This window comes from Wolffia australiana, chromosome 19, assembly GCF_029677425.1.
Source record: "Wolffia australiana isolate 7733 chromosome 19, ASM2967742v1".
Classification (NCBI taxonomy): domain Eukaryota; kingdom Viridiplantae; phylum Streptophyta; class Magnoliopsida; order Alismatales; family Araceae; genus Wolffia; species Wolffia australiana.
This window is the reverse complement of record NC_135853.1, coordinates 3,293,777-3,365,226: the sequence shown is the minus strand read 5'-3', so window position 1 is coordinate 3,365,226 and position 71,450 is coordinate 3,293,777. Positions and strand designations below refer to the sequence as shown.

The following is a 71,450-nucleotide window of genomic DNA, read 5'->3' as shown; positions in this document are numbered from 1 at the left end:
TCATCAAACTAAGACACTGCGGTCTGCCTTAAAACAGTAATACGTACATGAAACCAGTTCGAGTTCATCCCTAAAACCAAGCAACATCGTTCTTAAGTTTTTATCCGAAATAAACTCATTAGATATTTTATCTGGCCTGTTCTCATGTGATAACTTAAACAAGAACGCAGTTCAGGGGATTGATTTGGAAAATAAAGTTCAGATAGCGTTAAAAAATTTATACCCTTCACTTTCATAAAGTTTTTATCGCACATCATCTTATAATTCTCTTCATTATTTTGGATATTGTTCATTACGAAATGCTTCTATTACATAATTTTATTATCGTCTCCGTCACTCTTCAGTGGGGAGAGCCGATGACGAAACCATCGTCTGGGTTCGTTTACGGAAGGATGACGATGGTGGGTTTTGGACTGTGATGGAAATGTTAAATAAGTAGTGGGAAATAAAGAGGGGCCAGACGGGGTGGAGGAAACAGCAAAAAACAGGAGGCAGACATACGAAAATTTAGCTGACGAACAGAACAAAAAGTGGGCTCGTACAGAATGTAAATGCTATCTGGGTGGAGATAGAGCGAGTGAGAGAGAGATACATCAAAGATAGAGAGAGAGATAAATGATAGAGAAATAGCGACAGAGACCTAGAGAGAGATGGGGAGAGAGACAGAGAGAAAGAGTGATGGAAACTTGCAGAGACGAAGACGAAGAGAGAGAGATGGGAGAGAGATAGAGTAATAGAGAATAAGAGAGACGAAAACGAGAGAGAGAGGGGAGAGAGAGTAATGGAGACTTAGAGAGACGAAGATAACGAGAGAGAGATGGGAGAGAGAGAGTAATTGAGACTTAGAGAGACGGAGACAACGAGAGAGAAATAGGAAGGAGAGAAAATTAGAGACTTACAGAGACGAAGACAGAGAAAGAGAGCGAGAGAGGAGAGTGAAAAAATAGAGAAAAAAGGGAAAGCGAGAGGGACAAAAGGGCAGAAGAGAGAGACAAAAAGATATGGAGAAGAGAGAGACAAAAAGATATAAAGAAGGGTTTAGAAAGAAAATAAAAAAAAAGAAGGGAGAAATAAATTAGAGAATAGTGAAAAATAGAGAATAAAGCGAGAAAAAACAGAGAATAGAAAGAAAAAATTGGTAATGGACAGACATAAAAAGGGAAGACAGTAAAATGGGGATGCATAAATATATGGGTCCCCTCCATCCTCATAATTCATATATTTATGTGCTAGAAGATCATATTTGTAGTTTTTTTTAATTTTTCTTTTGTCCTGTCCATTATAGAGAAAAATGGAGAATAGATGGAGAGAGATAAACAGAGAATAGAGAGAGAAGATAAGATAGAAAGGGGAGAGAGATAAACCGATAATAGAGAGAAGATAAAATAGAAAGGGGAGAGAGATAAACAGAGAATGAAGAGAGAAGATAAAATAGAAAGGGGAGAGAGATAAACAGAGAATAGAGAGAGAAGATAAAATAGAGAACAGTGAGAGATAAACGGAGAACAGTGAGAGAGATTGATAACACCCTAATTTCGGTCTTTATTTCATGTTATTAGCATGATTTATGCATTTAAAAGGCTTAAATTTGGGTTGTTATCATATATTTACACAAAAATAATGCTTCCAAGTAATTTCTGATTTGTCCCTAATTTTATGTTAATTATATGAATTTTTAAGAATTTATTGAAGCTCGAAATAATTATTTTTGGATGAAAATGGCACATTAAAAAGTTTATTTTGACATTTATCAACATGGGAATTAATCAGGGAATTTTCTAGAATTTTTTACGAATTTTTAGGAATTTTTTGGGATTTATTTCAAGAAGAAATGCATTTATTCTATGAAAAAAGGGCATATTTATAAGAGAAAAAAATGTATTTATGCAATTTCTAGACTTTTCGGGGCCTTTTTGCAACGTTTCGTTGCAAAAAGACCCTGAAAACAGCTCTCGGTCGCCACGGCAGGCGTAAAGATCCTATTTAAAATTATTCAGGGTTTTATTGCAATTTTTAATATATATTTTTAATGTTTTAGGAGAACTCGGAGGAGAGAGAGTGCGCCAGGGGCATATACGCAATTACTTTTGGGCGGCGTCCAAAAGCAATTCCGGGCTTTTTAAGGACTTTTCAGCAAAAAGGAGGATTCAAAATGCGCCAGCCAATGAGAGAGCGACACGTCATTGCGTGTTTAAAAACGAAACTAATAAATAAATCAATTTTAAATCCAATGGATTAAATTGGTTTAAAATTGATTTATTAATAACTTTTGATCCTGAAGTCTGATTGAGATGATTTTTTTATGGATTTTTTCGTCTTGATCCCCTCTTTCTATCTGTACAGTTAGATCATTCAGATCTATCCTACATTGATAGATAAATATTAAGTACTAAACGGGGGTAAAATGGTGATTTTTACCCTATAACCTAAGTATAAAAGCTGAATTTCGAGAGGGGGAGCTCATTCTGGATGGTGCTCTATCACAGCTGCATGACAGGGAGGAGCTCTAGCTTGGATCAAGTTATCTGGTACTTTTTTTCCTTGATTGTATTTGAACTTTTATGCATTTTGAATGAATTAGGTTAAGTTGTTTGTTTCTTCATCTCTATTCTGATCTGAACCTCTAAATCGCTTGGCTTGAGCGGCATGTACAAGCCCTGATTAGGATTGAGAGGAGAAATTGAGGTATTTACCTTGGCATTCAATTGCATTCCAAAAGAAAACTCTAAAAAATTTAGTTTTAATTCTTAGGAGATTAAGATTCCCCTTTTTATTTCTGATTTAGCAAATTCTAAAAACCAACCAAAACTTAAATCAAAAATTTCTTCCAACCTCTCTAATTGAATTCTTTGATCCATCCAATTGGATCAATTAATTCAATCTAGAGCCCACATTTCTTCTTTTCATCTCATCTCTTCTACCCCCCTCTCTAAATTCTCACCTAATTAGGGTGACTTGATCCTCATTGAAGATCAAATTCACTCTAATTAGGATCTAAAACACCAAAAATAAAATCAAATTGAAATTCCTACTTGCCTCCCTTGGACGACACTCATACTTATCACTATACATATTAAGTAGAGTTTTATAAATTTTATTGCATAAGCCAAAAATTCACAACGACAAGGGCTAAAAAATTTGCGTAATTTTCACCCCTATTTTTGGCTTATCAGAGATAAACAGAGAATAGTGAGAGAGATAAACAGAGGACAGAGAGAGATATAAATAGTGAAGAGAGGGAAAAATAGAGTAAAAAGAAGGGGAGAAAATAAAAGAGAGAAAAAACAGAGTGAGAGAGAGAGCGATATAAAATAGAGAATAGGGAGAGAGAGATAAAATAGAGGAGAGAGAAAATAGAATTAGAGGAAAAATAGTGTAGGGAGAGGAGAGATAGAGAGAGAAAGAGAGCGATATAGAATATAGAATAGAGAGAGAGAAAAAGAGGGAAAGAGAGTGATTTAGAATATAGAATGAAGAGAGAGATATATAAGAGAGGAGAGAGAGAATAGAATAGACAAAAATAGAGTAGAGAGTGGAGAGATAGAGAGGGATGTAGAGAAAGAGAAAAGAGCTATAGAAAGAGAGAGAGAGCTAAGAGTGTAGCTCAAGAGTCGAGGGTTGTGCTCCGTTCTTCCAGACAAAAGTATCGCTTTAAATGCATCACCCACTCACATTTCTTGCAATAACTCTCATTTAATGCACTGAAGCGAAGTGCGTGCAGGTATCATTGAAGGCCCCCTCAACGGCCAGACGCTGAGTTATAGAAAACGAGGAGTAAATGAATGAGACAGAAGCTCACACCACCTTCCACTTCTTCTCCAAGTGTCTCCTCCTTCCTCCTCCCAACTTCCATGGCAGCCATCTCCACTTCACCGTAGTTTATTCATCTCTTTTTCCCTGCAACCATGAGAGCTCTTCTCTCCTTCTTCTTCTTCTTCCTCCTTTTCTGTTTCTCTCTCTTCACCCCTATTCTCTCCTTGTCTTCAGAAGCCGTTCTCAACGACGACGTTCTGGGGCTTATCGTCTTCAAAGCCAACTTACGAGACCTCAACTATAAGCTTAGTTCATGGAGCGAGGACGACGAAAGCCCATGCAAATGGGCTGGCGTTAAGTGCGACAACCTTACAGGCCGCGTTTCAGAACTTGATCTCTCTGGGTTCTCTCTCTCAGGCAAGATCGGACGTGGTCTGCTTCAGCTAAGTTCTCTACGTAAACTATCTATCTCTTGGAACAGCTTCTCCGGCGGCCTTAGCATTGCTCTTCTCGCTCTACCAGTGATAGAAGAAGTTGATCTCAGCCACAATAATCTCTCTGGCAACGTTCCTGAAAGGTTCTTTGATCAATGCGGGTCTGTCTATTCACTTTCCTTGGCCGGAAATCGGTTCTCTGGGAAGATCCCCGATAGCTTGAGCGCCTGCAAAGCGATCTCTCACTTAAATCTTTCGCACAACCAGTTTAACGGCGATATACCCAGCGAGCTATGGTCGATGGCCGCCATGGAATCCCTCGACCTGTCGTTCAATTCCTTATCTAGCGAGATTCCTGTGGGAATCAACGGGTTAGCTAATCTCAGAGAGTTTTTCCTTCGCGGCAATGGGTTAAAGGGATCTGTACCTGTTGATCTTGGGAGATGCTCGCAGCTGACGATTATTGATCTGGGTCTGAATTTTCTTGGTGGGGAATTGCCGGAGACGTTGAGAAATCTTTCGAGCTGTTCTTCTCTCAGACTGGACGGGAATTCTTTGACGGGTGTTATCCGTGACTGGGTTGGCGAGATGAGTGCTTTAGAAACTCTAGATTTGTCTAGGAACCGGTTGGTCGGCGAAGTGCCGGAGTCTTTGGGAAATTTGAAGTACTTGAAGGAACTTATCGTCTCTGAAAATGATCTAAGCGGAGTGATTCCAAAGGCCTTGGGGGGTTGTGGAACTTTGAAGGTGGTGGATTTCAGTGGCAATAACTTCTCCGGTGAGCTTCCTAGCTGGGTTTTTCAGCTTGGTTTGGAGCGAGCTTCCATGGCGAGAAACAAGCTAAACGGCGCAATTGCCGTGGCGCCAACGCCGACTCCGACTATGGTGGTTTTAGATCTATCCGGCAATGATTTCTCTGGGGAGATACCTGGGGAGATTGGGAGTTTGTACACTCTGCAAGTGCTGAATCTTTCTAGTAATTTGTTGTCTGGATTTATACCAACGAGCTTGGGGAAGTTGAGTGGGATTCAGGTGCTTGATCTTAGCGAGAACCGGCTCAGTGGCGACGTGCCGTCGGAGATCAGCCAGGCAGCTTCTCTTAAGAGTCTGTGGTTACAGCAGAATGCACTCACCGGAGAGATTCCTGCTCAAATTGCCGACTGTGCAGCCCTCACTACACTGTCGGTTTCTTCTCTCCACTCTTCTTTTTCGTCAGTCTTCTTCATCGTCAGGATTATGAATACTTCTATATCGTCAACTTCTAGTTATCGAGATTTATTCAGTCTTCTTCGTTCTCTGGAGTTATCGGCATCTTCATCTTCTTATTCTTCGTTCTTCCTCTTTCTTCGGGGTTATCGTCATCTTCTTCCTCTTTTAGACTATGATTATTCTTCATCCCTGCCATAACGTCATTGTCATCATTTAAAGGATTACGATTATTCTTCATCATCTTCTTCAGGATGGTGATTATTATTCATCATCGTTATCATCATCTTCGTCTTCAGGATGATGATTATTCTTCATCTCCGTCATCCTCAACAATAACTCATTCGTCTTGATTTATATCCGGTGTTGTCTTCGTCCTCTTATTATCAGCCTTCTTCATTCTTGGGAATCATCGTCATCTTCTTTCTCTTCAGGATTATGATCAATGAAAACTTACATTGTAATTTCTTCTTCTGCAGGGTGCTATACCAGAACAACCTCACGGGCTCGATTCCGGATGCCTTGTCGAACCTCACAAATCTCCAAACGCTAGACTTGTCCAACAACCAACTCAACGGTAGCCTACCAGAGTGGCTCGGCCACCTCCCTCACCTCCTCTCCTTCAACATCTCCTTCAACCTCATCTCTGGTGCAATCCCAGAGCTCGAATTCTTCTCATCTCTTCCCCCCTCTTCCCTCTCCGGCAACCCTTCTCTCTGCGGCAGCTCACTCAACCTCTCCTGCCCAGTAGTCCTTCCCAAGCCCATCGTCCTCAACCCCAAATCCTCCCCTTCCTCTTCCTCCACCTCCCTCCGCCAAAACAAGCTCATCCTCAGCATCTCCGCACTCGTCGCCATCGCCGCCGCAGCTCTCATTCTCATCGGTGTCGTCGCTGTCACTGTCATCAACCTCCGCTTTCGCCGGAGAACCAACCCCACTAACTTCCCCAGCTTCCCCATGGCCTCGCCGCCGCCCGGCGGCGATCTCTCCGGTGGCCTTGTCATGTTCTCCGGCGAGGTCGCCGACCTCGCCGCCCGCGCCGTCCTCAGCAAAGACTGCGAGCTCGGCCGCGGCGGCTTCGGCGCCGTCTACAAGACCCATCTCCGCAACGGCCGCCCCGTCGCCATTAAGAAGCTCGCCATCTCCGGCATCGTCAAGTCCCAGCAAGAATTCAGCACCCAAGTGAGGAAGCTCGGCGAGCTCCGCCACCCGAACTTGGTAGCCATGGAAGGCTACTTCTGGACCCCGTCTCTGCAACTCCTCATATATGAGTTTGCCGAGGGCGGGAGCTTATCGCGCCACCTCCGCGACGCGGCGGTGCCGCCGCTGTCGTGGCGGGAGCGCTTCAACATAATTCTGGCCATGGCCAGAGGGCTTGCCCACGTACACGGCCTCGGGCTGGTGCACTACAACATGAAGGCCAGCAATGTGTTCCTTGAGCTGGGGAATTCAGTAGGGGCGAAGATCGGGGATTGCGGTCTGGCGAAGCTGCTGCCGGAGCTGGATCGGTGCGCGCTGGGGGGCAGGATACAGAGCTCGCTGGGGTACATGGCGCCGGAGGCGGCGCTGCCGGGGGTGAAGCTGACGGAGAAGAGCGATGTGTACAGCTTTGGAGTGCTGGTTTTGGAGGTGGTGACAGGAAGAAGGCCGGTGGAGTATGAAGAGGATGATGTGGTCTTGCTTGGGGACGTCGTCAGGGGTGCTCTGGAAGAAGGGAGAGTGGAGCGTTACGTTGACGAGCGTCTTGGGGGGGAGTTTGTGGTGGATGAAGCCGTGCCAGTGATGAAGCTTGGGCTTATCTGCACCTCGCAGGTGCCCTCCAACCGGCCTGCCATGGACGATGTGGTCAACATACTTGAGCTTATTGGGTCCCCTCGCGATGGCGCCAGCCCGGATCTAGTGGACATTGATCTTCGTTGAGTTTCGGGGTTTAGACTGCTCGAGTTCATTTTCTTCTTTTCTTCATTCATCTCTTCCCCCTTTTTACTCTCTCTGCAGACTCCCCTTCTGCACTTGTAGGCATCTCTTTGGGTCAATGAGAGGGATTGATCTTGCAGACTTCGTCGTCTTGAGTTTGGTTTCCCTTGCATGACAAACAATTGAGCCCCGGGAATCTTGCACACTACCTAGTTTGTCTACTTCGTCTACCTCTGGGGTCTTCTGGGGGTGTTGATGACTTGGACTTATTAGTAGAGCTACATTTGGTTTTTATTTCTGTGCATAGGCTCTAACTTTGTCTTCGACATTGAAGTAAAGATCCCAGCATCCCGACGTTAAACAGTTATTGTTCACAATTGGGTCAAATGCAATTTTTTTTTGACGCCCATAAATCGGTAAAAAGTAGTTTCTATTCGCAAATGACTTTGACTTCCAGTGTCTTATATGTGGTTGGATTGCTGATTAACCCCACCCAAATTACGATTTGATCCAATCACGAAAGATATGGGAGAAGCTCGGAGTTATTTGAATGTTTAAAAGGAAAACTTCGTGATTGCCAAAGCCAATAGGCAGACCAAGTTCTCCATGCTCGCCCTCCGAGGAGAAAAAGGAAAGGTAGAAAGTAGTTATGTGGGAAATTCAGACTTTTTTCTCCGAGTGTTGTAGATACAAAAATGATGAGAATTTCAATTTGGCCAAGGGGGAAGAGGAGATGCAGGGGTATGTCTTGTTGATGTCACATATAGAGGAAGAATATAGAGCACAAAATTGTCTTACGCATAAAAATATGTGACTCGGACACCAGACCCTTGAATTACATGACATGGATTAAGAACTTGTTTCGTGATTCTTGGAGAAAGACCTTTTAGCCTGGTTATAATTGGAGATAGTTCGAATGTTGAGATCAAAGGACCCATTCCCTTGGATATTATAACTAATGAGAAATACTGGACAAATAAGAAAAGGGGTAACTTCATTCAGATTCCAAGCTCTAATTTTGAGAGTGGGTCAGCTTATTGAGCGGGGATGCAAGACAGTGATCGGAGAAGGAGGGTTCATTCATTGAAGTTAAATGTAAGGTTTTACCTATGTTTCTCTATTGAACAAGAAATCTGAAACATTTGATGCCTTTGAGAAATTCAAAGCTATCACACAGATCAGGGTATAAATCACAAAGACAGATAGATAGATTAAAAGAAAAGAGAGGGACTAGTAAAAGTAATTAAGAATGAGTATGTATGATTAATTGGTTGATAATAAGAGTAGAATATGACTTATCTAGTTATAGTATTTATTATATATTTTAATATGTTTTTTATGGCAGAAAATCGAAGGGAAATAGGGTGTTTCTGTCGACACCCTAAAGGTGTTTGACAGAATGCCTCGACGAGGCTGAAAGACAGAGAAAGTTACTGACAAATAATAAAAGGATAGCTTTTTGGTGCTGAGGTGACGTGGAAAAATAATAAAAGGAGAGCTTTTTGCAATCAATGCGAGTATGAGCCGAGGCAGAAAACAACAAAAAATGACTTTTTCTTCTTTTTCTTTGGAATACTCAACAAGGATGGGGGTGACGTGGCGGCATGACACTATGCCACACGTACACGTGGCATGTGCGTGTATGCGTGGCGCGCGCATGTCAGTGGCTGATTGGACGAAAAAGGAAAAACTGATGACGTGGCGCACGTGACGCTCCACCATGTCAACCATGGGTTATAACCTTATTAAATATCATAATAATAAAGTCTTATTATTCTATTTTGTCTTTTTTCCCCGTAGCAGCTCTGAAAAGATGCGAGCGAATGATGCGGTGCTGAATTCTAACGATGTGGCAGCTTAACAGAAATGAAAAAAGAGGAAGTGTCAATGACGTTGATGAGGAGAGAGAAATAAATCAGGGGTTAGGATTGATCCAACTTCAAACGGCGATATATGACGATCTAAAAGTCTGATTGAGCTGAAAGTTTTCAGCACTGCTTTGTCTCCCCCTCCTCTTTCCATCCATCCTCTAATCTTTAAATAGAGCCCTGAAATTCTGTGAAATAGGGTTCGGCATGCATCATTCGTCGCATTACATGTCACTATGACGGGAAAAGTGACAGATGATGTGACGGTGACGATGATGGAATTAGGGGTCAGCGACGGTGATGGTGATGGATGACGGATTGGTCGTGATGGGGACTTGATGGTGACGGGGTGCCTTGTTCGCGTGATGTGATGGAACAGCCGTCACGGATGATGGCCGCGATGAATTTTTTAAAAAATTAAAAACGGATAGAAAATACATATAAAATCATTATTTTTTAAGCTTTCCTATGGTCGAGATTTCACCACGTGGTGTCGCTATTTTGATTTCTTGGCATTTTTCACAGAGATCTCATTTTTTTGTGCACACAAACCGACGCTGCCTATAAATAATTGGAGATACACCCCTAAGATTCTCTGTCCTCCAAATTTTCCTAATAAAAACCATATGAAATTTTAACAATTCTACCTCATACTTTTGAAATGACCGTAGTCTCCTAATTTCCTGATAAGTGTATCCATCTCCCATTAAAAAAAATTATTTATTCCACGAAAAGAATTCAAAAAAAGTCAATTAATTTCCAGACAAATCATCAAAAATTCAGTAACCCATCCCCACATTTATTAACATTAAATGAATTTATAAACTTGGGAGAACCCAAAATAAAGGATTGGGCCATGTATTAATATGAGATTAAATTTGAGTTTTATCTGGTTATTTTGCCAATTGTGTAAGGTATATATTTAAAATTTTGATGTAGTATGTTCACATCAAAACATGTGTTTGATTGCTAGAAAATTTTCAAAGATTACCAGAATATGTAAGAAATGGATTAAATTTATATATCAGAGGGCTATTTATTTTTTGATTTAATAATTGATGTTACAATTACTTTTGACTAGTCCAATAAATATGAACCACATCCTTCCAGAGTAGACCAATGGCCCAAGGGCTTTGCAAATTCAGAAAAAGTGAGTTTCTATTATTCGTGATTTTTCTAAAAATGTTGTATAATTATTGTGATCACATAAAATTTTAACGATATCTATATATGAGTTCATGGTCGAGTATTTTTAACTTTACACTATGATTGGTAAATGATAAAATATCCGAATTTGAACCAAAAAATTTGGTTTTCACATTAAAACATATGTTGGATTGCTAGAAAATTTTTGAAGATTACTAGAATGTATGAAAAGGATTAAATTTATATATCAGAGAGCTATTTATTTTTTGATTTATTAATTGATGTTCAATTACTGATCACTAGTCTAATAAATATGAACCACATCGTTCCAAAGGTAGAATTGTTACCTAACCGTATGCATAAAAGGATTTGGAAATGATGAATAATATATAATGTGTCTTTTGAATTCGTAACAATATCAAGTAGCAGTATATGAAAGATATTAAACCTACCTATGCAAATATGAGGGGGAAGTGATAGCATTACTTGCATTTTTCTGTAGACATAGAAGGTGTAACTCAAATCATGGGAATTCACATTCATAAGACTGTCAAAAACATGATTATTTGGGATTAACTTCTGAGCAAGAAATTCATGCAATAAATGACCAAACATAGATTAAGATTCAAATTAATTACCCCGAGAGACAGAAAAAGATAACATAAATCACATCATACATATGATGAAGCACACCATATAATTAAAATTTAACTAATTTTTGTGATTCGTTTCAGTAGTTTTATCCATTTCTCCAAAGACTTTCCTCAACAAACTTCATCCCAGAGCACCACTATTTTTCAAAACCCTAGGCATTTATTTTCCATGAATAAATATAATTATTCAGGAGGCATGTCCCCTGATTTGAACAAGGGACCAACACTTGTTTTCTTTATGTTTACTTACTTCGATCTGAGAAGCTTTACACCAAGATTAACAAATTCACAGTACATGATGAACCATAAGACTAGGGCTGGAACTAGGTGAATTATCCTTTCCGCAAAGTTTTCTGCTATCGAAATGAATGCAGGCATAATTTTTTCTGCTTAAAAACTTAAGTAACGGGATGCCAAGGCAGGATAACTTATTAAGTTTAAAAAATAAGGACACTTATTCAATAAAATTTTGCAACTAGTTTGCCTCTTATCTTATTATGAAGCTTCTAAGACCACGCAGAGGAGTGGAAGCACATGAAAATAGATCATTTTGATGCGTCAAAATCAATTACTTTCTACAACATCCTACATTTTTAGCAGACCGCAAGCTTTAATCATGAAAATAGATCATCCCCTGATTTTTGTTTCACTGCTTCAGATGTACTCAAAGAAGAAGATAAATATTTTTTCTTTCCAAATTCTTGGATGATGGTGCAGAACAAGAGTTGTGATTGCTGGAGAACACTGGCATACCTGAAAAAATTGCCGAATTAAGTTGCAATTGAGAGACCAACATCATTGTTATTGTAAAAAGTATAGAAGCTTTAAAACAAAATTAATTACTTCATCATAGATTCAAGCACAGAAATAAAAGATGGATGAATGAGCAACATGGGAAAATTAAAGAGTCATCTCAATATTTCCCCCCTTGCTAATAGAGACTTATCTCAAAAATAAATTTCTATAACCCTCTCAAACCATTTCCCGCACTGAAATGATCTTTATTTCCGTCTTCAAAACTGATAATGCCAGGTTTGGAATTTGACTTGACATACACGACCATAAATTTTAGTTTTTTTATCAGGATTCAATTGATCATATAATCAATGAGCATATCATCATCATTGCAAAGTGGACGCTAATCAGCTAATAACTTAAAGCCCTCTCATAATTTTTCTTCTTTGAAGTGTTTGTCCAATAGTCCATCACAACAACGTCTCCTCTGGTGTTAAAATGTTGATAAAGTATTCCCAACTAATTTTCATCAGCATTCATTGAATCTGTGAATCTAAAACATGTCTAGTTAACTCGTCACTCTAACCTTTTTCGCAAGGTTTTCTTCATTTTTTTTGCAAGTATCGTCCACTCTAATTATCAAATAGGAATATGAGGTTCAAAAGGATAACCTAATTTTAGTTTATGAGAGTATTAAACTGATATGACACCCCTTGTTGTTATCCTCCAGCTACGGCGAAAAAGAGTAATATAATTAATTTTATAAATTCAACTTTGGGGCATGAATCAGTAAGAAACTATACAAGAATGATATAAGGTCAATTCGCATATAATGAGATTAAGATCAATACCTTTTGAATAATGAAACGATACAAATAAATAACGACACAAATACATAAGATTAATAACTTATACTAATTGTCGTCAAAAAGGTCCTTCACATTATCTCCATCACACAATTGAGTATTCTCAGCACATAACCGACACTTCATTGTGACTAGTAGCTCAATGCTTTCATCAACAAGACGTGCCCTCTTGAAAGTGACGACTGCACATTCTGCGGAGAATAAACGCTCTATTGGGGCACTAGTCGCACATACTGAAAACTCTTGCGCAAGGATAGATAGTCGAGGGTAATTATGTGCACCTATGCATGCCCACCATCCTAATAGTGTCTCCGTGTCCTTTCGCTCTGTTGATTGGAGCTAAGTTTCCAATTCCTCCATTGGAGTGGGTACCCGGCGCTCCTTCTCTCTAGCCGGTGCTACCCCATCAATGAGTTCACTGAGCCAGTCATCATCCTCAGGGTCATTAGACACCATATCTTGGTCCCTATGAAGGAGCATTAGTCGGTGAACAAATCCCAAATCATCATGACTCACGTTAGGATCGAGCGATGACCCCTTGTTGAAAGGGTCAAGAATGGTTGTTGTTGTCGTCGCATGGTTCCTCGATATAATTAACTCATACTTCAACATCTCGCACTTCATGCTCTCACAAGCTTGTCGGATAGATGCAATTTGACCAGTGGTCAGCTTTCTTCCCAACGTAAAGATTATACAAATATCAAACTTATGCAAGACCGTATCAATATGTCTCATCAGAGCCTCCAAATGCAGACTTCCACGACTCTTACTGTCTTTGAGCCACTAACATAGTTTGTTGTCTTGTAAAATGGCCCTAGGATGTCGAGGAAGTCGACCAACATTTCCCACTCTTCACTTGAGAGTCTCGTGTCCTTATCCACTGCGGACAAGATTTGTAAAGCCATAAAATTGATGACATCTGACTTCTCTAATGCAGCATGTAACATGTCATGCGTACTATTCCACCGTGCTGGGTAATCTAATGGGATTTGGTTGTGATTCTTTTGCATTTCGTTGCACGTTTTCACGTATTGTTGACGTTGTTGAGTCAATGTTCGGATGCTTGTCACTAAGACTCTCAAATGAGCAATTACATCTCTAAAGACAAGGGTACTGTCATGAATCACCATGTTTGCATGACTCGCTGCCACCTCGCGCATGTCATCCAAATCATCTATGTCAGCGTCATACGCAGTATCGTGTACTTCATCAACTATGCAGATTTGCGCAATCCTAGGAGGAGGTGTATTCACTGCTATACACAATGACTTCAAGGCAGCTTGAAAAATGATGTTCAGCACATGGGCAGCACATGGAACATGTCAATCCACTGTGAAACGGTTATTCACTGGCTTGATCTCCTTTGCAAGCAATGATATCTTCTGCCCGTTGCTTGATGCATTGTCCGTAGTGATAGAGCCAACCTACATTTAAAAGTGGTGAGTTTTGCAATAAAGTAATATACTGCATAATAAAGCTTGATGGGTTGTCACCGACCTTCGTTCTCAACCCGAAGTCATCCAACGCTTGGAGCACAATTGTGCTCATATTCTCACCATCGTGTTCGCCCACTAGCTCGCGTATTGCAAGCACAACTTCACATAATTCCCATCGGTTGTTCACCCAATGAACCATGATGCTGAGACGACCGCATGAATTCTCAGCAATCCACACATCCACTATCAATGAGACCTTGGGGACATTTGCTAATAACTCTACGAGCCTCCCCTTCATGACCCCATAAAGCTTATGTGTTTCTGACTTTATTGCCTTCGATCCTGGCGGGTCAACTGTCGTCTTAGCAGTGTACTTCCACATAATCTTGAACCCCACATTGTCCACGATGGCCCATGGGGAGTCTGTGAGACAAACAAAGTGCGCTATGGTCTCCTTCATCTTCTCTAGCGTCTTCATGACTGCACCACCCTGCCCGTGTGTCTCAGCTATCATCCGTTGATCAAAATTAGTGCCCTTCAGCTTACTATGTACTCTACCATGACTAAATTTCAACCTATTCAACCTCTTCAACCCATCCGTTAATAGGACGCACATATGGCTGTCACAACCTCCGTGAAATATCTCAATATTTCTGTCTTCCCTTTGCATTTGGTACGTGAAGTCCCAACCAACAGTAGAGGGGTTTCTCGAACATCGTCTGCCAATGACTCTCCTGCCAAGTCAACACACACATCGCCACGTGGAGATTCTGTCGATGACTAGTTCATAGAGAAGAGATAAACTCTGCTCAGGTCATTGCAAAATTCAGAACATTGCATTGAGCTTCATAATAAAAATGTTCATTTAGTTAAATTAAAAAATAAAATCATTTACCTACATTCAAAATTTCATATGATACAACATAAATCATTCTTAAACATTCAATAAACAAGCGGAACCTTATGAAGATATGATATGAACGGTGACAACTGTAGGTGAGTTTGGAGGGACGGAGAAAAAAAAACTAAATTTCATTTGTTACCACTACCAAAAGTAAAACATCATGCAATAGTGGTACAAATGAGGTAATTTTTTTTAATCTTTAAGTCTTCTTCTTCTATTTGTCCTCTACGAGATCAGATCAATCTACACGGCCGTGTGTTATCCAGAAGCCGCAGGGAAGCAACAGAAACAAGATCTAATAAAGAAATTAAAGCAGACTCAATATCGGAAAAAAAGAATTTCAAATGTTCCGTTAGCCTTGGTGATTAAACTTTATAATTGTAGTTAATGATGTTGGACTCTTTGTTCACCTGTTCAGACATTAGTCTGTGTAGCTACAAAGAAAATTAAAAGTAAGTTATTTACCTGCTCGACTTTGATAAGTGTTCGTTGTGATGTCACCAACGTGGCCCTTCCCTTCCAATGTTGCGACTTCACGCCTACTCTATACCAACCCTGTACATATACGTGGAAGAAACTATAAGAAAAAAATTTGGAGAGGAAAATTTAGATCACTACCTCAAAATTGAAGAGGAAATCTGGTCAATAATTTTATACTTTTAAGCATTAAAATCAATGGGATACAATCATCCTGGCAAAGTGAAATCGATTTGTACAGAAATTCAAAATCAGAAAGGATCAGCATAAAACAAAGACATGATACAACAAAAATCATAAATATAGAGAGAAGAAACAACTTTCGCTCGATACCAATACAGGTTACAGGGACACAATATTATGAATTTTATAGCATGATCGATTTCAGAATTATTTTTAAAAAAACCCAGATTGATTCTATGAATTAAGTACATCATAAACTACTTTGGCCCCCAGACCCATATGAAATCATAGAGAGAGAGAGAGAAGCAACTTTAGCTCGACCCAAATACAAGTTAGACGGGCTTTAAAATGATTGATTTCAGAATTCATTGACAAGATTCCCCAATTGATTCTATGAACAAAGTATAGAAGAAATAACTTTGGCCCCTAGACCCAAATGAAATCATAGGGTGAGACGAAACAACTCTGGTTCGACCCCAATACAAACTACAGGGGATGAAATACATTGGAATTTTTAGAATGATTAATATCAGAATTCATTTACAAAAAACCAGATTGGTTCTATCAATAAAGAAGAGAAGAAAAAACTTTTGCCCGTGACCCATATGAAGCCATTTGAAAATAGAGAGAGAGAGCTGTCAAGAGCCCAATAGAAGCTGCACAAGGTATGGATTGGAATCATAGAGAGAGAGAGATAGATAGATAGAGAGAGAGAGAGAGAGGCAACTTTAGCTTGACCCAAATACAAGATATACAGGGGTTCCAACATAATGGATTTTATAGAATGATTGATTTCAGAATTCAGTGTCAACAGCTCCAATTGATTCTATGAACAAAGCATAAAAGAAATAAATTTGGCAACAACTTGATGAAAAGAACATTAAGGGAAAATATGAGATATCCACAAAGAAAGCAAAAACAAAGAGGTCGGGTGCCGGTAACCTTCGCCTAGCAAACCCCCCGTTCAAACTCAAATCAAAGAATCAAGACCAGGGAGAATATCGACCAGGGTTTTACATTTTGCAGAATTCATAGTACCACAATCATAATTTCAACCTGGGTTTTACAGAGAATGTCATACCAAAAACTACAAAGAAAAAATGATAGTGATAGGTCCCCCCTCGATCAAGCCCACAAACCTCGAGAGTTGAGTTCGTTCTGATGCGCCTTGAGGCGATTGAGGTTATGCTTCTTCTGGCAGACTTGAAGTTGCAGATCATGTATGTGCTGCAGATATTATTGTCGAAGCCCGTTGTCGGGATAGAGGAGTTGTTGGGGCAAGGGAGTTGTCGAGCGAGATACAACCAAAGTCGGGGTAGACGAGTCGTCACGCGTGAGTCAGGCGAGGATGGTCGTTGGTGAGTAGGGGGCTGCGAAAATAAATTTTTAAGGGTCTTTTCCCCGTCACCGGTGATAGTGACGCCGTCCGATGATGGGGACATAACGGGATGCCGCACGGAGGGACGCGTGACGGGAACGTGATGGTTTTTTCTTCATATATTGGGATACGTGACAGGATGGTGACGTGACAAAACTTTCGTCGCGTCACTGTCTTTCACGTTTAGTCATTCGTTCCGTCATGTCTGGGGCATCATGTCCCAGACGTGGCGTATGCTACTATGAAATTCATCTTGAACTTGCTTCGTACTTGTGTGGGATGATTGAAGGATAGTGAGTTTTGAGATCTATCAAGTGTGTTCTTGGTGTCTTGGGTGTGAGGGAAGAAGCATTAGAGAAGAGGGGCTTTTACCGGCACTCGCAAGTTATCGTGGTCCTAGCATAACGTAAGGATCTTAAGTAAGCATTTTTGCCTTACATTGTTTCTTTCCTGACATCATCGTTAGCATAATTAAAGTTTATTAGCATATTTTCACTGTCATTCCACTTCCTTATGTACCCATTATCTCGTCTCTCTCTCTCTCTCATCACATTGTTCAGGAACTCGATCACTATCATATTCGTCACATTCTCTACCCCGTTCACATATCCCTTCGCGTATTTCTACATTCAATTCCTCTTTCTTTGCTAATTTAAAGATTAATTATAAAAATTACAACTTTTTACTCGATAACACTATTTTGCCTACTATATTCTCAACTTTATCTTTCCTCGTATCTTCGATCAATATAGTAAGAAAATTAAATCCTTAATCATCGTTCCCTGTGGTGACGATCCGTACTTGTCGCTAGCTAAATATTCCTTAGTATGGGTAGATATATTTTTATTGAATAATCTCAATTGCCGACGATGAATTAAAACCCTGAATTTGAGATTATCAAGCAGCTGCAACCAATCAGAAATCTACAAAAGAGAAAGAAAATTAAAATCACGTGTCTTTAATCTCATTGTCCAATCTTCTTTAAGAAGATTAGACACCCGATATTATATCAGTGTTTAAAAAGTCCCTCATGACTCGGGCGTTGCGATAGGTAGACTCGAGGCCCAGTCAATATTTATTTCTATTCATCTAAAGATTGCGACCCGTTGAACCACGATCCATCTCATCATTTGTCAGCTCGACTCGATGCGGATTTGAAAAAGATAGTCAAATAAAATCCTATATCGTAAATTTCTCGGAAAAGTAATGCTATATAGATCCCGTCCGATATTATAGATCAAAATAATTAAAGGCTCCCCTCTATCGCGCATGCATGGGCCCTTGTGGTCTCCTTTGTGGGCTCCTATAGGTGGACTCCTAGGTGGATTGTTGGGCTTGTGCCGAGCGCCGCCGCTTGCCAGCTATGGGTGGGCTTGAGTGTCTTGTGTTCGCTTGCATGTGGCTGGCTTTAGGCGATGTTGTATCCTAGCTCAGCCCTAGATACCATCTAAACCTTTTTTTATTTTTATATATAAATATATTATTTCATCATCTGTCTCTCTGGATCTCTTTTATTTCTTTCTCTCAACTTTGACTTCCTCCCGTCAAAAAGCATAGATCGACATTCTAGAAGGAGCATCAGTCTCATTAAAATTAACAATGTTTTAAACAAATTTTTACTAAGAAATACTTGGACTTGTGATATATGTAATAATTACATTAAAATGCATTGTTTTATCAATTGCTCCATTTAGTGCTTGAGATGAAAATTCTTGTAAAGATGATGGCAGTACACATAAAATGATCCCAAAATGAATTTTTAAATGTGTATAGTTGCATGCAACATTTTGGGTTTATCAGCCATGTATCCCTATCCACAAACTAACAAAAAACAAGACTTTAAATGGCTGGTAAGTAACATAGTGACACATCGATGCTCACCATGTCCATGTGCCTTTTGATTTATGCCATTCACATATGAACACATCATTGACATATTGGGAGGAGCAATAATAGTTGACTTTCAAATCATTAAATCAATTATTATTTAAATTAGCTTTCTTTGCTCCATGCGACCATGTTAATTTCAAATAAGATCACCCCTTTTTATCGAGCCACATCACCTCTGACACTAAAAAAATAAGATTCTATCAGTAATGATTGGTAATTGTGGCATCACAAATTTGTGATGCCGTAATGGACTTTTTCGTACTGATTAGTTACTCTTGGTCGCCATTTAATAAATCCAATGGCGATACATGATGCAGCAGATAAGTAAGCCCAAAAAAAAATAACTAATTCACATAAATTTAAATATAAGCCAAAAGGTATGAATAAATATGAACCATATACAATTTATTCATGAATTGAATATCAATATAATTTAAGAAAAATATATTCTAGCTCTAAAAATTATTTTATTTCAGAATGTGATGCCAGAAAATATTTTCATAATGTCTGAAAAGCACAAAATTAAAAAAAATGCTGTAATTCATTGTAGGATTGATAACACACATATAATCGATTTACTGCAAATAAATATATAAATATTCTCAACACGCGGGGTGCGGATTTGAAAAAGATAGTAATCGGTTACCGTGTATAGTCCCTCATCCACTTGACGCTCCTAGGATGACTTAGGGTATGGTCAAATTGTCAAACCCTAATCTGTCATCCGAGTTAGTACTGCTGCTTTCAGAAATCATCAGAGAATTCTTCTCCCGATATTTCACTGCCTTGCCCTAGGACTTCATCGCATTGTCTTCCTCGAGCTGTCACCTCTTATAATGAGGGTGGACGATTCCATCTCGACGACTCAATCGTCTTCGTGAACTTCTTGATGTACGTAAACTAAGACTATTTAGAATCACGTGATTAGGGACACGTACGCCATAATCAAAGTACAACTCTCCGTTCACAAGATGTCTTTGGTGTCTCAGGTCTAAGGGCCACTAAACAACCATGACATAAATCAACCTGATTGGTAGATCGATATAATATCATTAAGGGATTCGTACAGATCATTTCAGTGAACTCTTTCCACTAAAGAGAACAGATTATCTATCCTTAACGTCTCCACACTAATGGCTACGGGAACATCCATACTCATCATTTGAGCGAGGCTAGACAGTGCTATTCTATCAAGATACTTCGATGTCCTTCTCGTGTATCCTTCGAATATGAATATTTAGAGCAAATGCATAATGACTAGTGATCTTCGTGTTACGATCTCATCATAATTCACTGAGTCAAATCATGTATTCGTGGACTTCATTATAAACATCACACATGTATTATAATGAATATGTTCTTTTAATGTATATGAAACGAGATGTGGAATGTGTGATTGGCTTTCCGACCACACATATTTCCATGAGATAATTGCTTGCAACTCATGATAACAACTCAAGTTATTAATTACAAGTAAATAATATCACCTCAAGTGATATGCCTTCTCAAGGGCATCATTGCGACCACAAATTTTACGTTCTATAAAAAAACCGTTCAAGGAATGCAAAATTCAATTCTTATGACATAACTAGAAGAACAAGAGGGTTGCTTGACGTTTCCCCGTGAGAGGAGAGAGGGAATCTATTACCAAATGATCCTTTCACCTAGGGCAATAAGTCTAATATCAAGTTTACACATTTGACAACCAAAGTCTCGATCACATAGGTCAACATCTTGTTCAATCAAATCCATGTCCTTCAATCAAGTTTCCTTTTTGTGTGATTTAGATTATAATCATTTTCTCCTTCCAACCCATAGTCCAACTTGAACTCAGTAGGCGCCCTATTGGTGGGCAAGCTAGGGTAACTTGATGGATTAGCTGGGTTAACAAGTCTATAAGTGGAATAGAGTCCTGTGAGGTTTGAACCTTGCCCCCTTCCCTTTCCTTCTAAAGACCATTGCCTGCCCTCATGGGTCAACTTAGCTTGTTTAGCTGGCGAGTCAACTGGGCAGGCCACACACAAAGTTTACCCAACTCTCAGTCCAACCCTACCCCACAACCTACTCTCTTGGGTGGGTTAGTGTAACTGAACCCATCGGTTGATTGGGTTAATGGATAGGGTTAAAAAAAAAAAAAGTTCCCAAAATTCTATGCAATACCTCTACCTGCCTCTTGGACAAGTCACCAAAACCTTAATTCAAACTAGTTCTTAAAAGGAATGTCTGCTGTACGCCTTTCTTATCTTGGTCAAAAATGAATGGGGGCCATACGTGTATTTTAATATTTACACTCAATCCATGCCTACAAACTCTTGCAAACATTGTACCCCGTTTCTTATCCCGCGCAAAAATGAATGGGGTCCATGTATATATTTTAATATTTATTCTCAATCCATGCCTACAAACTCTTGCAAACATTATACCCCATTTCTTATCTTGCGCAAAAATGAATGGGATCCACACATATATTTTAATATTTACTCTCAATCCATGCTTACAAACACTTGTACCCCATTCCTTATATTACACAAAGATGAGTGAGGCCCACACATATATTTGAATTTTAATTTTAATTTTATGCTCAATCCACGCCTATAAACTATTATAAACACTCAACATTAACATATATAAAACCCCCGGGGTGACGTCCAGGGCACGGGATATTCGGTATAAGATTACGGGAACGGGGACGGGAACGGGGCCGGCCCAATAAGGTGGGCCCCACCGATGCGTCAGTCAAGCTCTCTCTCCTTATCATCTCATTCATAAGGTGGGTCCGTCCTGGTAACTGTCAAAGTTCTTCTCTCGCGCGGCGGCAATTCCACGGCGGAGGAAGTTCTTCCCGCCATCCGACGATCGAAAAATTCCGCCTTTCGATCGATCTCCAACGTAATCATCGATCTTCTGATCTTGTGGTGAGCTCCTCTTACAGCGGTGAAAGGGAACGATGCAGTGGTGGAGTCGAATTCCCCACTCGCTATCTCCCCTTTTCGATCATACCCATCTCTCATCCATCCGTTGTGGCTATATAAATTGATATTTTTTTTCCGTTTTTCTGGGAGCTTTGTGGGTGTCTCGGCTGTTCGTTGCGATGGGGGCGGGCGTTTCCAAGAGCTCGGGCTCTGATGGGTCGGGTGGAGGGAGGGAATGTGAAGCGGGGGGAGGTGGGCAGCTCTACGTTTCCCTTAAGATGGAGAATTTCACGCCAAAGGGGGAGCTCATACCTCATGTCTATGGAGCCGTCCCCATCGTTGGTTCCTGGGATCCTTCCAAGGCTGTAAGCTGATTGCCGTGAATGAATACCTTTTTTTGATTCTTGGTGTTTTTTTCTCCTTCTTCAGCTATCCTGATTCTGGGTGTTTTTTTGCGTTTATAATGATTGAAGAGGTTAGAATGAATACCTCGTCTAATTCATGGCGTTTTTCGTTTCTGTGAGGCTTGTTTGCCTGGCTCAGCTCACCTGATTGCTGTGAATTTTTCCCTTATTCATCTCTCCTTATTGTAGTAAATGAAGTTCTCTAATTCTCGGTGTTTTTCTCTTCTGTAATGCTGTTTTTCCCTGCTCAGCTCTCCTGATTGCAGTGAATGAATATCTTCTCTAATTCTCGGTGTTTGTCTTCTAAATGCTTGATTACCCGCTTCAGCTCTCCATGGAGCGGGAATCGGCATCGATGTGGGAGCTCAGCTTCGTCGTTCCTCCCAATCACGGTGAGATTGGTGTAAATTATGAGAAGGGTGCGAAGTTTTTTTTTCAAAATTCTGCTCTGAGCCCTTTGGAATTTTCTCATTAGAAACGCTGGAGTTTAAGTTCTTGTTGAAGCCCAAGTACAGCAGCGGGCTGTTTGTGGTGGAAGAAGGTCCAAGTCGTGTGCTCAAAGGGGGAAATCTGTGTGGTGATGCAAGGCTGGCGAATTTTAAAATCTGTTCATCACCTGGTGCAGAGGATATGCTTGAGTGCAAGGTCATAATGAAATCTGATATAGTCTCTCCGTTTGATCTTGCTGCTAGCTGGAGGGCGTATAAGGAAAATTTCCAGCCATCTACTGTTCGAGGAATGCCGGATGTCACCATTAATTCTGGCCCGGCTGCGGGCTTTGAGGTTTCTCCTTGTAACAATCAATTTTATTTGTTACTATTCTTCTTCTTAAAAAATGAATTTTATTTATTCATCTTCATGACTCCTGAATTGATATATGTCTTCATTTATGCTTGGAAAACTAGCGTCTCAAAATGCTCTATCGTAATTTTACTGATTGAATGATTTTCTTCCTTTCCGTCCTGCTCTGTTTCTGCACTTCCCACTGACATAGCACCCTCAGGATCAATAGAGGCTCTGGCTACGCTTTCGCGGCTCTGGCGGAAAACTTTGACGGTGGAAGACTCGATCTTGCCGCCGGTTTCTCATGACGAAGTGGTTCCTATGCCGGAGAGGACAGCTTGCAGCGGCGAAGAGAGTTTCCCGAAAGAGAGCTTGACAATCTCCGCCGTCGGGCACGATCTCCGCCGTCGGCCCCGACGGTGGCCCACTCGTCGTCGGCACTTGCCTCGTCGCCGACGCCGACGGCCCCCCCTCCGCCGTCTGCTGCAAAAACTCTCGCCTCCTCCAGCCTCTCCGTCGGCTCCCGACCCAGCTTCCACATCCAGGGTGATGAAGATTTCTGCCATGGAAGGGAGCTCGAGCGAGAACCGGAAACCCTAGCGCCCGAGGAAGAAGAAAGAAAGGACTGGGGGCGACGCTGCCGGATCTGCTGAGGGTTTCCTTTGGCGCGATTGTGCAAAATACATGGCACGGATATACGTTGGAAACCTGGACGCCAGTTTTACTAAAAGGGAGCTTGAAGACAAGTTTCGGGCCTACGGCGCTTTGAGAAGTGTATGGGTGGCCCGTAAACCTCCAGGTTATGCTTTTGTTGAATTTGCTGACAGAAGGGATGCTCTTGATGCTATCCGTGAGCTTGATGGCAAAAATGGATGGAGGGTTGAGATGTCTCATGGGGGAGGTAGCCATACTCGGGAACGACATGTGGGGTCGGCTATGAAGTGTTATGAGTGTGGCGAGCCGGGGCATCTTGCCAGAGTGTGCCGACTTAGCATCGGCTCCAGAGGGATGGGAAGTGGAAGACGCCCGAGTCCTAGCCCCAGGCGACGAAGAAGCCAAAGCTATGGCCGTAGGGCCTGGCAGGCCCCCCCGCGCCACGGACCGAATGACCGGGCGGGCAAACGGCGAAGTCCAGGCCGTGCGGGGTCGGAGGCCGACGCTGGCAAACGGAGTACTTTTGCAGACATACTCCGAGAAGCTCCGCGTGGGGCTGGCTCTGGTGCGCACCCTTTGACAGCCCGATTTGCCCAGCGAGAAGAGCATTCCACACAACAGAAGCGATGGCTTGAACGAATCAATGAGAACTGTTGCTTCCGTTGCCTGGGACGCGGACATGTCGCAAAAGACTGCAGAGATCCAATAATCTGCCGCCGATGCCGACGCACAGGTCACCGCCGATCCGAGTGCCCAATGAACCTAAAGCTGGGAGGCCGTGCTGACTCGAGAAGTTTCGCGGAGTTCAGAGTCACCTCTCTCATCGGGGAGGTTCAAGCAGGTTTGGCAGAACACTATGCCCCGCTTTTTCAGGCGGAACTCCAAATGGTGGACGAGAAACAATTCCTACTTAGAAGATTGCCTCGGGCAGCAAGAGAAAACATCTGTGGATGGCACCAGCAGATGCCGGCGCAAGGAACAGTCAAATGGCGGGGAGTCAAAAAGACAAACGGGGGATGCAAGATAAAGAACAGTACGATCTTGGTGGAGGCTCATGGCATTCCGTTCGGATATCGCTCAGTGGAACACGCAGCCCATATGGTGCGAAAATTTGCTCGCCTTCGCCGGATTATATCCACCGGGCTGGAGAGCGGAGACCCTCTAATCACAGTGCTTGAAGTGGAACCCCACAACATCGGCATGCTCCCTCGATCAGTTTTATGCGAGGCGGCCCCAGGGGCCCCGGTTGTCCAGCTCTTGGTGGTCCCACCGCCTCCTCCTCTTCCTCGATTGGCCAACTTTGTGATGGTCGGGAACCCCCCCACAGGCATTGAAGGGGACGGACGGTCCACCAGGGGAACCTCAGGGCCTCAGGCAGGCCGAACAGAGTGGAGGCAAAAGTCTGCGGCGCTTTCCACGATTGGCTCCGAGAGCGTTTCTTCGCTCATTCAAAATTTGGGGCGCAATCCTCCGACAACGCGCGATGCAACTCCTGAGCAAGCAGCCAAGAATGACTCATCGGAGGGGAGAGAAGCATGGACTCAAGCAACAAGGGAAGGTGTCATGGCAGACGAAGGGGCCACCTCCCCAGCTGCCCCTATCGCGGCTGAGCCCAGCTCCCAGGGGACAGCGCCAGAACGTGTTGAACATCCCAAGACGAGAATGATTGCGGAGGCAGCAGGAGCTATGATGGCTTCGACAGTAGAGGGCGCCACGGTAGCCTCCCCATGAATTGCCTCTCATGGAACGTGCGAGGCCTCCGTGACGAGCGAAGGCGAGGAGTAGTGGGAAGATATATCAATGAATGGGGGGCAAAGGTGGTGTGCATCCAAGAGACTATGTTAGAGCAGGATCTACCCCAAGTGTGGGGCGCCCTCGGCCGGGGGGGTGATGGAGCACACGTAACCGGTGATGCAATTGGCCGATCAGGGGGTATTGCAGTGGCTTGGAGGGCGGAGGACTTTGATAAGCTGGAGGAGTGGAAAGGGCGGCATGTGGTTGCGGCCCGTTTGTCCAACCGTGAGGACGGGCGGACATGGGTGGTGGCCTCGGCCTACGGACCACCGGCTTCGCAAAGAGGGGAACTGTGGGAAGATATTTATGCCTTTGCCCACAAATTCCAGGAGCTCCCGATTCTCATTGGTGGTGATTTCAATGTGACTGTGGCGGCTGAGGACAGGCCGAATGGTTTGGGGGGGATGGACCCAGGTTCGGCGGAGTTCAGGAACCTACTGGCCAACTGTGGATTTCAAGAAATGGGGCCCTCGGACCGAAGATTCACCTGGCGAAGCGCAGCAGGCCCTCTGGCGCGCTCTCGGCTCGATCGATTCCTATGCTCCATCGCGCTGCTGGAGATGTTTCCGCTCGCAGAGGTCACGTCCCGACCCCGCCCTATTTCTGATCATACTCCTATTTCCTGGTAGGCACAAACAGGAACTGCAAAGCCCCCCTATTTCAAGCTAGATTGTTCCTGGTTACGAGAGGAGGGCTTCAAGAGGCGAGTTGCCGAGTGGTGGGGTACCATTCCTGCTATCGGATCAGCGTCGGCACGGCTGGCTACTAAGCTGACAGGGCTCCGCCGACACCTCATCGACTTCCGCCGGAAGATTCGCGAGGACCGGAACCAAACCAGGGACGCTGCTCTTGCGGAGATACAACGATGGGACACAGAGGAGGATAGCCGGCCTTTATCAGCGGAGGAGTTGGCGACGCGTCAAGCCCATCGGGACGTAGTGGCTGAGGAGGATTTAAAGACTGAAATGGACTGGCGACAGCGATCACGGCAGCTTTGGCTGGCGGCAGGGGATGCAAATACCCGCTTCTTCCATCAAGCAGCAAGTGAGAGACGAAGAATGAACAAGATCAACCATTTACGGGCGGAGGGGACAGTGGTCAACGGCCAGACGGAGGTTGGACGTGCCCTAGCTAACCACTTTCGGGCTTTCTATCGTCGGGGACCGCGTAACAAATGGAAGTGGTCTGGGGCCGACGCACCCAGGATCTCGGAAGAGCAACGAACTAAGCTAATCGAGCCTTTCTCAACTGAAGAGGCTCAGCTGGCCATTCGTGGGTTGAATGCTGAAGGGGCTCCGGGACCGGACGGCATGCCAATTTTCTTCTACAAGGAGTGCTGGGATATGGTGGGTCCGGAGGTCATGGCGACTTTGGAGGAATTCCGTAATGGTACCTGCGAGATGGACCGGCTGAACAAATCTTATATCGTGCTTATCCCAAAATGTCCGGGAGCTGAACAAGTGGGAGAGTTCAGGCCCATCGCTCTCTCCAATTCGATATACCTGATCATCGCCAAGGTACTTGCCAACAGACTCCGCGAGGTAATCGGCTACTTAGTGAGCCCTCTTCAATTTGCTTTTGTCCCGGGTAGACACATGGTGGAGAGTGTGGTTGTGGCAGAGGAAATTCTTGCGGCCTGGAGGGGAACAGGTACCTCCGGATTTATGTGGAAGGTGGACTTTGCCAAGGCATATGATACGCTTGACTGGCGATATCTCTGGAATGTATTGCGCAAGCGTGGTTTCCCGGAGGTTTGGGTGCGATGGATGAAGCTCTGCGTAGCGACCAGCACTTTTGCAGTCCTAGTCAATGGCCGACCTCAAGGGGGCTGGATCCACCCCCAAAGGGGTATCCGGCAAGGATGTCCACTGGCCCCGCTTTTATTTATATTGGCGGCGGATACCTTGACGCGGTGCTCGGAACGGTTGTGTGCAAGGGGGCTGCTCAGAGGATTTCACACCCCTGGCTGGCCTAGCGGGATCCCACTCCTTCAGTATGCAGACGACACTACTTTTTTCATCGAGGGATCGGTGGAGGAGGCTGAGAACCTCTCGATCTTGCTGGACATCTTCTCCGATTTCTCTGGACTCAAACTGAATAGGGCCAAGTCTACACTCGTCGGTATCGGGCTATCTCCAGAAGATTTGTGTCAGTGCTCCCAACTTCTATATACACCGATTGGCTCCCTGCCCATTCGGTATTTGGGCCTGCCTCTCACTGATGGCCGAGTTGGAGCACGGGAATGGCAACCGGTGGTGGAGAGGGTTGAACAGCGGCTGGGAGGCTGGCGAGGTCGTCTCATGTCTCGAGGAGGGCGACTGGTCTTGGTGAAGGCTGTGCTAGCCGCGATTCCTCTACACTTCATGTCAGTCTTCAGGATGCCGGTGAGCATTCGTAGAAGGCTTGAAAGCTGCATGCGGCGATTTTTTTGGAGCGGGCCCAGTCAAGGGGAATCGAGGGGCGTGGCCCTCGTCAGCTGGGACACTGTATGTCTCCCCACGTCACAGGGAGGCCTCGGTGTCAGGCACATTCAGCACACCAACATGGCTCTGCTGATCAAATGGGTACGTCGACTGATGCAGCCTCCATCAGATCAGGTCACGGCGGTCCTGCACGACAGCTACGGAAGGGGAATGGACTGGGAGCAATGGGCTACACCCCTCCGAGGGGACTCCGCTTTCATCAGGGGGCTGAAGGGGGTCTTCGCCAAGGCTCAGCCTCTTTTTCGGCCGAAGCTAGGGGATGGAACCAGCCTTCGGTTCTGGTTGGACGATTGGACCGGTCTTGGGCCCCTGCGAGACCTATTCCCCAGATTATATGGTCTCTCGCCCGCCCCCAGTGCCCCGGTTCGGGGGATGTGGGACAATGCGTGGTGCCCAACATTACCTGCCCATCTTTCCGAGCAACGAATGGAAGACTTCCTCCAGTTACAGCGATTGATTGCCTCTTTGCAGCCGCAAGAAGGGGCGCGGGACACCTGGGAGTGGCGAGGAGCCAGTTTTTTGGCCAAAACTGCATACCGCATTCTGAGGGGACAGGGGAGTCCAGCAGACCGCTCCCTCATGCCCCGAAGTCGAATACTGTGGAGGCGGCGAATCCCACTGAAGGTGAAAATCTTCGGCTGGCTTCTCTTGCGGCGTAGACTGGTGGCGCGACAGTTCCGTCAACGCTGGTACCCGGGGAATACTGCCGAATGTGTCCTATGCTCCGGGGCGGTGGAAGACTGTGGCCACCTGTTCTTCCGATGCCCGACGGCCCAGGCTGTGTGGCAGGCGGCCGGGGTGGGTAGCGTTGACCCCGCTACTGAAGAGGACTTTTGGAACTCCATCAGTGGTGGGCTGTTCCGCCGGGAGCCGGAGTGGCAACGGATCTTCGCCCACCTTTGGGCGATATGGCTACACCGAAATGAAGTCATCTTCAAGGGGAGGCCTCCCTCCGTCGATGCTATTCTGCACGACGCTAGGGGATTGGCAAATTTTTGGAAGAGAGGTGGCTGTGGCCCCCTGATTTCGTCCCCCTTGTAATGCATGACTTGATTTTCTATGTCATTATATCAATGGCAACGGGGGGTCCCTATTCTGGGGGACTCTCTCTATTTTCCTCAAAAAAAAAAAAAAATAGCACCCTCAGGATAATCTAAAATTTGGATAAGCCCATTCTTCAGCTTAACTGATCTAATCATTTGGTTCATGATCTAGTCAAATATAAAACACCCATCATAACCCAGTTTTTTAACGAGAATTTAATATCTTTTTACCTGTTGTCGAGGAGATATAAGCTGTGCCTTAGGCGTTGGCCCATGTAGAACATTCTGTTGAAATCCTAGTGGTTTGATAACGACTGAGCCAATTCCAGCAATGGGGAGTATTCCTCTCCCTGCAGTAATCACTTTTTGCATGGTAATCACATAATTATTAATGAGAGAAGATTGAGCGGCGGGAAGTCATATGTTCAGTTGCGCTATTGTCAACTACCTAGCCATCCTTAAATGAGACAATGATAACAAGACAGAAGATACAAGGTGTTCACATGACTTAACCATTGGTGTAGATCCAAGTATATTCTTTAGCCTTTCAACTTCCTCCCTCAGATTTCCTATCTCATCCCCTGAATTCTTCGGAGACAGTTTCTGCTCGTCAGAGCACTCAACTTCGAATTCATCGTCTACCCCATCTTGGGAAGTTGTTGTGTTAGCTTAAGTTGGACGAGACAGTGTCCCATGCAATTTCCAGCGCTGGTCAGTACTGTGGTTCCTCTTTCTTGGGATATTTGCTGAATAGCCCTCTCTTGCTTGCCATTTCTGAGTCTTTTGACCTCCCTGGTATGGTGGTTGCTTCTGCAGTTTCTGTTGCCCAGTTTTGGTCATCAGGTCTGTGCCATTCTCACAAATAGATGGTTCAGACACTACTTCCAATCTGTCCTCTTCTTTGTGCAAAATTTTGATAGCTTCCTCTATGTCAAGTACCTTCTCCTTATTCAAAATTTGGCTTCTCACCACCTCATATCTCATACTCAAACCCAAGAAACTTGTAGAACCTGTGTTTCATGACATAAATCCTCCTCTCCGAGTTTGGATTTTTATCTGGACTATAATGGTCGATTTCTCTCCAAATGACTGGCAGTTGGTTGGCATATTTAGCCAGTCTTCTCCCCTCATATTAAGATGGTCGCTTTAGTTGCCAAACTGTAGATGCACCAGTCTTGCCCTTTCGAACTGTCTTTGTGACAATGATCTCAGATCTCCTAACAGTCTTCAGCAGCAGGAAGTTTTTGTACTTCACTCCGGCCATGCAACTCAAGAGCTAAGCTTGAACCAGAGCATCATCCCTCTTCCAAACCTTGAAGCCTTCTTCTGTTGGATCAGCAACAAAATATATAGATTATCTAAAAGACCCTCTCCTTCCAGAATAGGTTTGATATATTGGCCCCAGAGTAAAGCATTGAGGCGATCATACCTCAATGAGTCTGGAGAACTTGGGAAAATGACCGGGATCGTTGTGTCATACTCCTGGTGGAACTCATGGCTTCTACGACTGCTCTGAGTCTTTGCTGATCTGTTTCTTTCTTCTGTGACACCCATTGTAGACCGTAGATGCTCCACACGCAATGTCTCTATTTCAATGATCCTACACTGTCAGAGTCTGGACTTCGCAGGACGAGCAAGCATCCTGGAGTCGCTGAGCTGGCTGGAGACAGTAGGTGAGCCTCACTACAAGCAGCAGTCTGATACCATGTTGTCCTTGAGATGCCCACTTGGTCTACCTGTCTAAATCCCAACTGCTAGAAGGAAAACACCAAAATTTATTCTCCTTTCATTCCATGTAAAGCCCAATATATTTATTGGGTTACAATGATTAGGTCTCGAGGACCCAATTAGAAGGATCCAATAAGACCAAATCTCATAATAGCATGATTAGAATACAATGATTAGAAATGATATGAGCTGAACTCAGCTTTAGCATTTTCTCTGGGCACAACATCCTGGTTCTTACTACTGCTCCAAGTGATCAGACTCAACCTGATCCCTACCTACACTGTAAAATGCATGTTCCATTGTCACCCTCCATGCGTAAAATGGACGCTCATAGTCACCATCGGATGTCTACCTTCCCTTTTGAAGATTATACCCTGTCCAACAGTTCTTGGTCGAAATTCTGTGAGCAGCATTCATATGTACCTCCTTTCTGTAATGCTAAAACTGACTGAAGATCCTAAATGTAAATTGACTCATCTGACTCGTCTGGACTTAAGTATATAATTTCGCCAAACAATCTCTGATGCAGATCTTTGTGACTGGGATATCATCTTCACAATTTCCAATGCTTCAAATTTTGTTCAGTAGGAATAGCCAATGGGTTACATTCCAACATTTTTGTCTTTCCAGGAGATCTAACATATAATCCCGGTGTGAAATGAAGAGTCCTCCAGGATAGGCAATCTCAATTCCCAGGGAGGATCTCAAAAGACCCAATGTATCTCCCTTTTTTCAAGTGTCTATTGATCAAGTGTTGTATTTCCTTTTTTGCTGTATTTGAAATTGTTGAGGATTACATCACCCTCATGGTTTGTGATGTGCACTGCATTTCAGCTCTTGACCCTCACTCTGACCAGGGGTCAGCCCCCCACACCGCATGTGGCACCATGACCTGTGACTGTGAGCCTGTGCTGTGTGTATAGAGTATGTGGAGGATTTTTTTAAATTGAGGTTGTCTCCCGCTTGTTAGCTTCCTGCCCCTTTGCTCTGGCCTGCTGCCATATCCCAATGTCCAGCACATTTAGTTGCCACCCCTGTCGCCTATTACCAGCTGCTCACTGTCACTGGCCACCAAACCTTGACATCCTGCTGCTTGCTACTCAGCCACTTTCTGATAATGGGGCTTGCTGCCCTCTCCCTCCCCCTTTAGTCCCCCCACTCTGTCGCTCTCTAGTATCAGTCTAATATCTTCTAGATTTTCTTTTTTCCTTGGCCAGTCCCACCTCTAGATTGAGAGCCTCTAGCCTCAAGGTCTCAATTTTTTTTTTCATCATATCTTTTGCTTTGGAAGTTTGATTGACATGTGTCCACGACTCATTAGTGAGTGGGCTGGGCTGGACACTTGGACACCACTGTCATTAGTGCACCGAGCTGGGTCTAATGTGCTCCACTACTTTGTACCCCTGCATGCACCAAAATGTTTCTGCACAAGCTGCACAGAACTTCACACAAACCTTCTGTGTGGCGCAGTAAAGTCCCAATGTGTGATTCCGTCACACCGCACTGATCTACGATCCTCACACTTTCCCCACATTTCATTCCTCTACATTCTTGACCTCACATGGATTTATCTCTGGTATCTATCTCTTGTTTTCAAAAAAAAAAAATCTCTAGTATCTATCTCATGTTTTCCAGATTTTCTTTGGTTTGATTTCTGGTCCTTGGTTTTCATAACAAGAACTGCCTCGTTGGCTCCTCATTGCATTGATTTCTTTTGTCCTCCAAATAATTCTTTTATTTGTCTGCCAATGTTGACTAGTTGTTACTCACCAAAGGATTCTCTTCATCACTTGTCTGTATTTGTTTTGAACTTTTATTACATGACTGTTCATATCATTGCCATTATCATCTTCATTGTTATCATTCATCAATAAGATGAAGATAACACTTTTGTCATGTTCATCCTGCTTGTGGACTTAACCATTATAATCGATGACAGCAAACACTAACTGCAATCGTGTCTGCCAAAAAATATGGTATGTATGGCATACAAAATGAAGACCTGCTGTTTTTCCCTCCACCACAAGCTTATCATCTTTCTTCAAGATGACAAGACGACAAGATGGCAAGATGGCGATGAAAAATCTTCATCGCGGTCTTCATTCATCTGAGGCAGAATGATGATGAGACATCATAATCATCATCGATTGCTACAACCTGGTAGTGATGCCAATCGTGATTTCTGGATGATGATGACGTCTCTCTCCTGGGATCGGAATACTAATTTTTTCATATTTAACTTTTTAACAGAACGGACCTTCATCTGCCCTGGAACTGGATTTAGAGCATTATGTTGTTCCATCTCCGGTTTCACATGCCTCTTCTGATTCAGTTTATACAGCTAACCTGGCAGAGAATCCACGATCGTTAAGTTGCAATGCAATTTCCTCCATCTCTGATGGTCAAAGCTTCCGTCAAAGTGTATCAATGCAGGACTTTGGTGCGTCGCTGACTGGGCGATCTGCTGTTCAGGTTCTTTTTTTCTAATTTTGCTATCCCACCAGATAAACTGTTCATTACATTCGTCATCATCATCATGACTTTATTTTTGCGGCTTTTGCCGGAGTTCAGGGGGATGAGGGTACATGAGCCTATGACAACTCTTGAACTATCTCTGAACAAAAAAAATGTCACCAAAATAAATGTGCTAGTTTCTTCAAGAAGTCTACTTTTTTTCAGTAGACTTAATTTAGCATACTCTTTGTGCGAGTAGTGAGTGCTCAGAATTATGTGCACGCTCAAAGTAGTTCTCACATGACAGTCTAATAGAGGATTTAATGGTGTTCTCTTGTCTCAGTTCTGGGCAAGATATCTTGACATGTCTCTACAACACTATCATATGATCTCTTTTTCTTTTCTGGTTCTCACAATGTTTTCTTATCCAGCAGGAGCCTTGTTTCTCTGTTTTAGATTACCTGTTCTTTGTATCATCTTCTTATCAGTTTTTTTGCTGCAGGACACTGGTATAATGGTATCTGATATTCCTAAATTTTCCTATACAACTTCTATGGATGAATCTATGTCTGGAGTCACGTTTTTACCATTGCAAAAGCAAGAAGGCCAAAAGGGTCTCTTTGTTGACAGAGGAGTGGGCTCTCCAAGGCTTGTAAAATCATCTAGCTCAAGTCTTCTCAAGTTGGACTCAGAAACAAAGGTTAACATATTCTTTCATTTATGTTTGTTATGACCAAATTATTTCAAAAAAATATAATTAGCAATATTTCATCGAATTACAAGATATGTAGATGCCAGTCGCTAGGGGAATCTAACACGACTACTGCTGGTTGGATCAACCTCCCAATGTCAGCCAAGTGGAAAATCACTTATAACTTGGTTCACACTTCAAATAAAGAAGTAAATGAGAGTTGGAAGAGAGACAAGAGGGTAGGAAAGAGACCACAACAGGGGAGGACAGCAGCACTCCAGCAGGTCCGGCTCTGGAGAAATAGGGCGCGACACTTCTCAGGGACGCCCCGATGTTTGGTGGTGGGTTGTCAGAGGGAGGCCTGAGAGAACAGGAGAGAGAGCAATGGTAAACTGCAACTTACTCTCAGTCTCTTCGATCCCCTGAGTGAGGCTGAGGGGCCTTTAATACGATTCTCTTCTTATTGGACCAGTACTCATAGATCTGGGACCAATCATGTCAGAAGTCTTTTAGTTGTTTCCCTCCTTCTCCCTTGAGGGCAGACAAGGACTTACAGGTGCCCCTTTGACATTCAAACATATCTTACCAGTTCTTTAAAATAATTAACTGGAAGACTGAAATGTCCCTTTCTTGTCTCTGGGTGGCTTGGCATCCACCTTAAACTTTTCCTCATTGGAACCTTGCCATTAATATTAATGTATGCCATCTTAAGACTCTGTGGTTTGGAGAGGTTTCACAATTTGTTTTAGTTTCCTTGGAGAACCTCTTCTTCTTAAAATTTTATGCATATTTTTTGCCTTCTGTCTGGTTTAGTGTTTTAATATTTATCATATTTGTGGAATTCTGAGGAGTGTCAAATCTGTTGTACCTTTTTGGTCCGTGTAGTAATTTTTTTACCATTTTTTGTATCCGTCTCGTTGTGTTCCAACAGAGAATTGACCTGTTATTTGTTCTTATATCATTTTACTTATATGTCTCCATGAATCTGAGTCCTCTAAACTTTATCATTCTTCTCCCCTTATCCTTGTTTTTATTTTACCACTATCTGCCAAAGTTCAAGATGTGGAGTACACATTTCTAGGCAGCGCAAACTATCCATTCTAGGGATTATATGATGTTTATTTATCGAATTTCTTAATATCAGGATATGCCAGCAGCTTCTGGAGCTGTGGCTGCTGCGGCTGTTGCTGATAAAATGCTTGGACCTAAGGAGGTTCGGCGGTTGGCCATTGTTCTGGTAAAGAGCTTTTCAACATTGTTTCTCTATGATAAGTTTATTTCGAAGCATTATTATGCTTTCACGATTACGGTAAATCTTATGATTTTTAGACTGCAACGTGACACATTTGTGTCACAATTTTGTATGAATAGCAACGAAAGGAAACAGACATGATTCATCGAGTGGTTTTTTGCTTCTGTTTTTTCCCTTATCAGTTCAGATACTTCTTGACTGACCTCTTTCTCTGCCAGAGATTCAGAATACCAAATACCCTTGTCCTTCTCAAGCTCCAGCCAAATCCAGCCTCACTCCAAGAAAACTGTCAACGCTCCCCGATTCTTGAATCACCAGAAAAGTACACATTTTTCCAGATCCTGCACCGTATTTCCTCTTCTCAAACCTTTTTCCTCCCTAGTGAATCTGTTTTGGCCCTTCATTCATAACTGGCCAATAATTGGCTCTTTATTGCTAAATTGTCACATGTTGCCCCACATGTGACGACTGTCTGTACCTCTTTATTCTGGTGAATTAGGTCCATCCTCTGCTTGACCCTCGTTCTGACCTGTGCTGAACCCAGCCTCCTTATTATATGTCTGGTTTTGATGCCCCCTTTCTACTTCTGTTATATTCAAAAAATAGGACTCTATCACAAGGTTAGCTCATTATCATTTTGTTCTCCCTGATGTCCTTTGATGATGCTTCCTCTTTGGGACATCTTAATATGATGATGCTTTATGTAACTTTAGTACTATATTTTTTTTGAAGAAGATAAAATTGATAGAACTTAGTTACTTAGAAAAAGAAGGGATACATGCCCATATATAGGGCTGAGAGAGAGAGTATTGGAGATTTATAAATGTGGGATTAAGAGAGGGAACCCTTAGTGGGCTAAGGTCTAGTGGACCTAATAGGCCACACCACCTATTTCCCAACACTCCCCCGCAAGCTGGAGCGTGGATGCTCGTCATCCACGCCCAGATTGTGATGTAGTAGGAGGCCGTGTAGAGCGTGGAGCAGGATGGCCTGAAAGATGGCAGAGGATGGCTGGAGGCTGAAGACGGTTGAAAAAGAGAAGATGGCCGCGGCGGTGGGGGCACCAGGAGGCAGCCGGAGGCATCCGAGGTTGCTGAGGCGACTGAGGCAGCCGTAGGCGTCGAAGGCGGCCGAAGGCAGCGGAGGGCAGAGGAGGGAGCCTGGGGGAAACCGAGGCAGCTGAGGCAACCGAGGCATCTGGTGGAAACCGAGGCGACGAGGCCGCCGGAGGCTGCTGAGGCAGCCGAGGCAGTCAGTGTTGGCCGTAGGTGACCGAGGCAGCTGAGGCAACCGAGGCATCCGGTGGAAACTGAGGGGACGAGGCCGCCGGAGGTTGCTGAGGCAGCCGAGGCAGTCGGTGGTGGCCGGAGTTGACCGAGGCAGCTGAGACTGCTGAGGTAGAGCTGAGGATGGCCGACGAGGGCCGTCCAAGCTAGGGTGGCAGAAGACGGCTGGAGATGGCCAGTGATGGCCGGAGATGACCCGACGGCCGGAGACAGCCGGTGACTGCCGGAGACGGCCGGAGAAGGCCGGAGAAGGCCCGACGGCTGGAGAAGGACCGAAGGCCGGAGAAGGCCGGTGACGACCGGAGGCGGCCGGTGCAGCGGTAGGTGCCGGAGTCGGCCGAAGGCGGCGGAGGGCGGTGGAGGGAGCCCAAGGCAGCCGAGGCGACCGGAGGCGGCCGAGGCGGCTGAAGAAGCCTGAGGGGACCGAGGCAGCCGGAGGAAGACCGAGGGCAACCAAGGCGGCCGGAGGCACCCAAGGCAGCCGTAGGCGCCAGAGGCAGCGGAAGAAGCCTGAGGGGACCGAGGCAGCCGGAGGAAGACCGAGGGCAACCAAGGCGGCCGGAGGCACCCAAGGCAGCCGTAGGCGCCAGAGGCAGCGGAAGAAGCCTGAGGGGACCGAGGCAGCCGGAGGAAGACCGAGGGCAACCAAGGCGGCCGGAGGCACCCAAGGCAGCCGTAGGCGCCAGAGGCAGCGGAAGAAGCCTGAGGGGACCGAGGCAGCTGGAGAAAGCCCGAGGGCAACCGAGGCGGCCGGAGGCACCCGAGGTAGCCGTAGGCGCCAGAGGCGGCGGAAGAAGCCTGGGAGCACCGTGGGACAGAGATCGCCCGAGGGATGCAGATCGCATGCAGGAGATCGCCAGAGATGATTCGGGAAAGGCCGCCGGCAGGGCAGCCGGTGCGACCGGCAAGGCGGCCGGCAAGGGGGGCCTGCAGGACGGACGGCCAGAGGGCATCCGGAGGGCTGCTGGAGGATGAGATGCAGATGACCGGCGATGGGCGGAGATGGCCGATATGGGCAGAGATGGACTGCGACGGACGGAGAAGATAGCCAATGTGCGGAGATGACCGGCGAGTCGGTGACGGGCGGAGATGGCCAGATGCACGGAGGTTGGAGAGGTCGCCGGAGAGAGAAAATGCCAACGATGAGGATGACGTATTTGATGATGGAGGAAAGCGTTGCCGATGTGGTAGAGATGTCGCTGGAGAAGACATCGCCACTGAGGAGGAGCTGACGCCCGATGAAGATACTCCGATGGAGAGTGGAATGATATTCGCTCGCAAGCTCGCGGGGATTTGGCGAATCTTCAGAGAGATGGTTGCCAACGAGGAGATGATCGGTGATGAGTGGAGATGGCAGCGGGCTCACGGAGAGGTTGGCTAGCGAGTGAAGATGGTGACTCGTGGATAAGAGGTCGCCGCCAGATCTGAAGAGGGAGACGCCGCCGCCGGATTTGGAGAGGACGATGGCGCTGCCGTTCAATCGCTGCTGATGGAGATGATTGGATGAGGCCGGCGATGATGAAATGATGCCGACGTAGAGATCGCCAGGGAGATGGATCATTGGGGAGATGCAGGACGGGGAGAGATCTTCGCTGGGGAGGAGAGATCGCAGACCCGAAAGAAGAGGCCGTAGCCAATAGGTCAGCGCTGGTCGGAGTTGCAGTCGCCGAGAGGAGACACCGCCTGATAGGTCGGCGCCGCCAATTAGAGCCGCCGATGCTGATGAGGGCGTCTTCGGAAAGGATCGCCACCGATCTGGATGGAAATGCCTCCGGAGATGATGCAGGTTGGCGGCCAGAGAAGATGCAGCGTCGCCAAGATGTGGAGATCGCGCGCAGGAGAGAGACATCGCGTGCAGGAGAGAGATCGCACGCATGAGATGATTTCACCGGAAAGTTGATGCGCCGCCGGAGATGCAGGGGATAGCGCGCAGGAGAGAGAATCGCGCGCATGAGAGAGAAATCGCCAGAAGGAGTCGCCGGAGAGATGCGCCTCCGAGAGATGATGCAGGGCGGCAGAGGGAGAACCTCCGCCGCCCTGGTGCCGATGCGGAAGAGGAGCCCTAGGTCATCGGCCTAGGCTCTGATACCATGTTGAAGAAGATAAAATTGATAGAACTTTGTTACTTAGAAAAAGAAGGGATACATGCCCATATATAGGGCTGAGAGAGAGTATTGGAGATTTATAAATGTGGGATTAAGAGAGGGAACTGTTAGATCATCAAGGCCCATTTAGGGCAGATTGGACTGACTTATTGGCCAAAGGCCGTGTACATGTAATAGAATAACCCTAGGGAAATGAATAAAAAACCTAACTAAAATCAATCCAAATAAGGGCCCGTTAAGGGCCCATTAAAGAGCCCACTAAGGGCCCATTAAGGGCCCATTAAGGGCCCAATAGTGAGGGGCCCATTAGGGCCATATATTAGGTCCATTAAGGACCTAATATATACTGGGCCTGATTTACGTCAGGCCCAGACTCCGACGGCTAGAAAAACTAGCCGTTGGACATCCAGCTGCAAAAAAAAGCAGCTGGATGTGACAGGTCCCAACGGTCATATTTTTCAAAAATATGACCATTGGAGGAACTGCTTTTCTCTCTCTCTCTCTCCTCAGTGCATATTTGTATAAAAGGGCAAAGGATTAGTAATGGAAACTCCAACCTTTTTGCGCCCTATTTTCTGGTGTTCCTCTCTGTCCATCCTCCTCTTCATCTCATCATTTCCTCATCTCTCTCAAGATTTACAGGAACCCTTAGTGGGCTAAGGTCTAGTGGACATAATAGGCCACACCACCTATTTCCCAACAATTTTCTTGCTTTTCTTGAGTGGAGGTTGAAACAAACTAGAATGTGTTTAATTCCATCTTATAGCTTCTTTAATCCTCCTTACTCAAAAAGAAAGAATCTATCTTACCAGTGAACAGAAATTAAGATTATTTTTTCACTATAACTGGAGAATTTATCTTGAATTCGTGCTGCTAAGAGCACATGCTTCAGTACTTCATTTTTTCTCTCCCCCTCTCTAGGTATCTTTTATGGATGTTTTTGAAGAATATGCTGTCTATTTTTTGATTTGTGAATATATGCTTGGGTCTTATCAAGACAATGATTTGGCCTGATCATTCTCTGGCGCAAGAGGGAAGATCTACCATGAATTCTGTGGTAGATGGATAAAGTGAGATGCTGTGGGTACGTGATGCGATGTAGGCACTGAAACTTGGGTTTAGATGGTAATGACAGTAATCTAAACTACTCTCTATCATCGAACGAATGGGAACGGTTAGGGAATCTGTGGTATAATTGCTTAGTGGGAGATTCAAGCATCTATTTTGTTCCCAGAGAGATATTCCAGCATCTTGCTAAAATAAATATACGGCTACTAGGATGGATTAAGATGATAGATTGAATAATTGAGATGTAGATGGATTTGATGAACAAGCGCGTACTCATTAAAGTGACTTACATGAAGGCAGTTAAGGTTGTGGTTTGAGGAACCACTCCCTCTTCATAGAATCCTCAGACTCTCCTCTGAGCTTGCTATCTTCTGCTTCCCCTTTCAAATCATCGTTAACCCCTTTGTATATTTATGATTTTTTTTGAAGAAAAAAAGGAAGATCACTTGAAGTCGGTGATCAACTGGAATCTGATACAAGGCGTTTCTTCTCCAAGAAATATCAACGGAAGAAGAGGAAAAGTCATTCTTAAGGAGTTTGCGTGCGTACTAAAATATCACACGTGCGAGGAGAATATAAATAACAAGAAGTGGGAAACGAGAAGGCACTTTTGGCGTTAATCTCAAGAAATCAGATGCAACAGCAGCTAAGAGGCTGGAAGCGGGATCGGGCCTGCAACCAGAGGGGAGAGCTCCTGCAAGACCACCACCATGTCTTCTACTTCCTCTCTTCCACTATCACTGTCCCTCTTCTCTCCATCTATCTTGATTGTTCTTGATACGATCTATGGATATTGTTTCGACACTTATCCATAGTTGTGGCTTATCGTTGTTTGGAAAGACCCAAACTATTATTCTCTTCTAAGATTTTCCTTGGATTCATATCAGAATCTAAGAATATAAATGGACGTAAAATACATGAGGGACCAGAATGGTCGCCTTCCCATCCTTCACTCCCTCTGAAACCAGTATGAACTGAAATTCTCCACATCATAAGGATGTTTTCTGTCAAGACATATATAGGGGTTTACATTAGTGGGCCAATGCTACTTGTGAACCATGATCAGATATAGCTCTAGATTGTTATATTGCTATTGTGAAAACTGGTGTAAATGTACCATGTCCATTGCAAACAACATTTTTCTTAGCAGATGGTGTGAAATGTTCTTCAAAATTATACCTCTGTGTAGGAGTTTAGAGAAAGGAACGAGCTAGACGCATAGTTCTAATAGAAATAGGAGGATGGGGGAAATATATTACTGATGAGGAAGAAATACTGTAAGAAGTCATGGTAGATGGTCATCTCGTTGAAGGCTTATGCCTATTTCTTTTATCACTGAAGGTAGGTTTACCTGCTCGAGGAAAGACTTTCACTGCAGCAAAGCTTACAAGATATCTCCGATGGCTAGGTCATGAAACTAAGCATTTCAATGTCGGGAAGGTGAGTTTCGTTCATTTCTTGGAGCCAGGTGATTATTTTCATGAGTGGGAATTTTTCTTGTTTTATCATCTGATGCTATCTTTTTCCTGGCTTCTTTTGGGCTTTGTGAAACAGTATCGTCGTCTGAAGCATGGTGTAAACCAGGTACTGGTTGTATCCTTCTCATTTATTTGCTCAAGATTTTTCACACAAATTTGATTTCCTGAGGTGACCGCTTTTGAGTGTTTCATCTCACCTTGCTGTGAGTGGATTTCTACATTAAATAAGATACCACTGAATGAGGCATGCCCAGTTATTTCTTTTGCTGCATGTTGTTACCCCGTAAATTTGTAAAACTCTCTCAAGGATGTTGGGTTGAAAGGAAAAGTTGTATAAAACAATGTTTGACCTCATGGGATGGGATTATGGAAGTTGAAATATTAGAGAGGTGTATTTCTGCCATGGAAAGAGTGGTTTTTTATATTTTTTTCTTGCTCCTACATAGAAAGTTCTTCCATAGAACGTTCCTGCATAGTGAATTTATTTAGTTGTAAAGTATGATATGGATAAAGCCAGGTGCCTCTCTGATAAGATCCCTGACCCCTCTTAGAGGCAGTCGTGTCATTCCCCCTATGCATGTTTCTCTCCAAATACGACATTCATCCTTTGGGAGGGTAGCCAGAAAAGTATCTTGTTTTTGGAAGCACTTGTCCCTTCTCCCCTCTACGTCTGAACCTCATCTTTCCCTCTGTAATTCCTGTTTTCTCGTGATCGTCTCCTCTTAGACGCATCTTCAGGTGGCTCGTCCTTGGTCAATCCTTACCCTTTGACCATTCCCATTCTCCCCTTCATTCGCGAATTCTCTTTCATCGTCAAAATTACATTGAAAATGATACGTCCCGAGAGGAACGTATCATTCTCCACATTAAGCACTTTGTAAAAAATTGAGTTTTACAGATTTTCAATATTTTTTTATACCGTTCTGGTTCCTTATTGTCCTTTAATATGTTGGGTTTTGACCGTCTGTTTCTTGTTTACATGGCACCACCGCAAAAGCCTAATATTTTATTTCTTTGTAGTCACCAGACTTTTTTCGGGCTGATAACCCTGAAGGCATAGAGGCACGAAATGAGGTAACATTTATTACATGCGCTACCAAAGTTATTCATGAAATTTATTCACATTGATGTATTTATATAATCAACTAATCTTGATCATTGTGAGGCCAACATAACATGGGAGCCCGAGCCTCCCCCCCCCCTCGCGGACCCTCCGCCGTGGGATCCTGAATTGCATAGAACCAAACCCCCCACTCAACGCGATCCCTTGGAGATCCTTTGCCTGTGACTTGTAAAAGGCATCATCAATGTTTAGGGCCTTAACTGGTGACCATTGGAGACATAATTTGAATAGGGGGAAGAGTTCTATCATCCCTCCATAGAGTTCACCAAATTGGGGGGACTCAATTCTGGGGATCGGAGGGAAGAAAGAAACAGCAGAGAGATAACATGAAAACACTGCAGAACCGACTGCCCTCCTTGCCCCATGGCGAAATCAAGATCATCGAGCTCTCAGAGAACTCCTTCCCTGGCACATTCCCTCGCAACGGACAGATAGACGAAGGGCCTTCCATGTCACAGTCAGTCAGAGCAGAAAAAGAGAAGTCGAGGAGGTGAACTAGTATGCAAGACCCACTAATCGAGAGTTTGCGAGGCAGGCATTGGGTTGAGGCTCTGTTGGAAGGAGCTCCAATAATTGACGATATGAGAGGTTTCATTTTGGGCTTTCCTAGTCAAGGGGGATATCACTAAGGACAGACCAAGCGACTTGAGAAGGCAAAAGGGTGGGAATTACTCTGATTTCACTGCCTTGCCAGATGTCACTGTGATCCAGATTGCAGAGATCCATCGGCATGTAAGAACTGCAAAGGACCTGGGCATTGACAGTCCTCCTTCCCGATGGCTGGCTGCAATACTTCAAGGAGATTCCAAGAGTCATAGCGCATGGGCAAAACATAAAGAACCCATCGGAAGGGACTAAGATGGAGGGAACGGTAGATGCACACAAACATTCACTCCAAGACTGTCTAATCGGCGAAGTGGTGAGAGGCTCCAGGGATTATGAAGATGTTAGAATCGGGCTATGGAGCAAATTCCCACACTTGGGAGAGGCAGAACTTTAGAGACTAGACTCACGAGATCTCTTCTTATGGGGGGGGGGGTGTCCATGGTGGTATATGCGTCGTTGTGCGGATGGACACAACTAGTCGCTGGAAACGTATTGATAAGATGGCGTCAAGTGCTACCTAGTGATAGGATTTTCTATAATGAGTCTCAGAAGATCATCTTGGATCTTTGTGGGATGACAATGGGATATCGGGTTCATGCTGTACTAGCGGCCCTACTTAGGCCATTTGGTCGAATTCGCCATATTATATCAATGGTGGGTTGGACTATGGGGACTCGAATGTAGCAATGCTAGAAGTTGCGGTGGACAGGGGTCTCTCACCACCACCTTGGCTTATGCTATGACAGCCATAAGATACATGCTGGGTGAGGGTGTCATTGTGTCACCCCCCATTGGCACCGCAACATGAGTTGTGAGGGGCTAAGGCATGGTGATGCCCAGTAAAGGCAATCATATCGATCGAGATGCAATATGGGCGTGCCATTAGTGAAGTCTACCAACATCCAAAAAATTTTGGAGGCTCCACTCATGGCGGAGAGAATAAATGAAGATCCGATGGGACGACAACTACTAACAAAGAAGACCTAGAGGAGACCATGGCATCTCAGGCATCTTTGATGACATAAACCCCATTAGCAGACGGCACACAGCTGAAGGATAGCGTGGCAAATGCCCATCCAAAGACCAGAAAGGAAATAGATTTACAAGATGAGATGGTCATTTTGGATGACAAGCATCATTCTGGCAAGACTGAATATGTGGTAGCTAGAATGGTGGGAGCAACCAAGCTTGGAGCACCAAGAAGGTTGCACATGGCCAGGCAATCATGAAGGGGATATTTTTGGCTAACTCACCAGTTGTACAAGAAAATGGTGATTTGTATGGGATAAGAAGGGTGAAAAGGTGTGGCTGGTAATTAGGCAGACCACAATCAGCTAATTTGGTATTCACATTAAAGAACCTCGCAGTCCACATACTTTAAAGTAGACAGATCTTGGCTTCTGGAGGAGGGCTTCAAGGAAGAGAAACCAAGATGGTGGACAAGAGGTCTATGCAACTACCTCTTGGAATAGAGAAAACATACAAGGAGAAGCAAAATAGAAGGATATTCAATGCTTTAGCCGAAACAAGGGTCTTAGATGACCTAGAAGATGTCAAAGTGGAAATGAGGAACAAAGGGAGCGTCGTAAACCTAGAGAGACAGTAGAAGAAAGGGATAAGAAAGTGGAGATGGATTGACGGCAGAGGTAGAGACAACTATGGCTAAGGATGGAGATGCTAAAACAAGATTCTTTCATCTCATGGCAAAGGGGAGAAGGCAAAGAAGCCACATATTGAGGGTGCACACAGGATATCAAGAATATGTGAGTTCCCAAGCTGTCGGCAGAATTCTAATGGATCACTTTAGGAGCTTCTCACGGTGAGGGGCTAGACACTAATGGAGGCAGAGCAGAAGATGAGCAACTAAACTAATCGAGGCACAATAGGGAGTGCTGGTGTACCCTTTCTCAGAGACAAAAATCCTAGCCTCAATCAAGGGACTAAATGACGAAGGTGCCCCAGGGCCGAATGGCACCCCAGTCTTCTTTTATAACATATTTTGGGAGACAATCAAGACAGAGGTAATCACTATGATGGAGGAATTGACTAATCTAATCTAACTTCTGGGTTTCGACCCAATTTTCCTTTACCAATTTAAATGGCAATAGATATTTCCCTAGACAAAGACACCTCTTCCTGCACACTACTCCACTCTTCAAACCTAGCGCCAAACCCTGAAACCCAAGAATCTTCCATAATATTTGGTTTCAATACCCATGTCAATGTATTTATAGCCTTTTTTATCGCTCGAAGGTGACTTGAATATTTTGATGGAGGAATTATGCTGTTGTATTCATTTAGGTTTGATATTTAATTATGAGTTCGTTTTATCTTGAGGGCCATAAAATGTTATCCTTGATGACGTTTGTTGCATCATGCAGTGAAGTATAAATCCTGGGGAACAAACTTACATGAAGAAATAGTGTTTGAAGAATTATTGCATACTAATTTGCTATCCATATTTTATTTTCATGATAATTTCCCTGATCAAAAAATTTCTATCAAGGAGATTTGTTTTAAAATTTTAAAGACAGGGTTTCTTTGCTTTTTATGGTCCAACTATGCCCATTGGTTTCCAGGTTGCCGCTCTAGCAATGGAGGATATGCTCTCCTGGATGCAAGAAGGAGGTCAGGTAAACTTCCCCTTTCTCTTGTGCTGAGTTTCAATTCTCTGATTTGCTTTCTTTAAATCATAGGTTGGTGTATTTGATGCAACGAACAGCACCAAAGAACGAAGAAACATGCTTATGAGGATTGCAGCAGGACGTTGCAAGGTAATCTTGTCTTGGAAGCTTAGATTTCATCGAGTATTTGCTTATTCTTAGAAGAGTATGTCGACTATTTCTGTGCTTATTTTATCTACTTTTTGCATAAATATTCGAAACTTGTTAAAAATGGGTTTAAACATATTTCTTGGTTTTTTTGTTAACACTTACTGTCATATCATTATTGCAGTTAATGTTTCTGCCAAAAATATGATATGCTCTTCTGAACAAAGATATTTTTCAGACTCAGGATTGAATTTCAAAGAAAAATGATTTTAGACATCTCATTTTCTTGTGATGTTTTGTTAAAGAAATTGGTTTTATTGATCAGATAGATAGTCAAAATTGATAATCCCTAGGAGTGAGGGGATAAAATCAAATTCGGTAGCATTGAAACAAGGTGGTGTTCAGGGGAAGAATGGCTTCTACTGATGGAGCCATACACGAAGCGGAGGGTTTAAAGGTGACGTGGCTCCAGCGGGCGACAGACGGAGAGGGGAGGGTTTCAATATGATTGGATTGATGGTGAAGGGACTGTAAGGTCCTGATGGGGGGTTCACAGATTCATTTTATGTTCACCCCTTTTATATTTCAAAAAAAAAAGAACATTCTATCTGACTTAAATTGCTGGATAGACTATTACACTTTTACATCAAAGCTTCTAATAAATTTTTGGAATGACATTTTAACCCTGCATTCTAACATCAACGCTCAAGTTGGTGTTGTACTTAATTGACAATATTGAGGTTGAGGGTTGGGTATAAAAAATGTGTCAATGGCACAACACCTCTGATGGCATGGCAGCACCTGCTGATGTGGCAGTCGTCAATCTCATGACAATTCCTGCTGATTTGGCCTAGCGTAGCCTGCATGAGGACATGGCCCAAAGTCGGTTGCCTGCTGAAGCGGCTCTCGATGAAGTAGCCCTCCTCCAGAGATGTGGTTTCTCGGTGACATTGCTATTCGGCCGAACACAGCTTCTTCGTTCATGCGGCTTTTGTGATGATGTGGTTTATCCTCTGACATGGCTTCTCAGCTGACATGGCTTCTCTACTTATGTGGCTCTTGCCCTGATGTGACTTCTCCGCTTACTGTGTTATTGAGCTGACGCGGCTTCTTCGCTAATGCAGCTTCAGATGGTGAGGTGCTCTTGCTAACATGTTTCTGCTGCTGTGATGGTGCGGTCAGTGACCCAGCATCTTTGCCTCTCAGCTATGGCATGTGGCTATGAAGTTTGCACAACGCTTTCTGCTGACCTAGAGCTCTGTGGTGCGCCCTTCTTAGTTATTCCTACAGTCGTTGACAGAGTCCTCATTAGTTTTGGTTTGGCCACCCTAAAGACTCTACTCCATCCTGCCGCCCTACAGACCCGATGTGCCATCTTCGCTTACTTGGTGCTGTCACTGGGGCCCTCAATGGCATCGTCACAGGTGCTACCACTGATGCCATTACTGAACCTGCCAAAACCGTCATCCCTGATGTCTCTGCAGATGCCTCACAGGTTTTAAAAAAAATTTAGTGTCACCAACAATGTCACCAGCACCAAAACCACCAACATTGTCTCAAACAGTTAGAGTGTGTGGCGCCTGCTGGCAGTGGTTCTCCCACAGTCCTGCATGGTCGGTCTGCTTGCAGTCCTGTGGTCTATATGCAGTCTTTACTGGTTCTTTCTTGGGTTATCTCGAGTTACCTAGGTCTGTATCAGGCTCTCCAAAGTTCTCCCAAGTTTCCTGGTTCTGCATCAGGCTATTTGGGGTCTTTGGTGCCTTTTCTAAGAGAGAACTCTGCAGGATTGCTGTGTGTTGCTGCCTTGTTATTGACTGTAAACACACCAGTTGCCTTGATGACATATTGAGTCGCATCCAAGCTCATGGAATTTCCGATGTCAAAGGTAGCGACCAACTTCTCACCAAAGAGAAGGGTCTTGGAGTTTTGAATCTTGAGTTCATGATGCTTCCACGAACCATGAATGGTATCGTACTTAAACATGTACGTCATGTAATTTGTGGTGTTGAAAAAAGGGTCGTTGACAGTAACAAGCTCAACATCATGAGGCAGCCAATCTGGCCAAAAGAGTTGATACTGATCTTCAGCTCCTTCCCAAACATTGGAATTCCAAACAGTCTGTCTGATATTTGAGAGTGACAATGTTGAGAGAAGGGAGAGACACTGAAGGATTAATAAGAAGGCGAAGAAGGAAAGGGAGACGGGAAGATTGCCTTCAGGAGATAGAAGAAGCTGCCACTTAGCAGGAAGACCATCTTCAAGATGAGTGGGAGAGAGAGTGATGAGATCCTGGTTGGGATCCTATCACGCTGTAATCTTTAACTTGTGAAATGAGGAAACGATCCTTAATTTAGGACCGTTCAAGAGAGAGAAGTGATGTCGATGATGGGATCATCACCGAAATGAGAAGGATGAGAGGGAGGTCAAGAGAACAGCGCAAAGAGATGCTGATAGGGAGAGCAGAGGAGAAAGGAGGCAGAGATAGGGAAAGGGAGAGGGAACAGAAAATGAGACACAATTCACTCTTCTTGGCTGCTCTCCTAAAGGGAGGGTGGCCCTATTTAAAGGGGAAGCACGCAAAATGAGAAATTATGAAAATACCCCTAAGATATGGGATCATATAAGAGAGGGTCACGACCAAGTATGGTAGTGGAGGAAGGAGAGAGAGCGATAGGAACTCAATTGTCAGTATTTTCATGCACAGTGCCAAAAGAGATCCAACCCTTAAGTAACTGGGTTTGTGATAGTTTCAGTCTGTTATGCCTTAGCGAGCTGGCGTCATTCATAAAATTGACTTAGAATCATATCAGCCCTCTGCCCTGGGAGCAAGGAAATAAACCCAAAAATTCAGTAGAAAAGCTCAATGTCATTCATGTTCTATCGGCCAAAAATAGGCGGGTTGACTTTTCCATAAAACCCCCTAAAAAAGTAGGGAGTAAAATTCTGACGGTAGGAAGTCGGCAGGGAAGAAACCCATGCAAGTTTACGTAGATACAATAAAATCTTAGTCATTGATTTTGCTGTTTGAGTGAGTGTTAAGTATGAGAGAAATTTCAAAAGCTCAGAATTGTGTTTGTAAACCGGAATTTGCTGTGAATTGTTAGTGTTCAAGATAAGATGATCATTCTCTATTAGTGGACCTTAATTATAAAATTCAGAGCACATTAAATCTGGTTTTCTTAAAGTTTGTTTTCAAATCGGTTACTTCATGACTGCACTGCCAAGGGATCATCTTGTTTTAGTCCTTATTAGTGTTTTACCTTCCCTCTAAGTACCCCCCTATGGGGTTCATGTTTAAAGGGCGATACAAAGTCTCTTCGCCTAGATAATATGCCCATTAGTGTTCTGTAAGTTGGGATACCCCACTTCCTTCAGAGTAAATAGAAGTATCTTTGTTGAATAAACCTAATCACCTTCTCGTGGAAGACTGACACTGGTCACTTTTGGCTAGACACTTTGGACAGCATTAGGTAACTGCAAATCGTGATCTCCCTTGGGACAGAGAGTGCCCTTCTCCAGCGCTTTGCAGCACCACCCTTGTGGCTATGGTTTCAAAAGACAATTAGATCCCATGTTTAGTATAACTGACTTAAAAACAGCTTATCTTGGCCCACCTACATCATGTGACACAGTAACATAAAGAAAAAAGAAGAAGACATTTGAGCCATGAATAACACTGCACCCACTTACATAAGATAGAAAAAATAAATAAAGAAAAATTCAGGTAATAGAAATGAGCTCTTACTGAAAATGATACATTTATAAACTTTGTTTTGGATAGTTTGGATCGGGTGCAATCAGATTATGTCAAGAGCTTGTATTTTAGCTAATTTAAAGGAATTTGACGAGTACTTAAGCAAGAGTTATCAAAGGAAAAGGCTTAGGCGTGTGATACGAACCTTGATCTAGGTTCGTATCGGAAGGGGATTGGAGGACGAGGCGAGGTAGACGTTACCGGGGTAGGAGAGTTGAAACGGGAATGATCGGGAGGAGGCCGAGCAGAGGGGGGTAGGGATCAGCCGAGGACAAGCTGCCTGAAGACGCAGTGATGCAGAGACGATCGCTGGGACGGGGATCATGGAGGGAGACGGAGCGTAGATATAGGAGAGACGAGAGGGGAAGAGAAGCCACTAATCACATAAGAACCAACATTCAAGTCTGCCCTCAAAGGAGGCCTGTGCTATTTAAAGGCAACACAGAGGGAAAGGAAGCATAGTAAAATGATGACAATGCCCCCGACGCATCCGAGGAAACCTATCAGCGTGCAGGGATGGAATTGAGTGGCACATGTGACCTAGGAGCGGGCGACTATAAATAAAGCACACACTGGAAAGGTTGCAATCAAAAAGTCGCTTTCAAGGTCCATTGTGGGAGTACGGCAGGAGCTGAAGCAGTCAGAGGGCGAATTCCCAATGGTCAGAGGCACAGATTCGTTGTGGATCACCAAGCTTATCTCTTCTCTTTCTTTCTTGTTCTCTTTCTCCCTTATATTCCATGTATGACCTTAATATTTTCTGGAAGTGATCAAATCATTGAGGTTTTCTATCGCTCGCACTATATGAGGATCCCTCATGAGTAATTTCTGTTTTGTTTTTAATATCTGAAATATATTTTTTTTCAGATTATCTTCTTGGAAACTTTATGTAACGATGAAAGAATAATTGAGAGAAACATACGACTGAAAATTCAGCAAAGCCCAGACTATTCTGAGGAGTGAGTTAATGTGGAACTTCTGTAGTGTGGATTGTCTTTTCCCTTTCATAAGCTTATCTGTTGTGTGAAGCAATCTTTTTCAGGCCTGACTTTGATGCTGGAGTTAGAGACTTCCGGGCGCGCTTGAGGAATTATGAGAAGGTTCATTTTACTTTTCACTGTCATTATCTTTAAATGAAAACCCCATAAACGATTTTTTATGTGTCCAATAATTAACATTTTGGCTTAGGCATACGAACCTGTCGAAGAGGGTTCCTACATTAAGATGATTGATATGGTCAGCGGACATGGTGGGCAGATACAAGTAAGCATTGGTTACTCCTAATATATATTTCACTATTGCTGCATTATTAGTTTCTCATGTTTAGATTTCTTGGGTTATTAGATACTTTCTCCTTAATTTTTTTTATTCTACAGACTAGAATTTATTTGGAAAAATCTTTCCTGAACATAAATTAGCCAGTGAATTATTAAATGTATGAATATCATTTCAGTGTAGGGTACCTTACAGGTATTTTCTCCTGTCATATACTTTTATCGGCCCATATTGCATTTCAATTGATTTAAATTAATTCTTTCATACGTGAAGTTGTGTTTATCGGTTGTTTTATTAAAATTCGGATCACGTATCAATGACAGGAGCAGAATCTGGAAGTCTGGATTGAGCATACTTGGGTCAAAATCAATAAGTTGCAGGGAAAAATTGATAAGATAGATTGATAGAGGAACAGATGAGTAATACAGGTTTAACGCCACAAACCTACTAGATGTTGTCCTCCCTATAACTCTCACAAATTATAGAAGCAACCCGAAAGATGGCTCTCTTATTACTTTATTCAATCCTCCATGTGAGATGTTAATGTTGAACCTTCCTGGAGCTGTTGTGACCAAATCTCAATGAGGATAGGAAAAAACACCGTATAGGATTTGCTCCATGGAGCATAAGGTTTTCACTCTTTGTGTACTGTTTACATGTTATTGGAGACCTGTTATTCGATTCTCTACTATTCAAGTCCAGTAAGGCTAACGAAAAGGAAATAACATGACACATTATATCAACTAGAAGAAAAAAATAAAGGAAAGACTGATTGCAACCCACTGTGATTATCAAGTGATACAAGAGATGGAAGAGGGATTGGAGAGTCTAAGAACTGACTAAATTCACTAAAACATGCTTCCAAAATGTTAGATGCCCTCCTAAGGGAAGGGGTGCTTAATTTTGAGTCAGAAATGGGAAATCACTCAAAGATAGGACCACCCCAGGGTCTGTTTCACAGAAAACCTAAACTTGAACATGCTACCTAAAGCTGGAGAGAGGTGATTGTTGAAGAAAAACATCTTGCTTAAAGATGAAACGTAGCCCCCTTGCTAATAGCTATAGCTTTCAGCACATTTAGTAAGGGCTTGAATCTGACATGGTATCAGAGCGTGGTGGCATGTTCAAAATCCAGAAGTAACACACTGCACGATTGGGCCATAAATAGGCCAGTGGCAGATGTTGTAGGGGAGTGTTGAGGAGCAACAACCTGATTAAATGTAAAAAGTAGTGCCATTGTTATCAGCTATAGCTTTTAGCACAATTGGTAAGCACTTGAATCCAACAGAAATTATCCAGTCCCAGCTTGAAAATGAGAAGAGGACCTTTGAAACTATACTAATCAAAGTCCGAGTGACTCTTTGCAGCAGTGCTGAACACATCTAGAATAAGAGAGAAAAACACAGATTTTGTTGTATAGGATTTTCACCCTTAAGTAGGATAAGTGTAGTATCTGATATGTCTATTGTATTCATTTCTATCCAGAGCTGATAAGACAATAATATCAGTCATTACATTAGGTATAAGAAAACTATAGAACAAGACACCAAAACTTGACACCCAAAATGTTGGACTTATTAAACGTTCTAGGGCACTTATCTTACATGAGTAGAAATGATGCGAACTTGTTATAAGCCCTTATTTTATTTTTACTAAGGTATTGGTGTTCATTTTTGTCTCTATTATTACCTTGTTTGTCATTAATGAGTTGAAGGTTTTTTTTTTAAATGACTTGAGGGCTTGCATGTTATTTTTCTCCAGATAAACAACATCAGTGGGTATCTTCCGGGGAGGATAGTATTTTTCCTGGTATATACTTCTCATTTATTCCTTTCATTTTTCATCATGTTTTCTCTCTTTAATTTGAAATATTTCGTCATGCAGTTATTCCAATCTTGAAATATCTAAAAATTTGGGAAAAGTATTTTGACTGATTGCCTGACATTTTGGCGTTATCTTTTTCTAGACAAATAAGCTTTTAGGTAAATTTTTTTATGATAGGACACAGGCTAGGGAGAGTAATGTTCTAGGGGAGCACACTTAGATTTTCCTCAAGCCCTAGAGGATACATTCCCTTGCTAGGTAGACAACATGAAAATTTCCCTGAATTTACTTCTAAATTCTTTCCTTTCAGTTCATTCTAGGCTGTGCCCCAAAATGAATGTTACAAATTTTTGGTTCTTTTCTTCCTTAAAATATTGGCATTTGGTTTGCAATAGGGGTCGAAGCATCCCCATACCCTTGAAATTCAGGGAAAGTCACCACTGGTTTGGTATCAATACTCTTCTTCATAGAAAGCACCTTGTCCTCAAGATGAAGGAAAAGAGACGTCTGTAGGAGCTGGGGTTTGTCATTACTGCCAGTGGCTCTGCAAAGATGAGACAAATTAAAACCAGGTGAAGTGCACACTTTAAAGGGAATTAAGCAGATGCCCCGATGCTGACCAAAAATTGGAAGGTCCATTGAAGCTGTGAGGTATGTCAACAATTCACTGTGCTCGGATAAGACCCTCATCATATGTTGGGCTGTCTTAGTCATTTTGGCCCACCAAGGGCATCTCTGCCATTCTACCCTCTTGGAGAATTTGATATAAGCCCTGAGAAGAACTCATCACAGAAGAATAACCAATTCTTGAATAATCTTAGGGTTATAACTACCCCGTTCTAAATTCAATAGGGAGGCACTGGATGAATTATCATTTGATGAATTCTTGGAATGAGTAGTTGTATCTGGCTCTCATGAGGGCAAGAACTCTTGATTTAAAAATTCTTGAGGTCTAGGCCATTCTAAGTTCTCATCTCTTTCTTCTATCGTAACAGTATTTGATAATTTTCCAGTTTAGTTTTCCTCTCTCCTTTAAATAGATATTATCTTCCCTTGGGGAGAGCAGTGTAGAATTCATTGGAGTGAAGTTGATCATTCTCTATGTTTCCTTGCGAAAGTCATCCCTCCCACTGCTACCTTATGCTGGATATGCCCAATCTGCCATGCTGTCCTTTTTCTGACCGAAAATATTACCGCCACTCCCTCTCTCCCTTCCTGTCTTCTCCATGGTAAGATTGCCTTAGTTCTCATTGTACACTGCCTTGAAGGGTGTCATCATAATATACAAGTGACGTGCCAGTTTGTTACAATATTCTACCCGGGGAATCCAATGGAGCCAAGTCCTCGGCAGTGTGATGCAAAGCACCATAGGTGTGAACCAAGATTCCAACTGCATACTTCCTTATGATTGTTTTTCTACTTGTGATATTGAAATGTGCTCTTGATAGGAGACCCCTGGATCCGGAGGAGGTTTAGCCGAAAGGGACTTGTGAAAAACCAATCACAGTAGCAGATGAATGGCCGGAGATGCCGTGCAACTAGATCACTTCACTGGCAAAGATGTTGAACACTCCTAAGCTGCAAATGGATGCCTTAGTGCCATGAAATGAGTTTACTTGGACAGCCTGTCAACCAGCACGAGGATGGAGTAAATGCTTCATGATGGGAGGAGCTCTTTAAAGTATCTGCCCAGACAAAATCAGCTTTTGCTCGTAAGATTAGGAGTCAGTTCTTCCTTGTAAGATGATTTGAAGTGGTTCTTGGGGAAGTATTTGGATGTGGTACGCAATGGGGTGCTCCTGCTGCATAAGCGCCACCCCATTTTACTGTCCTGAAGCCTCCATTTCCATGGCAAAGGACATGAGAAGCCTGAGAGGACCATGATTGGTGCTCATGTCATGGCATGGCTGCTTAAGGTGACAGAAGGCTTTGTTGGCCTCTGCAGACCATTGGATACTGCTATTAAATTGAGTGGTGGTGGAAACTTCAATGATGGCATAGGGTTGGATGTATCAATAGTCTTAACTAGTATGACCCATGCAACCCGGGGTTCTCAGATTCTCGCCACAGCCAATCAAGAATGTTGGAATCTTCCCCCAACCATCTGCAACGATGATCGATATCCAGTGCCCCAAACATTCAAACTAGTCCTGGAAAAAACACCAGGCAGGGAGGGGGTTAATATGTAACTGGTTCGCTGTAGGAACATAGAAAATATGAAGTAAATGCTCTTATTGAGATGCAATATTGTGGCAGTCTACATTAATATATCATCAAAGAAAGCAATGGTCACCTAAAGATGTGGTTAATGAGCAACTGGAACATTGATTGTGCATCCTACAACCCAAATGACTTATCTAGTGGCTTGAATAGGCTGTTTTGTGTCCAGAAGGCTCTGTACAAAATATCCTCACTGTGCATCCAGTTTTGGAAGTAGGCAGATTGAGTTATACCGAAGAGAAATTGCATGTCCCATGCAGGTATACCTTAGCAACTTTTTTATCCACTTAATAGTTCAGTTATCTGATACAGTTTGGTTATGGTAATACTTGCAGGATTGCAAACTCCCATTTTTTTGAAGAGCAAACTGTGCTGGAAAGTGAGTTGAAAGAATGATGAATAACCCGTCAGTGTCTACATATAGCTCAGAATATTGGTATTGTCTTGCATTTTATGGCTGAGAGCTGGGTTGCAAGTGTGTCAAAGCTACAATAGTTCACTGATCTGTTCTCGCGTACCCCTTATACAGTGGGGTAACGGGTTACACACAATGGCCAAAATATAGAAAGGCCAAAAATAGAAGGATATGTGAAAGGAAACAAAACATGTCAATAAAGTGTAATAAAAAGGAAACCTCACAAGCTAATGGAACCAAAAAAAGAATTATCTTGGGAAACATTCAGCGAACATTTCACCATCATGAAATGTTGAATATTGATTGATTCATGTATATTAATAATACTCGGTTTCACCAGTGATGCGTTAGTTGCTCGTTACACAGTTTTCTTATAATTTATTAGTCACATACTAGTTATTCAGTGTAAATTGTATCAAGTGCAGTTCATCTACTGCTTCCTCATGGATAGGGATGGGAAAACAAGTCTTGTTCGTTCGTGAACATGTGAACGAACACGAATGAACACAAACACGAACAGGGAAAATCCGACACGAACATGTTCGCGAACGGTTCGCGAATGGATGAACTGTTCACGAACAGGTGGCATTCCCAAGGAAATGTTTTTTACAATATAATAATATTATTACTTTTATAATAATAATAGTAATTTTTTTACAATATCAAAGAGAGGAGGGGGAATGGCGATCTCTCTCTCTTTCTCATTCCCCCCCCCCCGCCCCCTGTGGCCGACCCCAACTCTCCTCTCCCTATCCCTCTGGCCCCCTCTTCCATGCCTCATTCTCCCCCTACCCCCGTCTCTCCTGCCATCCCCTCTCTCTCTCCACACCCCCTCTCCCGTGCTACTCTCGCCCTCACTCCCTCTCTCCTCTATCTCTCTATTGCTCTGATAATACAGTTTTTGACCATTTTTCAAAAGCCATCTCGTTCGCAAACAGTTCACATACTAACCCAAACGAACTGAACACAAACAAGAACAAGGATTTTTCCCTGTTCGTTCGTCGACGAACAGGGTTTGTTTGACGCCGGACAGGGAATTTCCCATCCCTACTCATGGAGAATTCTCTGTTTTTTATTACGGCTGTGGGCAAGTCATTTTCCCTTGTTATAGATACTCTATTTGTTCAGATTTAACCTTTTTTTCCCTCTCAAGTTGGTCTTATTGAAAAGTCTGTTATCCCATTGTTTTCACTGAAAAATTTTCTTTTTCTATGCAGGTTAACACTCATCTTACTCCTCGACCAATTTTGCTGACAAGGCACGGAGAGAGCCGAGACAACGTTCGGGGTAGAATTGGGGGAGATACTGCACTGAGGTTATTCACTTATCAAATAAATTCTAATTTGAAACTCCCTTTTTATTTACTTTTGTCAGTGTAATTTTCCTTGATCTGTGCACCTCCGTTTCTTCAATTGCCTTGGTTCCTTTATAAACTCAATGATGAGATTGTTTGTTCGAATAGTAGCAGTATAGTAGAATTATGCCAAAAAGGCACATACTTCTTTCAAAATATTTAATTGTTTTTTTTCAATTTAAAGCTTTCAAAATGATGAGTTTAGGCTTATAATCTGCAGTTTAGGCTTATAACTATGTCACTTGGAGTACCAGATTTTTTGTCTTTGTTATCCACAGAAATCTTTGGTGAAAGCGGGAACATAACTCCCCTGATATCATGTTAATTGAAAGGAAGAGAGAAACTATGGTTACATGAAAAATTAAATGCTCGGCTGTTTATTATTCAAAAGATATGTACATCAGTCGAGGATTTCTGAATATAACATCATCAGCATGAAACTGTATACATTATGTGCTCATTGCTAATGTTCCTGGTATGATCTGGATAGTTTTCTCACGAAAATTCTTGCATTATGACAGTGAAGCTGGTGAGCTATACAGAAATAAGTTGGCTAAATTTGTTGAGAAAAGGCTGAAATCAGAAAGGACTGCTTCTGTACGTATATCTCAGATCTTGTAAATTATCAGCTTCTTTCAAATATTTATGACTGTGTTCTTACCTTTTTCTAAAATAATTTTATCAGAAACTGCGGACTATGCAGTCTTTTGTTTCTTAAAAGCTTCTCCTTTGTAGTATGCTTAGATACTTCATGCCACTCCTTAAAATTTATTTTGATGACAATAAGTACAATATGTTTAATAGTAGAGTCTGTCGCACTGACCAAAAGTAGGTGGAAGAAGAAGAGAATCCAATAGGCCCTGTTGAAATATGCTTGTGTAATGGGCCCTGGGACCTTCTTCAAATCTCTGTCTTTGGTGTTCTTCTACGGCGAACCTTCTTTGGCGCTCTTCTACGGTCACTTCCGGCTGTTTCCATGAATCACTTCAGCCATTCGCGGTTGTCTCTGGCTCTTTGGATTCACTAGCACTGTCCATTGCCAAGAAAACCTCCGTCTTCCGCAAAAGAGTCTCTTTGGCTTCTTCAGCATGAAGATCTTTCTTAATGCTCTCCTGGAAAATCTTCTTTGGTTGTGACTTCTATGTATCCCGCCTATTGTTTCAAGGATTAGGTTACACTTGCGTCCGTCTCTTTATGCATTATTCATATGACTTCTAGTGCTTCAAGTACATCTTCGGCTATCCCTCCGGTGGCTCCTACTGTTCAACCCAGCCTTGAATTCAGCAACTTGGTTTGTCCTGTTCCTCATATCCCAGTGGAATTTCGTTTCAATGGTTTTAATCTCATTCAGTGGCATCAATATGTTCAAGTGGCATTGAAGGGGAAGCTTCTGAAACATCTGTTGGAAGGGGCACCGCCATTGACTTCGCTGGGTTATGATCACCGGTTGGATGTTGAAGGCATCATCCAACCTTGGCTTCTCAATGGTACTAGCCCTTCTATTGTTTCAAATTTCTTGCCCCTTACATCTGCTAAAGACATTTGGGAGACTGCTCAAGACACTCACTCAAAGAAAAACAACCTTGCCATTATTTATGACCTTGAATACAACACTGAGTTCACTGCATTGTTGGGCAAATTGGACCATTACATGCCGCCTGATCCAAAGTCTGTTGACCATGTTAACGTACTCCAACTCCGAGTATTCAAAATTTTCAAGGATCTTAATCCCCAGTATGAGTCTCTTCGAAGTTAACTTATTCATTAGGAGAAAGCACCAACTTATAAGGAGGCTCCTCACAGTATTCAAACTGAGGAGTCACGCCCCCACATCCTTCATTCTGATCCTGTTTCTGCTCCTTGACCAGCTGCTAACCTTCAAGGGCAACTGCTATTATCTTCTTCTCCCCTTATGAAACCAGCATCGTCCTTTCAAGGACCCAAAAGGTGAACCCTCTCTCTTCTGCAATATTTGCAAGAAGCGTGGCCACAGTAAAGAGAGCACTAAAAATTACAACGCAAGACCTTACATCAAAGCCATCTTGCTATATCCCAATCCAATATGTTCTTCCAAATGGCTCTCCTCTAATGATAACTCCTCTGCTTGTCCCCTCAGCTCCAACTCCATCAGCGCCAACCTTGTCTTTATGGGTGATCTTCAGCAAGGTGAAATTGACCAACTCTTCTTCAGAGAACCGTGGATGGCTCCACGTCCCTGGCCAACAGTGGTATGCCTTCTGTTTTTGAATCATTGTCTCCTCAATCATCATGCATTCTTGATGCAGGAGCCATGGTTCACATGACCCCTGACGCCCATTCCTTTTCAACCTGTTCCCCTTCACCTAGTGGTCATAAGGTTTGCACTGCATCGAGTGATCTTCTCACCTTGCTAGTGTGGGCTGTCTTAATCTGTCCTCTCTTGTCACCCTCATTAATGTCGTCCATGTTCCGCATCTCACTGTTCATCTTCTATCTCTTCGTCATTTGGTTAAGGATCTGGGGCAGGATCTCCTCTTCACAGCTAATTAGTGTCTTTATCGTGATAAGGTGACGAGGCATATGATTTCACTTGAGGAGCATGGGGGTTTCTAAATTCTTTGTCGCCTTTCTTCCACTCCTGCTGTGGCCTCTCCTCTCTCCCCAGTGTCAAATGACCACCTTTTGCTTCATCACTACCCCTTGGGACATCCTTCTCTACCCTTAAACTCTTGTTACTTCGTCTTTTCCATGGATGTCCAGCGGACAAATTTGTATGTGATTCCTGTCGTTTAGCTAAACATACACACGGTACCTTTCCTTCCTCTGGTTTATCTTCTTGCTCCTTTGCCCCTTTCTCTCTCATCCATAGTGATATCAGGGGATCTGCCCTGTCTCCAATCTCTTGGGTGCGCTGTGGTTGATCACTTCCATTGACGATTGTACCCACTTTATGTTGTCCTTTCTCTAGCATAAGTTTGACCTTCCTCATTTGCACCTGATTTGGGACATCTTTTCAATGTTTACGCTCAGACAATGGCCGTAATTATCTCAATTCCCCCATTTCTTCCTTTTGACTCCCATGGCATTGTTCATGAAACCTCTTGTGCTTGCACGCCCCAACAGAATGGTCTGGCTGAACGAAAATTCTGTCATATCTTTGATACCGCCTGGAGTGTTCTTCTTCACATGAACATGCCAAAACACTTTTGGGTTGAAACTAGCCTTACTACTATTCATTTGATTTAGAGTCTTCCTTCTCACCTTACCCCTTGGCCGCCCTTCAATGTTTTTTTCCTTCTGTTCACTTACAAACTCACCTAAAGCCTCATGTCTTTGGATGAGTTTGCTATGTGGCCCTTCACCCTCTTCACCCTCCGTTGTATCTTTGTTGGGTATTCCGCCCGTCAAAAGGGGTACAAGTGCTCTCTACGGTTTGAAGCAGTCTCCCCATGCTTGGTTTGGTTGCTTTACTCCGTGAAACATCTTGGTTATTCTCAATGTAATGGCGACCAAACCTTGTTTTATTGTCAAGGGGAGTGACTCTTCTTCTGGTATATGTTGATGATAGTATTATCATGGGGGCTGCTTCCCCTTTGTTCGCTGAACTGACTGTGACCTTGTTGCTCAAGAATTTGATATTGAACCTCTTGGGCCACTTTGCTGCTTCCTTGGCATTGAGAATCCTATTCCACTTGGGGTATCTTCCTTTTTCAATGCAATGCACAACCTCTTCCAACTCCTATTGAAGCTAACCATCATCTCTCTTTTGCCGAACATGACGAACCCATTGACCAAGGCCGGTACCACCATCTTTGCCAAACTTATCCACCTCACTCATATTTGTCTGGATATTGCTTATGCTGTCAGTATTTTGAGTCAATTTATGTACTCCCCGCCTATGCCATTTGCGAGCTGCTGTGTACTTCATTACCTAGAGGGTATTACTGGACTGAGTTTATTTTTCAGAAGACAGAGTGGGCTCCATTTAGACATTTATAGTGGTGCTGATTATGCGGGCTCCCTGACTGACTGTTGGTTGACCACATGGTACTGTTCCTTCCTTTGTGGTAATCTCATCACCTGGTGCAGCAAGAAACAAGGTCCTGTATCACGCTCTAGTGCTGAGGCCCTTGCTCTGGGTATGTATGAAGGGCTGTGGCTTAGAAATTTCTAACTGAGCTACAACTGATCAGTGGCCAGCAGTTCATCTCTTCTGTGTCAAGTCGGCTATTAGTATTGCTCATGACACCGTACAACTTGATCGTACTAAACATGACGAGCTCGATCACGATTTCGTTAAAGAAAAGCTGGACCACGACAACTTCTGCGCCATTTATGTTCCTTCCTCTTGTCAGAGAGCTGATATATTCACCAAAGGCCCCCCAGGGACTTGCTTTCAAAAACTGTGTGGCAAGCTGGGTCTGGACAGCATCCATTCTCCAGCTTGATTGTTGAAATATGCTCGTGTAATGGGCCCAGGGACCCTCTCCTGTCTAACGGGCCCTTGTTCTGAACAATTAGACATGTCTTCTCTCTCTCTCTCTCTCTTCTATAAGACAATGTATCCAACTCTAACCTAAATGAGTTTTTTCACTTTCTCATTTCAATACAAGTTTCTGCAGGACCCAAAACACCAGAACGTCATACAAGGCTGAGAGTTGACCTAAAATCCACACCCTAGAGGACCTGAATTGGTGACTTCCTGCACCATGGCAGATCGCTGCTCCACTTCCTCCATCTTCCTTGCCCTCAACGCCTCACAAGACCCTCACTTAAGGGTAGGATTAGGGCTGGTTTCATGTGCATTCTTCAAATGCACGTGTTGGACCCTCTTATAAAGGACATAAGTAATGGGGCCCATAACAGAATCGTTCTGAACATGTAGAGTTATCTATAATTGATAAATTTTTTTAGAAACAAAGTTATCATAAACTTTGGACCACCATCCAAATGTCATTCATAAACTAACACACCTTTTTGTGTCTGGAATACAGTTGTTACTCAACAAGTGCCCACTTGTTGAGTAATTCAGTTTTTCTACAGCTGAGCATTCCGTTTAGAAAGTGAATCCCATCTTTCTTAGAAGTCTTGAACTTTAACTCTAGAAAATTTGAACTTTTGGAAAATGGAAAATTATTTTGACTGAGAGCAAGTTCTCAAAGAACGTTTATTTTTTGAAGTACATTATGTTGGAAGTTCTGATGCTCCTGATGCACTGTCTTTCTGATGGATCAGCAAGCGCACAAACAGGCCATGGAAAGAGAGGAAATGAGGAAGAGAGAGAGTTTTTGGGCTTTAGACTTGAAAATCTCCGTTTTCTATTCATAAAGGGAGAAAGTTCCTTCATAATATTCTTGTCAACTTAGATCTTAAAATCTGAATACCAGTTCTTACAACGGTAAATATTAAATAGATGTTACATGAGGAACAGAGCCAAAATGCATGGATAAGGAGGATAAAATAGAGAACTGGGAAATAACATATATGGATTGGGCTTCTGATTTCTAGCACATTATTTCTTCCCTTTCGTATATAGTGTTGCTTCTAAACACTAAGAAATGATCTGTTGTTTGCTATTTTCTCTCGTGTCATGCCAGATATGGACAAGCACTCTTCAACGGACAATATTGACTGCAGGCCCCATTGTTGGGTTCCCCAAGGTTTGTTCGTTACAATGATCTATTTTCTCTAATTTCCAAGAACTGATAAATTCACTGGCTAACTTTTTTCAGTGGATGATTTGCTATATTTTTACTCTCATATCTTATAGATTCAGTGGCGTGCGCTGGATGAGATAAATGCTGGCGTATGCGATGGAATGACCTACGAAGAGATTAAGAGAAACATGCCTGATGAATATGGGTATTTTTCGTATAAATTGAATGATTTAATAACAATAAGTTAAGAAACACACCTCAGTATACTTTTTTTTTCAGATCTCGTAAGAAAGACAAACTACGCTATCGTTATCCTCGCGGGGAGTCCTACCTTGATGTAATCCAGAGGTTCGCATTTAATGTGCCTGATTGGAAAATTCAAGCGTATAATGGGGGCAAATAATTTGGCTGAAGTAAAGTGTATCTCTGTTTTTAGGCTAGAACCGGTGATTATTGAGCTAGAGCGGCAACGGGGGCCAGTAGTTGTTGTCTCTCACCAGGTAAGGTTCCCTCTATACTTCTCTGCCTTTGTCACTGTATCTCTCTCCTTTGCATTCTCTCTAATTCTCTCTCTCTCTCTCTCTCTCTTTCTCTATGTCTGTATTTTTATCTCTCCTCCTCTTTCTCTATCTCCATGTTTTTCGTTCTCTTTTTTTCTTTCCCTCTCCCTTTCTTTCTCTATGTCCTTTTTTTTCCTCTTTATTTCATTTTCTCAATCTCCCTCTTTCTCTATTTCCCTGTTTTTCCTTCTTTATTTCTCTCCATCTCGTGTTCTTTCTCTATCTCCTTTGTTTTTCTCTCTTTCTTTCTCTCCCTCCCTTGGTGTTTTTCTCTTTTTCTCTCTCTACCTCCCTGTTTTTTTCCTCTCTCTCTCTCTCTTTGTTTCTATCTTTATCTCTCCACTTTTGATGTCTATCTCTCTTTTTCTTAATATATCAGTTTTTCTCTCTCATTCTCTCCATCATTCTTTATTTCTCTTCCTTTTGTTGTCTCAATCATGTTCTTTGTCAATTACTCCCCCTCTCTTGCTTTCTCCCTATCGTTCTCTTGCTCTCTATATCCCTCTCTCTGTATATATCTCTCTGATTCCTTCATCTCTCCTCTGTTATCATTTTGGGACTCCGCCACCACAGAAATCCAGTTATTATGATGACCAAAAACTATTGGGGATTACATGACATTTAGGATGGAGATCATCTCTCAGATTCTGAAAAAAACATTTTTTCAATTATAAAAAGTTGTGCTATAAATCTGATCATGGTTTGTTTTCCTTTCATTTTGAAAGGCTGTCTTACGAGCTCTATACGGCTATTTTGCCGATAAGCCTTTGAAAGAAATCCCCTATATTGAGGTATTTTGATCAGGAACTCTCTCTCATTTAATTCTATTTCTCTATGCCTTCTCTCTCTCTTCCTCTCAAGTGTTCTATCCGCTTCAGGTGCCCCTTCACACCATTATTGAGATACAAATGGGTGTTTCTGGCGTTCAGGAAAAAAGATACAAGCTCATGGATTGAGTCCATTTGCTTACCAGAAGACTCAAACTTTAATAACAGTGAGATGTAATTCCTGTTTTTATCCCCAAATCAAAGCATTAGCTTGAGCCATATGAATTGTATAGAACCTCTGAAATTATTTCTCTCTGGAAAACGCACATTGTCCGACTGTTAACTTGTTTTAAACCAATACAAAGTCGAACTCCAGTTGATCTGTATTGATTGTATAAAAACTGTGAGATTATTTCTCTCCAGCAGAGCATGACTCAATCTTCAGTTGTTTTACTCTGGTACAAAGGTATCAAGTGTAAAGAGCTATACTATTTACCAAGAAATTCTCAGGTAACTCATATCAAGCCACCGCCATTTTCTGACAGTTCATTTGTTTCCGACTGATACATAGTCAAACGCCAAAAAAATCCCTTCCAGGATGTAACAGTTAAAGCATTGGATTGATCTATGCAAGCTGTATATTATTTCTGCGAATACCTCTTTCTAGCAGAGTACTTATTTCTGGCGGTTCGCTTGTTTTGAACTGATGCAAAGCCAAACTCCAGTTAAATCCTTTACAGGATGTAGAAGAAAAAGGAAATGTCTTGATTTATACTTATTGGACATAATTTATGACTTATAGTTATATCTAGCAAACATCATTGTCTGACTGTTCACCTCTTTTAAACTCTTATAAAGTCGAACTCCAGATAAAACCTTGCCATGATCTAAAAAATAAGGGATTGGCTGGAGATTTACTATTTGTTTTGATTTCTGAGATTTAGCTCTATCTAGAAAACATTATTTGATGACTTTTCACTTGTTTTAAACTCATACAGAATCATAACCCTGTCTTAATGTAAAAATAAATGCTTATCTCGAGCTGTTTACAACTTCAGAGATTATTTCTCTTTAAGAAAGACCATTTTGTGGTTGTTACGTTGTTTTAAAGTCTCACAAAACCAATGCATTTTTTATGTACAATAGGTGTACTAAAAAATTGAGATTGTTTGTATGTCAAAGAGAACATTCCTGCAGTAAAATTTTTTTAAAATCATACAGCATCAACCCCAGATAAATCGGTTCCATGAGAAAAACTTAAGTCATTAGTTCGACCAAGACAATTTCTGTTGAGTTAATGCAATCATTTCTTTCTATAGAACACTAGTATTTTGCCTTTCATTTGTTTCAATATAATAAAAATGCCAAACTCCAGTTAAAACCATGTTATTGTGTAAAACTCAGGGCATTATCTTGACCTGTATATATAATTTTTAACACTGTCTTTTTCCCACAAAAAACCCAGGCATAATCATCATTTGTTTAACTTATAAAATGTTAAACCCCTCTAATGTTGTATTTGATCATTCCACAACAAAATACGCTGCTAATAGCAGAAGCATTTTCCTTGACCTAAAAGGGCTCTGGTAGCAGTATCAAATATTCAGGTAACTCGTGGAGATTTGCATAAGTTTTAAAACATAGGAAGTATTGTTTATTTTTATTGAAGTAGTTTTGTGTTAATTTCTTAATCTCATAGTCATCATAAGCGAATATCTTTTTTTCGAATTAAATAATCACATAAAAAATATGTTATTTTAAGTGGCAACAACATCCAGCCCAAGGTGATGATAAGACCTAAAAAAATTTGTGTGGATTCCACAAATAAAAACACATGGAAATAAGACAAGCAAAACATGGACACAAATAAAATTAAAATTTGATTAAGCGCTGATGTCTTCGACCCCTAAAGTCCTCCACAGCCTTCACTTGGTCGACTCCCAAAGCCTACTAGGATCAACTATAAGCATGTGTATTGAGTTAATCCAAACATTCCCAGTTATGAAGACAATTTCATCCTGATAATTATACAAGGATACTCAGTGACAGGTAATTTCTTGATGGATTTTATGGGAAAACATATTTGAATATCCATTATCGTACAGTTCAACATACCTTACTTTTTCATACATCCTGATTTTCCTCTTCCCAATTTGTTATCTGTATCTCCTATAATATATTGATGAAAAGTTTCTCATTCTTACAATCAAATTAACCACGAGTCTTTTCCTGTACAAATCTAGATTCTCTATTTGAAATCTCACGACAGTGCCTCTTGATGTTTCATTCTCTTGAAATCTCACAACAGTACTGCAATAAAAAATATGAATAAAAAGTCAAAGGATTCATGATAACCAGAATAATAATTAGGAGTTGATTTTTTGATGATTCTTTGAGTTGGTTACGTGCTTTTGTCTAAAATTTATTTGTGTTCTTCTTTGCCCCACGTAACCTCTTAAATTATGCATTGAATGGAAAAAAACATAATGGTAAATTATAGATGCTATGTATTTTAATGATACTAAAACTAACTTTCTATTCAATAAGATTTCTAAACCTGATACCAATGATTTCCAAGTGATGATCTTCATGACATGAATCCAAGGTCACAATTTTGTCCTTGGGACTTTTGGAAACCTACACCAAAATCACGATTCAAAATAACATGGATCTGGGATGGTGTTAGAAAAAAAATGTGGTGTTTCATAATTTCTCAAAAAAATGTGAATTTCTTTAAAAGGTGAGGTCTTGTTCTTGCTTTTTCTAGTGGTATGGCCAACTTAAATTAAAGCTAGATCTTCCAATGTAGGCTTCAAAAGTGAAAGGGGAAAATATTTAGTTGTTTAAAATCAACATTTCAAATAATTTCATATTGAAGAAGAAAATATGGGCAATGGCCGTACAACTCTCCATTCATTTCATAAGCCATAAAAGGTACAAATTATAGTTTTTCCTCCAATAATTTACCCTCAAAGAATTTTTGAAACATTATGGAAGATATTTGAAATCATATTATTCCAAATGTTATAGATATTTAATACATTCATCTCTATTTAATTATCTAAAAAATACATTTAGTTGCAGGTAAATATCTAATGTAGGTTGATAAATCCATGTTGGCCATCATATTTCACTAGAGCATTAAACCTGAATATCAACTTGAATTTTTGATAAAAAACATAAAACCTATGTATCAGCATGAACATGTGTCAAAATCAGAGCTAAGAATAATGACACAGCTTGAACACGTGTCAGCCTCAAAACTTACATTGAGCATCCTTCACTTGTATAGCATAAGTCTCTTTGGAATGCTTAGGATTACTTGGGGGTTAAGGAGAGAGGTAGGGTTAGGCCCATAGCAGAATTTCAGGATATCTTATTATCATGAGTAGAATTACATCAGACATCTTAGCCATTACATGTAGTACAAGACACATGAAAAAATAGAGAGGGGGACCGATTGCTCGCAAGCACTTGTGGGCATCGCTACTACAAACATGCCCTTGGGCTGGGCATTATTGGGTTCTAGAGACCTTGATCTGGATGAACACTTTAAAATGATCCTCAACGGAAGACTTTAACAAATCGTAACGGCATCAACAAAACCAAGTGAACGAAGCACTTGTGCACGGATTGCATCCATTATTTCTTGGATCCTCAATTTGAGCTGCTCATGTGTGCAGCCTCTAGATGTATCATGTGATCCTCTTCACTTTGAATCACCTTCTCACATTGACGAGCTCCGTTCACCCTCCATCATCGTTGTTATGCTGTTGGATCACATCGGGAGTGGATAGGACCCATGGGGAGAAGGGATAAGAATGGAAAGGCACCTGAACAATTCTGGCCTCGTTGAGTTTCATTCAGGGCCTTGCCCTATTTATACTAAGTGCTTATTTTTCATAAAACTCCACTAACTTAAGAATATCTTACGACGTCCAAAGACCATTTGCGTGTGACCCTGTAGGCCATATATCAGTCTAGTTAAAGATTCTAGCCACCCAATAATCTTTATTGGCCTTTAAAATTAATTAACTATATCATCTATATATTAATTAATGTCGGAGCGATTCAACTCAATCGATAAGTTGAGTCTCCAACTCGTGGGGTGCCAAGCTACACCTCATGCTCAAGAAGATACAGAGTGTGCATTGAGTCACTCATGGAACCTGTTCATCATCAGTTATCATGCACATATAGTCCCTCATCCACTTGACACAAATAAGAAGACTTAGGGTATGTTCAACTGTGAAACCCTAATCAGTCATACGAGTTACTACTAATGTGTACGAAAATCATCGGAGAAGTCTTCTCCAATATTTCATTGCCTTGGCCAAGGACTTCATCTCATTGTCTTCTACCGAGCCCATCTTGACCACTCAATTGTCTTCGTGAACTTCTTGATGCACCTGAACTAAGACTATTTAGAATCCCATGATTAGGGACACATAGGTCATAGTCAAAGTGCACATGTCCATCCATAAGGCGTCTTTAGTGTCACAAGTCTAAGGACCGCTTACACAACTGTGACTTGAGTCATTCTGATTGACATTCTGGTATAATACCATTTAGAAATTCATATGGATCAATTCCATGAACTCTTTTCACTAAAAAGCACACATTATCTATCCTTAGTATCTCCACGCTAATGGCTACGGAACAAGCATACTCATTACATGAGTGAGGCTAGATAGTGCTATTCTATTCAGATACTTTGATGTCTGTCTCCAGTATCATTTGAATAGGAATATTTAGATCACATGCTTAAAGACTAGAGATCTCCGAATTACAATCTCATCATAACTCACTAAGTCCAATAATGTATTCATGGACTTCATTAAAAGCATCACACGTGCTGTATAATGAATATGTTTTACTAATGAATATGGAACGAGATATGGAATGTGTAATTGATTTCTTGGCCCCATAATTTTCCATTACCTTAATGTTCCTTGCACATATTCTCTACGATAAGTTGGTTAAACAGAAAAAAAATAGTTTTTTTTCTGGATAGATTTAATTTGTATGAAATATATTAGGTGGAATAAAACTCACCCACTAATGTGAACTCATTATGAGAAGTAGACTTAAATGATTTCTTGTCTCCAAGATAAAACCACATTCTCAACATCAACCTCATTCAATGCTTTGGATTGATCTCTAATATGTTACAATGGTAAAATTGATAGAGAAGAGCCACTTAATTGGAGAAACTTTTGGGATTGAAGAAAGGAACCAAAGATGATACCTAATGAGTGTGAACATAACACCTACTCCACACATTGACAACGAGCTGTTGGCACCTGATGTCTCCATTATAATATGCAGTAGTATCACAATTGTATCTTATTCCTTTATGTCATGGGCATGGACGAGTGGGATCCCTGTGTAACCAGGATATTTATGCTCTCTACATGCCTATAAACTCTTCTAAACATTCAACCTTATGTATATAAAACCCCCTGGGTGGCAATTAGGGCACAGTGGAATCGGTCTACAAGCACAACCCTTGGGTTGGTTATACACGACACTATGTTATTGCAAATAAAAAAATGAAAGGAACTATAGGGAATTTTTTATGGATTAGGAAAGTAACATGAATATCTCCTTCCACACATTGAAGAGAGTATATTCCCTTCTACATGGAAGGTTATTTTCTAGCTCTTGACTCATTGATGAGCATGACCTATGATTTTCATCAGGTCGCATAAATTGGAGTGTGTAAGTGACACAATGGGGTGGCTTTTATTGATTCAAGGGTTTCATGCCTAGGGCCATTGTTTCCCTGGATTATGTTGACTATTGTTGGTACCTATTTCTCTCTCCCTTTTCAACTCACATGAAGAATGGATGTAGAGACTCTCACTCTCCTAGTAACTTACAAAGATAAGGAAGACTAAGCTCTCACTCTCTTGGTCTCGCGTAGGGGAGAGAAGAAGAAAGAGCAAGAAGACAGTTTGAGAGAGGAGGGAAGAAAGTGATGTGCACATGATTAATTAAACAAAATAACTCATACATATTTATAGGCACTTTCCCATAAATTTCTGTAGACACAAACTAAGCGTGGACACACACTTGTCCAAAGTCTTGGTCTTCCAAGGACATGTGTCCCACCTCTCCATAGTAACTACTTGACCCCTTCAAAACTTGATCATTTCCAAAATGTGACCCATAAAAAATAACCCTCTAAAAAAACTGACTTTTGATTAAAATAATACCAACAATGATGGATCTCACTTGAGTGAGAACCACTCACCAAATTGATAGTTTGCACTAGGTGCTACCACTGATGGACAACGTGGATTATCCATTGCTTGGTCTAAATATTGTTTTTAAGTCTAAAGTTCTATTTTCATCTAATTATAATAGGTTGCATGTTGTATCTACACTTTATTTTTCTGTGACTCTGCTTTCTTCTGTTGCCTTATTACAAATACTCTTCACGCTAGCCTGGAAAATGAGCACGGGAATATGGGAGAAGGTATAAAGCACTACATACTAAATTTGAAATTCACGTCCTCCAACTCCTCCATAATGAATGTTACCACCATTATACTGTTGGATACATTATCCTTGCAATGGAACATTGCTGTTTATGTGAATTTGGATAATCATAGTAATGAGTAACAAATAAATATAACTGGAATGTTGGATATCATACTTTTTACTGAATGTCACAGTTGTGTAAAACCTCCAGAATGACCCTTGGCAAGTTTTGACCACTATGTAATCCTTTAAATTATTAGAGGGAATGGGAAAGCTCATATAAATTTTTATTGTCATCCACCTAGTGGGTCATGACACCAAATATGGCAAAATTTTAATCATGGATCAAAATTCTATAGTGATCTATATTAAGTGAGACCCCATGGATACTGAAAAACACCCACACATAATTACCATTCACCTATTGATGTATCCATCTCGATGCCGGTCTTCAATGCAACGAAAAGGGGGAAGCCTGACGACACTTGCATGCTGCAAAGACACACTCAACAAAAGTTCTTATTATTGTCAAGTCTTAATGATAGGTCATCATCAAAGATACTCTTATGTCTTCTCCAAGGTCATGTCACTTAATTATTTCTTGTTTTAGGGAGACATTAATATAGTTTTTGGAAATTTTCACATTATGTTTCAGTTATGAAAAATATTCAAATATTACAATCTTTATTTGTTGTGTCTTATTTTTACATTTAATTTCAGTTTAAAATAACTGTCATCAATTTTTAAACAATATAACACTAAAACAAGGTTGAGATGTGGTAAAAATAGTTTCCTTATTCAAATTTTTTGATACAATATAATAGTAAAATAAAAAATAAATTATAAATTAGACATGGTTGTTCTGTTTGCTTTGTGCGAATTTGAGCGATTTGTGCGTTCTGTTCGGATTTCTGAACAGAGCAAAGTCGAAAATGAACAGAACTTCGCACAGACCCCTGTGAGGTTTGCATTGTGCGAATTGTGCGAAATTTTTTTCTAGAAAAAAAATAAAATAAAAATGTAAGAATAGCGATGAGTCACCCTACTCCCTCCGTCGCTCTCCCTGTCTCCCATCGTCTCTAGTTCTCTACTCTCCTATCCCCCTTCTCGATTTTTAGGTATTTTTCAGCCCCCCCTCCTCTCTCCGTGTCTCGTCCATCGACGCTCTCCCAGCCCTCCCTGCTTGGCTGCTCCCTCCGTTCCTTGTCGGCCATCGTTCTCCCCGTCTCCCTTCTCGGCTGCTCCCTCCGTTCCTCGCCGACCGTTTGTCTCCCAGTCACCCCGCGCTCGTTGTTCCGCCTGTCGGATCACCAACTTTGAGGTACAAACTCTCCCGTTCTCTCCCTCTCCCTCTCCCTCTTCTTCTCTCTTTCACTGACTCTTCCTCTCGCTCTCCTTCTCCCTATTCTTCTCCATTTTTCCATCTCTCACATTCCCTCTTGCTCTCGCTCTCGTCCCTCCCCCTCTCCCTATTCTTCTTTCTTCACACACGTCCACTCACTCTCTCCCTCTCCCTCTCCCTCTTCTTCTCCAATGCTGTCTCCCCCTCTCTCAATCACTCTTCCTCTCCCTCTCCTCTCCCTCTCCATTTCTATGTCTCTCCCTCTCTCTCTCCCTCTTCTTCTCCAATGCTCTGTCTCGCCCTCTCTCAATCACTCTTCCTCTCCCTCTCCCTCTC

General features: G+C 42.5%; 4 protein-coding genes across 5 annotated transcripts; 3 read left to right on the top strand and 1 right to left on the bottom strand.

The window, feature by feature from the left end:
* The first annotated feature begins 3,742 nt into the window (after positions 1-3,742).
* LOC144715642 (uncharacterized) lies at positions 3,743-7,451 on the top strand. The gene is made up of 2 exons (XM_078590600.1): positions 3,743-5,368; positions 5,873-7,451. The coding sequence occupies exons 1-2, from the start codon at positions 3,906-3,908 to the stop codon at positions 7,311-7,313; spliced, it is 2,904 nt and encodes a 967-aa protein (XP_078446726.1). The 5' UTR covers positions 3,743-3,905; the 3' UTR covers positions 7,314-7,451.
* Positions 7,452-13,900: 6,449 nt separating this feature from the next.
* On the bottom strand, positions 13,901-14,492 carry LOC144715899 (putative transcriptional regulator tpeD). Its single transcript, XM_078590901.1, has 2 exons — positions 14,076-14,492; positions 13,901-14,002 (listed from the first exon to the last, which is right to left on the bottom strand). The coding sequence occupies exons 1-2, from the start codon at positions 14,490-14,492 to the stop codon at positions 13,901-13,903; spliced, it is 519 nt and encodes a 172-aa protein (XP_078447027.1).
* A 7,137-nt stretch (positions 14,493-21,629) lies between these two features.
* On the top strand, positions 21,630-63,672 carry F2KP (fructose-2,6-bisphosphatase). 2 transcript variants are annotated; one of them, XM_078590788.1, is made up of 24 exons: positions 21,631-21,761; positions 21,909-22,123; positions 22,491-22,554; positions 22,638-22,945; positions 32,898-33,119; positions 33,604-33,801; positions 34,937-35,029; positions 40,845-40,943; positions 41,058-41,087; positions 42,002-42,055; positions 45,290-45,343; positions 45,407-45,484; positions 50,103-50,194; positions 50,278-50,335; positions 50,424-50,498; positions 52,272-52,319; positions 56,187-56,284; positions 56,845-56,920; positions 61,900-61,962; positions 62,073-62,164; positions 62,239-62,307; positions 62,396-62,459; positions 63,245-63,310; positions 63,398-63,672. In XM_078590788.1, exons 2-24 carry the CDS (start codon positions 21,938-21,940, stop codon positions 63,473-63,475), a joined length of 2,265 nt encoding a protein of 754 aa, XP_078446914.1. In that variant the 5' UTR covers positions 21,631-21,761; positions 21,909-21,937; the 3' UTR covers positions 63,476-63,672. The 2 variants fall into 2 exon arrangements, with proteins under 2 accessions (XP_078446915.1, XP_078446914.1); XM_078590789.1 differs by lacking the exon at positions 32,898-33,119 and having other exon boundaries at positions 21,630-21,761.
* LOC144715789 (uncharacterized) lies at positions 23,168-25,339 on the top strand. Its single transcript, XM_078590790.1, has one exon. It carries the CDS (start codon positions 23,630-23,632, stop codon positions 25,328-25,330), a length of 1,701 nt encoding a protein of 566 aa, XP_078446916.1. The 5' UTR covers positions 23,168-23,629; the 3' UTR covers positions 25,331-25,339.
* Positions 63,673-71,450: the final 7,778 nt, after the last annotated feature.

What these genes read in the sequence shown, in the direction of transcription:
- LOC144715642 (XM_078590600.1), top strand. Translation starts at nt 3,906, where the DNA reads ATGAGAGCTCTTCTCTCCTTCTTCTTCTTCTTCCTCCTTTTCTGTTTC. An exon ending in TGTGCAGCCCTCACTACACT is followed by an intron (nt 5,369 to 5,872) that starts GTCGGTTTCTTC and finishes CTTCTTCTGCAG; the next exon opens with GGTGCTATACCAGAACAACC.
- LOC144715899 (XM_078590901.1), bottom strand. Translation starts at nt 14,492, where the DNA reads ATGAAGACGCTAGAGAAGATGAAGGAGACCATAGCGCACTTTGTTTGT. An exon ending in ACTTCGGGTTGAGAACGAAG is followed by an intron (nt 14,003 to 14,075) that starts GTCGGTGACAAC and finishes TTTTAAATGTAG; the next exon opens with GTTGGCTCTATCACTACGGA.
- F2KP (XM_078590788.1), top strand. Translation starts at nt 21,938, where the DNA reads ATGGGGGCGGGCGTTTCCAAGAGCTCGGGCTCTGATGGGTCGGGTGGA. An exon ending in GGGGGAGATACTGCACTGAG is followed by an intron (nt 56,285 to 56,844) that starts GTTATTCACTTA and finishes GCATTATGACAG; the next exon opens with TGAAGCTGGTGAGCTATACA. An exon ending in CCATTGTTGGGTTCCCCAAG is followed by an intron (nt 61,963 to 62,072) that starts GTTTGTTCGTTA and finishes CATATCTTATAG; the next exon opens with ATTCAGTGGCGTGCGCTGGA.
- LOC144715789 (XM_078590790.1), top strand. Translation starts at nt 23,630, where the DNA reads ATGGCACGGATATACGTTGGAAACCTGGACGCCAGTTTTACTAAAAGG.